Consider the following 72,089-nt stretch of genomic DNA (forward strand, 5'->3'; position numbering starts at 1 on the left):
CACAGATTACAGAATGCCTCCAGATGTTCATCGGAAACTACTACTGGTCTTCCAGGGAACGATCAAAGAGAAAACTGTTTGAGACATTACTCCCATGAAGGTAAGTGCGCATGGTGATTGTTGTATTCAATCCCGATGCAATTTCTGTGTTTCATCAACACTCTGATAGTCCACAGATTACAGATTGCCTCCAGATGTGCATTGGAAACTACTACTGGTCTTCCAGGAAACGATCAAAGCGTAGACTGTTTGAGACATTACTCCAATGGAAGAAAGTGCGCATGGTGACTGTTGTATTCAATCCCGATTCAAATTCTGTGTTTCATCAACACTCAGATAGTCCACAGATTACAGAAAGCCTCCAGATGTGCATCGGAACTACTACTGGTCTGCCAGGGAACGATCAATTCGTAGACTGATTGAGACATTACACCCATGGAGGAAAGTGCGCATGGTGACTGTTGTATTCAATCCCGAGGCAATTTCTGTGTTTCATCAACACTTTGAAGGTCCAAGGATTACAGATTGCGTTCAGATGTGCATCGGAAACTACTACAGTACTCCCAGCTAACAATCAAAGCGTAGACTGTTTGAGACATTACTCCCATGGAAGAAAGTGCGCAAGGTGACTGTTGTATTCAATCCTAATACAATTTCTGTGTTTCATCAACACTCTGATAGTCCACAGATTACAGAATGCCTCCAGATGTGCATCGGATACTACTACTGGTCTTCCAGGGAACGATCAAAGAGTAAACTGTTTGAGACATTACTCCCATGAAGGTAAGTGCGCATGGTGACTGTTGTATTCATTCCCGATGCAATTTCTGTGTTTCATCAATACTTTGAAGGTCCAAGGATTACAGATTGCGTTCAGATGTGCATCGGAAAGTACTACTGGACTCCCAAGGAACGATCAAAGCGTAGACTGTTTGAGACATTACTCCCATGGAGGAAAGTGCGCATGGTGACAGTTGTATTCAATCCCGAATCACTTTCTGTGTTTCATCAACACTTTGAAGGTCCAAGGATTACAGAATGCCTCCAGATGTGCATCGGAAACTGTTACTGGTCTTCCAGGGAACGATCAATGCGTATTTTGTTTGAGATATTACTCCCATGGAGGAAATAGCGCCTGGTGACTGTTGTATTAAATCCCGATGCAATTTCTGTGTTTCATCAACACTGTGATAGTTTACAGATTACAGAATGTCTTCAGATGTGCATCGGAAACTACTACTGGTCTTCCAGGGAACGATCAAAGCTTAGACTGTTTGAGATATTACTCCCATGGAGGAAATAGCGCCTGGTGACTGTTGTATTCAATCCCGCTGCAGTTTCTGTGTTTCATCAACACTCTGATAGTCAACAGATTACAGAATGCCTTCAGATGTGCTTCGGAAACTACTACTGGTCTTCCAGGGAACGATCAAAGCTTAGATTGTTTGAGATATTACTCCCATGGAGGAAAGTGCGCATGGTGACTGTTCTATTCAATCCCGATGCAATTTCTGTGTTTCATCAACACTCAGATAGTGCACAGATTACAGAATGCCTCCAGATGTGCATCGGAAACTACTACTGGTCTTCCAGGGAACGATCAAAACTTAGACTGTTTGAGATATTACTCCCATGGAGGAAAGTGCGCATGGCGACTGTTGTATTCAATCCCGATGCAATCTCTGTGTTTCATCAACACTCAGATAGTCCACAGATTACAGAATGCCTCCAGATGTGCATCGGAAACTACTACTGGTCTTCCAGGGAACGATCAAATAGTAAACTGTTTGAGACATTACTCCCATGAAGGTAAGTGCGCATGGTGACTGTTGTATTCAATCCCGATGCAATTTCTGTGTTTCATCAACACTCTGATAGTCCACAGATTACAGATTGCCTCCAGATGCGCATCGGAAACTACTACTGGTCTTCCAGGAAACGATCAAATCGTAGACTGTTTGAGACATTACTTCCATGGAAGAAAGTGCGTATGGTGACTGTTGTATTCAATCCCGATGCAATTTCTGTGTTTCATCAACACTCAGATAGTCCACAGATTACAGAATGCCTCCAGATGTGCATCGGAACTACTACTGGTTTTCCAGGGAACGATCAAAGCGTAGACTGATGGAGACATTACTCCCATGGAGGAAAGTGCGCATGGTGACTGTTGTATTCAATCCCGAGGCAATTTCTGTGTTTCATCAATACTTTGAAGGTCCAAGGATTACAGATTGCGTTCAGATGTGCATTGGAAACTACTACTGGACCCCTCGGGGAACGATCAAAGCGTAGATTGTTTGAGACATTACACCCATGGAGGAAAGTGCGTATGGTGACTGTTGTATTCAATCCCGATGCAATTTCTGTGTTTCATCAACACTCTGATAGTAAACAGATTACAGAATGCCTCCAGATGTGCATCGGAACTACTACTGGTCTTCCAGGGAACGATCAAAGCGTAGACTGATTGAGACATTACTCCCATGGAGGTAAGTGCGCATGGTGATTGTTGTATTCAATCCTGATGCAATTTCTGTATTTGATCAACACTCTGATAGTCCACTGATTACAGAATGCCTCCAGATGTGCATCGGAAACAACTACTGGTCTTCCAGCGAACGATCAAAGAGAAAACTGTTTGAGACATTACTCCCATGAAGGTAAGTGCGCATGGTGACTGTGGTATTCAATCCCTATGCAATTTCTGTGTTTCATCAACACTCTGATAGTCCACAGATTACAGATTGCCTCCAGATGTGCATTGGAAACAACTACTGGTCTCCCAGGAAACGATCAAAGCGTAGACTGTTTGAGACATTACTCCCATGGAGGAAAGTGCGCATGGTGACAGTTGTATTCAATCCCGAATCACTTTCTGTGTTTCATCAACACTTTGAAGGTCCAAGGATTACAGAATGCCTCCAGATGTGCATCGGAAACTGTTACTGGTCTTCCAGGGAACGATCAAAGCTTAGACTGTTTGAGATATTACTCCCATGGAGGAAAGTGCGCATGGCGGCTGTTGGATTCAATCCCGATGCAATTTCTGTGCTTCATCAACACTCAGATAGTCCACAGATTACAGAATGCCCCCAGATGTGCATCCGAAACTACTACTGGTTTTCCTGGGAACGATCAAAGCGTAGACTGTTTGAGACATTACTCCCATGGAGGAGAGTGCGCATGGTGACAGTTGTATTCAATCGCGATGCAATTTCTGTGTTTCATCAACACTCTGATAGTCCACAGATTACAGAATGCCTCCAGATGTTCATCGGAAACTACTACTGGTCTTCCAGGGAACGATCAAAGAGAAAACTGTTTGAGACATTACTCCCATGAAGGTAAGTGCGCATGGTGATTGTTGTATTCAATCCCGATGCAATTTCTGTGTTTCATCAACACTCTGATAGTCCACAGATTACAGATTGCCTCCAGATGTGCATTGGAAACTACTACTGGTCTTCCAGGAAACGATCAAAGCGTAGACTGTTTGAGACATTACTCCAATGGAAGAAAGTGCGCATGGTGACTGTTGTATTCAATCCCGATTCAAATTCTGTGTTTCATCAACACTCAGATAGTCCACAGATTACAGAAAGCCTCCAGATGTGCATCGGAACTACTACTGGTCTGCCAGGGAACGATCAATTCGTAGACTGATTGAGACATTACACCCATGGAGGAAAGTGCGCATGGTGACTGTTGTATTCAATCCCGAGGCAATTTCTGTGTTTCATCAACACTTTGAAGGTCCAAGGATTACAGATTGCGTTCAGATGTGCATCGGAAACTACTACAGTACTCCCAGCTAACAATCAAAGCGTAGACTGTTTGAGACATTACTCCCATGGAAGAAAGTGCGCAAGGTGACTGTTGTATTCAATCCTAATACAATTTCTGTGTTTCATCAACACTCTGATAGTCCACAGATTACAGAATGCCTCCAGATGTGCATCGGATACTACTACTGGTCTTCCAGGGAACGATCAAAGAGTAAACTGTTTGAGACATTACTCCCATGAAGGTAAGTGCGCATGGTGACTGTTGTATTCATTCCCGATGCAATTTCTGTGTTTCATCAATACTTTGAAGGTCCAAGGATTACAGATTGCGTTCAGATGTGCATCGGAAAGTACTACTGGACTCCCAAGGAACGATCAAAGCGTAGACTGTTTGAGACATTACTCCCATGGAGGAAAGTGCGCATGGTGACAGTTGTATTCAATCCCGAATCACTTTCTGTGTTTCATCAACACTTTGAAGGTCCAAGGATTACAGAATGCCTCCAGATGTGCATCGGAAACTGTTACTGGTCTTCCAGGGAACGATCAATGCGTATTTTGTTTGAGATATTACTCCCATGGAGGAAATAGCGCCTGGTGACTGTTGTATTAAATCCCGATGCAATTTCTGTGTTTCATCAACACTGTGATAGTTTACAGATTACAGAATGTCTTCAGATGTGCATCGGAAACTACTACTGGTCTTCCAGGGAACGATCAAAGCTTAGACTGTTTGAGATATTACTCCCATGGAGGAAAGTGCGCATGGCGGCTGTTGGATTCAATCCCGATGCAATTTCTGTGTTTCATCAACACTCTGATAGTCCACAGATTACAGAATGCCTCCAGATGTTCATCGGAAACTACTACTGGTCTTCCAGGGAACGATCAAAGAGAAAACTGTTTGAGACATTACTCCCATGAAGGTAAGTGCGCATGGTGATTGTTGTATTCAATCCCGATGCAATTTCTGTGTTTCATCAACACTCTGATAGTCCACAGATTACAGATTGCCTCCAGATGTGCATTGGAAACTACTACTGGTCTTCCAGGAAACGATCAAAGCGTAGACTGTTTGAGACATTACTCCAATGGAAGAAAGTGCGCATGGTGACTGTTGTATTCAATCCCGATTCAAATTCTGTGTTTCATCAACACTCAGAGAGTCCACAGATTACAGAAAGCCTCCAGATGTGCATCGGAACTACTACTGGTCTGCCAGGGAACGATCAATTCGTAGACTGATTGAGACATTACACCCATGGAGGAAAGTGCGCATGGTGACTGTTGTATTCAATCCCGAGGCAATTTCTGTGTTTCATCAACACTTTGAAGGTCCAAGGATTACAGATTGCGTTCAGATGTGCATCGGAAACTACTACTGGACTCCCAGGGAACGATCAAAGCGTAGACTGTTTGAGACATTACTCCCATGGAAGAAAGTGCGCAAGGTGACTGTTGTATTCAATCCTAATACAATTTCTGTCTTTCATCAACACTCTGATAGTCCACAGATTACAGAATGCCTCCAGATGTGCATCGGAAACTACTACTGGTCTTCCAGGGAACGATCAAAGAGTAAACTGTTTGAGACATTACTCCCATGAAGGTAAGTGCGCATGGTGACTGTTGTATTCAATCCCGATGCAATTTCTGTGTTTCATCAACACTCTGATAGTCCACAGATTACAGATTGCCTCCAGATGGGCATCGGAAACTACTACTGGTTTTCCAGGAACCGATCAGATCGTAGACTGTTTGAGACATTACTCCCATGGAAGAAAGTGCGCATGGTGACTGTTGTATTCAATCCGATGCAATTTCTGTGTTTCATCAACACTCAGATAGTCCACAGAATACAGAATGCCTCCAGATGTGCATCGGAACTACTACTGGTCTTCCAGGGAACGATAAAGCGTAGACTGATTGAGACATTACTCCCATGGAGGAAAGTGCGCATGGTGACTGTTGTATTCAATCCCGATGCAATTTCTGTGTTTCATCAATACTTTGAAGGTCCAAGGATTACAGATTGCGTTCAGATGTGCATCGGAAAGTACTACTGGACTCCCAGGGAACGATCAAAGCGTAGACTGTTTGAGACATTACTCCCATGGAGGAAAGTGCGCATGGTGACTGTTGTATTCAATCCCGATGCAATTTCTGTGATTCATCAACACTCTGATAGTCCACAGATTACAGAATGTCTCCAGATGTGCATCGGAACTACTACTGGTCTTCCAGGGAACGATCAAAGCGTAGACTGATTGAGACATTACTCCCATGGAGGAATGTGCGCATGGTGACTGTTGTATTCAATCCTGAGGCAATTTCTGTGTTTCATCAACACTTTGAAGGTCCAAGGATTACAGATTGCGTTCAGATGTGCATCGGAAACTACTACTGGACTCCCAGGGAACGATCAAATCGTAGACTGTATGAGACATTACTCCCATGGAGGAAAGTACGCAAGGTGACTGTTGTATTCAATCCGAATACAATTTCTGTGTTTCATCAACACTCTGATAGTCCACAGATTACAGAATGCCTCCAGATGTGCATCGGAAACTACTACTGGTCTTCCAGGGAAGGAACAAAGCGTAGACTGTCTGATACATTACTCCCATGGAGGAAAGTGCGCATGGGGACTGTTGTATTCAATACAGATGCAATAATTGTGTTTCATCAACACTCTGATAGTCCACAGATTACAGAATGCCTCCAGATGTGCATCGGGAACTACTACTGGTCTTCCAGGAAACGATCAAAGCGTAGACTGTTTGAGAAATGAATCACATGGAGGAAAGTGGCGATGGTGACTGTTGTATTCAATCCCGATGCAATTTCTGTGTTTCATCAATACTTTGAAGGTCCAAGGATTACAGATTGCGTTCAGATGTGCATCGGAACTTCTACTGGTCTTCCAGGGAACGATCAAAGCGTAGACTGATTGAGACATTACTCCCATGGAGGAAATAGCGCCTGGTGACTGTTGTATTAAATCCCGATGCAATTTCTGTGTTTCATCAACACTGTGATAGTTTACAGATTACAGAATGTCTTCAGATGTGCATCGGAAACTACTACTGGTCTTCCAGGGAACGATCAAAGCTTAGACTGTTTGAGATATTACTCCCATGGAGGAAAGTGCGCATGGCGGCTGTTGTATTCAATCCCGATGCAATTTCTGTGTTTCATCAACACTCAGATAGTCCACAGATTACAGAATGCCCCCAGATGTGCATCCGAAACTACTACTGGTTTTCCTGGGAACGATCAAAGCGTAGACTGTTTGAGACATTACTCCCATGGAGGAGAGTGCGCATGGTGACAGTTGTATTCAATCCCGATGAAATTTCTGTGTTTCATCAACACTCTGATAGTCCACAGATTACAGAATGACTCCAGATGTGCATCGGAACTACTACTGGTCTTCCAGCGAACGATCAAAGCGTAGACTGATTGAGACATTACTCCCATGGAGGTAAGTGCGCATGGTGACTGTTGTATTCAATCCTGATGCAATTTCTGTGTTTCATCAACACTCTGATAGTCCACAGATTACAGAATGCCTCCAGATGTGCATCGGAAACTACTACTGGTCTTCCAGGGAACGATCAAAGATAAAACTGTTTGAGACATTACTCCCATGAAGGAAAGTGTGCATGGTGACTGTTGTATTAAATCCCGATGCAATTTCTGTGTTTCATCAACACTCTGATAGTCCACAGATTACAGATTGCCTCCAGATGTGCATTGGAAACTACTACTGGTCTTCCAGGAAACGATCAAAGCGTAGACTGTTTGAGACATTACTCCAATGGAAGAAAGTGCGCATGGTGACTGTTGTATTCAATCCCGATGCAAATTCTGTGTTTCATCAACACTTTGAAGGTCCAAGGATTACAGAATGCCTCCAGATGTGCATCGGAAACTATTACTGGTCTTCCGGGGAACGATCAATGCGTATTTTGTTTGAGACATTACTCCCATGGAGGAAATAGCGCTTGGTGACTGTTGTATTAAATCCCGATGCAAATTCTGTGTTTCATCAACACTGTGATAGTTTACAGATTACAGAATGTCTTCAGATGTGCATCGGAAACTACTACTGGTCTTCCAGGGAACGATCAAAGCTTAGACTGTTTGAGATATTACTCCCATGGAGGAAAGTGCGCATGGCGGCTGTTGTATTCAATCCCGATGCAGTTTCTGTGTTTCATCAACACTCAGATAGTCCACAGATTACAGAATGCCCCCAGATGTGCATCCGAAACTACTACTGGTTTTCCTGGGAACGATCAAAGCGTCGACTGTTTGAGAAATTACTCCCATGGAGGAGAGTGCGCATGGTGACAGTTGTATTCAATCCCGATGAAATTTCTGTGTTTCATCAACACTCTGATAGTCCACAGATTACAGAATGCCTCCAGATGTGCATCGGAACTACTACTGGTCTTCCAGCGAACGATCAAAGCGTAGACTGATTGAGACATTACTCCCATGGAGGTAAGTGCGCATGGTGACTGTTGTATTCAATCCTGATGCAATTTGTGTGTTTCATCAACACTCTGATAGTCCACAGATTACAGAATGCCTCCAGATGTGCATCGGAAGCTACTACTGGTCTTCCAGGGAACGATCAAAGATAAAACTGTTTGAGACATTACTCCCATGATGGAAAGTGCGCATGGTGACTGTTGTATTAAATCCCGATGCAATTTCTGTGTTTCATCAACACTCTGATAGTCCACAGATTACAGATTGCCTCCAGATGTCCATTGGAAACTACTACTGGTCTTCCAGGAAACGATCAAAGCGTAGACTGTTTGAGACATTACTCCAATGGAAGAAAGTGCGCATGGTGACTGTTGTATTTAATCCCGATGCAAATTCTGTGTTTCATCAACACTCAGATAGTCCACAGATTACAGAAAGCCTCCAGATGTGCATCGGAACTACTACTGGTCTGCCAGGGAACGATCAAAGCATAGACTGATTGAGACATTACACCCATGGAGGAAAGTGCGCATGGTGACTGTTGTATTCAATCATGAGGCAATTCCTGTGTTTCATCTACACTTTGACGGTCCAAGGATTACAGATTGCGTTCAGATGTGCATCGGAAACTGCTACTGGACTCCCAGGGAACGATCAAAGCGTAGACTGTTTGAGACATTACTCCCATGGAAGAAAGTGCGCAAGGTGACTGTTGTATTCAATCCTAATACAATTTCTGTGTTTCATCAACACTCTGATAGTCCACAGATTACAGAATGCCTCCAGATGTGCATCGGAAACTACTACTGGTCTTCCAGGAAACGATCAATGCGTATTTTGTTTGAGACATTACTCCCATGGAGGAAATAGCGCCTGGTGACTGTTGTATTAAATCCCGATGCAATTTCTGTGTTTCATCAACACTGTGATAGTTTACAGATTACAGAATGTCTTCAGATGTGCATCGGAAACTACTACTGGTCTTCCAGGGAACGATCAAAGCTTAGACTGTTTGAGATAATACTCCCATGGAGGAAAGTGCGCATGGCGGCTGTTGTATTCAATCCCGATGCAATTTCTGTGTTTCATCAACACTCAGATAGTCCACAGATTACAGAATGCCCCCAGATGTGCATCCGAAACTACTACTGGTTTTCCTGGGAACGATCAAAGCGTAGACTGTTTGAGACATTACTCCCATGGAGGAGAGTGCGCATGGTGACAGTTGTATTCAATCCCGATGCAATTTCTGTGTTTCATCAACACTCTGATAGTCCACAGATTACAGAATGCCTCCAGATGTTCATCGGAAACTACTACTGGTCTTCCAGGGAATGATCAAAGAGAAAACTGTTTGAGACATTACTCCCATGAAGGTAAGTGCGCATGGTGATTGTTGTATTCAATCCCGATGCAATTTCTGTGTTTCATCAACACTCTGATAGTCCACAGATTATAGATTGCCTCCAGATGTGCATTGGAAACTACTACTGGTCTTCCAGGAAACGATCAAAGCGTAGACTGTTTGAGACATTACTCCAATGGAAGAAAGTGCGCATGGTGACTGTTGTATTCAATCCCGATTCAAATTCTGTGTTTCATCAACACTCAGATAGTCCACAGATTACAGAAAGCCTCCAGATGTGCATCGGAACTACTACTGGTCTGCCAGGGAACGATCAATTCGTAGACTGATTGAGACATTACACCCATGGAGGAAAGTGCGCATGGTGACTGTTGTATTCAATCCCGAGGCAATTTCTGTGTTTCATCAACACTTTGAAGGTCCAAGGATTACAGATTGCGTTCAGATGTGCATCGGAAACTACTACTGGACTCCCAGGGAACGATCAAAGCGTAGACTGTTTGAGACATTACTCCCATGGAAGAAAGTGCGCAAGGTGACTGTTGTATTCAATCCTAATACAATTTCTGTGTTTCATCAACACTCTGATAGTCCACAGATTACAGAATGCCTCCAGATGTGCATCGGAAACTACTACTGGTCTTCCAGGGAACGATCAAAGAGTAAACTGTTTGAGACATTACTCCCATGAAGGTTAGTGCGCATGGTGACTGTTGTATTCAATCCCGATGCAATTTCTGTGTTTCATCAACACTCTGATAGTCCACAGATTACAGATTGCCTCCAGATGGGCATCGGAAACTACTACTGGTCTTCCAGGAACCGATCAGATCGTAGACTGTTTGAGACATTACTCCCATGGAAGAAAGTGCGCATGGTGACTGTTGTATTCAATCCCGATGCAATTTCTGTGTTTCATCAACACTCAGATAGTCCACAGAATACAGAATGCCTCCAGATGTGCATCGGAACTACTACTGGTCTTCCAGGGAACGATCAAAGCGTAGACTGATTGAGACATTACTCCCATGGAGGAAAGTGCGCATGGTGACTGTTGTATTCAATCCCGACGCAATTTCTGTGTTTCATCAATACTTTGAAGGTCCAAGGATTACAGATTGCGTTCAGATGTGCATCGGAAAGTACTACTGGACTCCCAGGGAACGATCAAAGCGTAGACTGTTTGAGACATTACTCCCATGGAGGAAAGTGCGCATGGTGACTGTTGTATTCAATCCCGATGCAATTTCTGTGTTTCATCAACACTCTGATAGTCCACAGATTACAGAATGTCTCCAGATGTGCATCGGAACTACTACTGGTCTTCCAGGGAACGATCAAAGTTTAGACTGTTTGAGACATTACTCCCATGGAGGAAAGTGCGCATGGTGACTGTTGTATTCAATCCCGATGCAAATTCTGTGTTTCATCAACACTCTGATAGTCCACAGATTACAGAATGCCTCCAGATGTGCATCGGAAACTACTACTGGTCTTCCAGGGAAGGAACAAAGCGTAGACTGTCTGATACATTACTCCCATGGAGGAAAGTGCGCATGGGGACTGTTGTATTCAATACAGATGCAATAACTGTGTTTCATCAACACTCTGATAGTCCACAGATTACAGAATGCCTCCAGATGTGCATCGGGAACTACTACTGGTCTTCCAGGAAACGATCAAAGCGTAGACTGTTTGAGAAATGAATCTCATGGAGGAAAGTGGCGATGGTGACTGTTGTATTCAATCCCGATGCAATTTCTGTGTTTCATCAATACTTTGAAGGTCCAAGGATTACAGATTGCGTTCAGATGTGCATCGGAACTACTACTGGTCTTCCAGGGAACGATCAAAGCGTAGACTGATTGAGACATTACTCCCATGGAGGAAAGTGCGCAAGGTGACTGTTGTATTCAATCCCGATGCAATTTCTGTGTTTCATCAATACTTTGAATGTCCAAGGTTTACAGATTGCGTACAGATGTGCATCGGAAAGTACTACTGGACTCCCAGGGAACGATCAAAGCGTAGACTGTTTGAGACATTACTCCCATGGAGGAAAGTGCGCAAGGTGACTGTTGTATTCAATCCTAATACAATTTCTGAGTTTCATCAACACTCTGATAGTCCACAGATTACAGAATGCCTCCAGATGTGCATCGGAAACTACTACTGGTCTTCCAGGGAACGATCAAAGAGTAAAGTGTTTGCGACATTACTCCCATGGAGGAAAGTGCGCATGGTGACTGTTGTATTCAATCCCGATGCAATTTCTGTGTTTCATCAACACTCTGATAGTCCACAGATTACAGAATGCCTCCAGATGTGCATCGGAACTACTACTGGTCTTCCAGGGAACGATCAAAGAGAAAACTGTTTGAGACATTACTCCCATGGAAGAAAGTACGCATGGTGACTGTTGTATTCAATCCCGATGCAAATTCTGTGTTTCATCAACACTCATTTAGTCCACAGATTACAGAATGCCTCCAGATGTGCATCGGAACTGCTACTGGTCTTCCAGGGAACGATCAAGGCGTAGACTGATTGAGACATTACTCCAATGGAGGAAAGTGCGCATGGTGACTGTTGTATTCAATCCCGAGGCAATTTCTGTGTTTCATCAACACTTTGAAGGTCCAAGGATTACGGATTGCGTTCAGATGTGCATCGGAAACTACTACTGGTCTTCCAGGGAACGATCAAAGAGAAAACTGTTTGAGACATTACTGCCATGGAGGAAAGTGCGCATGGTGACTGTTGTATTCAATCCCGATGCAATATCTGTGTTTCATCAACACTCAGATAGTCCACAGATTACAGAATGCCTCCAGATGTGCATCGGGAACTACTACTGGTCTTCCAGGGATCGATAAAAGCTTAGACTGTTTGAGACATTACTCCCATGGAGGAAACCGCGCAAGGTGACTGTTGTACTCAATCCCGATGCAATTTCTGTGTTTCATCAACACTCTGATAGTCCACAGATTACAGAATGCCTCCAGATGTGCATCGGAAACTACTACTGGTCTTCCAGGGAACGAACAAAGCGTAGACTGTCTGATACATTACTCCCATGGAGGAAAGTGCGCATGGGGACTGTTGTATTCAATCCAGATGCAATAACTGTGTTTCATCAACACTCTGATAGTCCACAGATTACAGAATGCCTCCAGATGTGCATCGGGAACTACTACTGGTCTTTCAGGAAACGATCAAAGCGTAGACTGTTTGAGAAATTAATCACATGGAGGAAAGTGGCGATGGTGACTGTTGTATTCAATGCCGATGCAATTTCTGTGCTTCATCAATACTTTGAAGGTCCAAGGATTACATATTGCGTTCAGATGTGCATCGGAACTACTACTGGTCTTCCAGGGAACGATCAAAGCGTAGACTGATTGAGACATTACTCCCATGGAGGAAAGTGCGCATGGTGATTGTTGTATTTAATCCCGATGCAGTTTCTGTGTTTCATTAATACTTTGAAGTTCCAAGGATTACAGATTGCGTTCAGATGTGCATCGGAAAGTACTACTGGACTCCCAGGGAACGATCAAAGCGTAGACTGTTCGAGACATTACTCCCATGGAGGAAAGTGCGCAAGGTGACTGTTGTATTCAATCCTAATACAATTTCTGTGTTTCATCAACACTCTGATAGTCCACAGATTACAGAATGCCTCCAGATGTGCATCGGAAACTACTACTGGTCTTCCAGGGAACGATCAAAGAGTAAAGTGTTTGAGACATTACTCCCATAGAGGAAAGTGCGCTTGGTGACTGTTGTATTCAATCCCGATGCAATTTCTGTGTTTAATCTACACTCTGATAGTCTACAGATTACAGAATGCCTCCAGATGTGCATCGGAACTACTACTGGTCTTCCAGGGAGCGATCAAAGCGTAGACTGATTGAGACATTACTCCCATGGAGGTAAGTACGCATGGTGACTGTTGTATTCAATCCTGATGCAATTTCTGTGTTTCATCAACACTCTGATAGTCCACAGATTACAGAATGCCTCCAGATGTGCATCGGAAACTACTACTGGTCTTCCAGGGAACGATCAAAGAGAAAACTGTTTGAGACATTACTGAATGGAAGAAAGTTCGCATGGTGACTGTTGTATTCAATCCCGATGCAAAATCTGTGTTTCATCAACATTCAGATAGTCCACAGATTACAGAATGCCTCCAGATGTGCATCGGAACTACTACTGGTCTTCCTGGGAACGATCAAAGCGTAGACTGATTGAGACATTACTCCCATGGAGGAAAGTGCGCATGGTGACTGTTGTATTCAATCCCGAGGCAATTTCAGTGTTTCATCAACACTTTGAAGGTCCAAGGATTACAGATTGCGTTCAGATGTGCATCGGAAACTACTACTGGTCTTCCAGGGAACGATCAAAGAGAAAACTGTTTGAGACATTACTCCCATGGAAGAAAGTGCGCATGGTGACTGTTGTATTCAATCCCGATGCAAATTCTGTGTTTCATTAACACTCAGATAGTCCACAGATTACAGAATGCCTCCAGATGTGCATCGGAAACTACTACTGGTCTTCCAGGGATGGATCAAAGCTTAGACTGTTTGAGACATTACTCCCATGGAGGAAACCGCGCAAGGTGACTGTTGTATTCAATCCCGATGCAATTTCTGTGTTTCATCAACACTCTGATAGTCCACAGATTACAGAAAGCCTCCAGATGTGCATCGGAAACTACTACTGGTCTTCCAGGGAACGAACAAAGCGTAGACTGTTTGAGACATTACTCCCACGGAGGAAAGTGCGCATGGTGAATGTTGTATTCAATCCGTAGGCAATTTCTGAGTTTCATCAGCAATTTGAAGGTCCAAGGATTACAGAATGCCTCCAGATGTCTATCGGAATCTACTACTGGTCTTCCAGGGAACGATCAAAGCGTAGACTGTTTGAGACATTACTCCCATGGAGGAAATAGCGGTTGGTGACTGTTGTATTCAATCCCGATGCAATTTCTGTGTTTCATCAACACTCTGGTAGTCCACAGATTACAGAATGCCTTCGGATGTGCATCGGAAACTACTACTGGTCTTCCAGGGAACGATCAAATCTTAGACAGTTTGAGAAATTACTCCCATGGAGGAAGTGCGCATGGGGACTGTTGTATTCAATCCCGATGCAATTTCTGTGTTTCATCAACACTCAGATAGTCCACAGATTACAGAATGCCTCCAGATGTGCATCGGAAACTACTACTGGTCTTCCAGGGAACGATCAAAGCGTAGACTGTTTGAGACATTACTCCCATGGAGGAAATAGCGGCTGGTGACTGTTGTATTCAATCCCGATGCAATTTCTGTGTTTCATCAACACTCTGATAGTCCACAGATTACAGAATGCCTTCGGATGTGCATCGGAAACTACTACTGGTCTTCCAGGGAACGATCAAATCTTAGACTGTTTGAGAAATTACTCCCATGGAGGAAGTGCGCATGGGGACCGTTGTATTCAATCCCGATGCAATTTCTGTGTTTCATCAACACTCAGATAGTCCACAGATTACAGAATGCCTCCAGATGTGCATCGGAAACTACTACTGGTCTTCCAGGGAACGATCAAATCTTAGACTGTTTGAAACATTACTCCCATGGAGGAAAGTACGCATGGTGACTGTTGTATTCAATCCCGAATCACTTTCTGTGTTTCATCAACACTTTGAAGGTCCAAGGATTACAGAATGCCTCCAGATGTGCATCGGAAACTATTACTGGTCTTCCAGGGAACGATCAAAACGAAGACTGTTTGTGACATTACTCCCATGGAGGAAATAGCGCCTGGTGACTGTTGTATTCAATCCCGCTGCAGTTTCTGTATTTCATCAACACTCTGATAGTCCACAGATTACAGAATACCCCAGATGTGCATCGGAAACTACTACTGGTCTTCCAGGGACCGATCAAAGCGTAGACTGTTTGAGACATTACTTCAATGGAGGAAAGTGCGCATGGTGACTGTTATATTCAATCCCGATGCAATTTCTGTGTTTCATCAACACTTTGAAGGTCCAAGGATTACAGGATGCCTCCAGATGTGCATCGGAAACTACTACTGGTCTTGCAGGGAACGATCAAAGCGTAAACTGTTTGAGACATTACTCCCATGGAGGAAAGTGCCGATTGTGAATGTTGTATTCAATCCCGATGCAATTTCTGTGTTTCATCAACACTCTGATAGACCACAGAATACAGAAATCCACCAGATGTGAATCGGAAACTACTACTGGTCTTCCAGGGAACGATCAAAGCGTAGACTGTTTGAGACATTACTCCTATGGTGGAAAGTGCGCATGGTGACTGTTGTATTAAATCCTCATGCAATTACAGTGTTTCATCAACACTCTGATAGTCCGTAGATTACAGAATGCCTCCAGATGTGCATCGGAAACTACTACTGGTCTTCCAGCTAACGATCAAAGCGTACACTGTTTGAGACATTACTCCCATGGAGAAAAGTGCCGATGGTGACTGTTGTATTCAATCACGATGCAATTTCATGTGTTTCATCAACACTCTGATAGTCCACAGAATACAGATATCCACCATATGTGCATCGGAAACTACTGCTGGTCTTCCAGCTAACGATCGAACCGTAGACTGTTTGAGGCATTACTCCCATGGAGGAAAGTGCGGCTGGTGACTGTTGTATTGAATCTCGATGCAACTTCTGTGTTTCATCAACACTCTGATAGTCCACAGATTACAGAATGCCTCCAGATGTGAATCGGAAACTACTACTGGTCTTCCAGGGAACGATCAAAGAGAAAACTGTTTGAGACATTACTGAATGGAAGAAAGTTCGCATGGTGACTGTTGTATTCAATCCCGATGCAAATTCTGTGTTTCAACAACACTCAGATAGTCCACAGATTACAGAATGCCTGCAGATGTGCATCGGAAAATACTACTGGTCTTCCAGGGAACGATCAAAGCGTAGACTGTTTTAGACATTACTCCCATGGCGGAAAGTGCGCATGGTGACTGTTGTATTAAATCCCGATGCAATTACAGTGTTTCATCAACACTCTGATAGTCCGTAGATTACAGAATGCCTCCAGATGTGCATCGGAAACTACTACTGGTCTTCCAGCTAACGATCAAAGCTTAGACTGTTTGAGACATTACTCCCATGGAGGAAAGTGTTCAAGGTGACTGTTGTATTCAATCCCGATGCAATTTCTGTGTTTCATCAACACTCAGATAGTCCACAGATTACTGAATGCCTCCAGATGTGCATCGGAAACTACTACTGGTCTTCCAGGGAACGATCAAAGAGAAAACTGTTTGAGACATTACTCCCATGGAAGAAAGTGCGCATGGTGACTGTTGTATTCAATCCCGATGCAAATTCTGTGTTTCATCAACACTCAGATAGTCCACAGATTACAGAATGCCTCCAGATGTGCATCGGAAACTACTACTGGTCTTCCAGGGATCGATCAAAGCTTAGACTGTTTGAGACATTACTCCCATGGAGGAAACCGCGCAAGGTGACTGTTGTATTCAATCCCGATGCAATTTCTGTGTTTCATCAACACTCTGATAGTCCACAGATTACAGAAAGCCTCCAGATGTGCATCGGAAACTACTACTGGTCTTCCAGGGAACGAACAAAGCGTAGACTGTCTGATACATTACTCCGATGGAGGAAAGTGCGCATGGGGACTGTTGTATTCAATCCAGATGCAATAACTGTGTTTCATCAACACTCTGATAGTCCACAGATTACAGAAAGCCTCCAGATGTGCATCGGGAACTACTACTGGTCTTCCAGGAAACGATAAAAGCGTAGACTGTATGAGAAATTAATCACATGGAGGAAAGTGGCGATGGTGACTGTTGTATTCAATCCCGATGCAATTTCTGTGTTTCATCAACACTCTGATAGTCCACAGATTACAGAATGCCTTCGGATGTGCATCGGAAACTACTACTGGTCTTCCAGGGAACGATCAAATCTTAGACTGTTTGAGAAATTACTCCCATGGAGGAAGTGCGCATGGGGACCGTTGTATTCAATCCCGATGCAATTTCTGTGTTTCATCAACACTCAGATAGTCCACAGATTACAGAATGCCTCCAGATGTGCATCGGAAACTACTACTGGTCTTCCAGGGAACGATCAAATCTTAGACTGTTTGAAACATTACTCCCATGGAGGAAAGTACGCATGGTGACTGTTGTATTCAATCCCGAATCACTTTCTGTGTTTCATCAACACTTTGAAGGTCCAAGGATTACAGAATGCCTCCAGATGTGCATCGGAAACTATTACTGGTCTTCCAGGGAACGATCAAAACGAAGACTGTTTGTGACATTACTCCCATGGAGGAAATAGCGCCTGGTGACTGTTGTATTCAATCCCGCTGCAGTTTCTGTGTTTCATCAACACTCTGATAGTCCACAGATTACAGAATACCCCAGATGTGCATCGGAAACTACTACTGGTCTTCCAGGGACCGATTAAAGCGTAGACTGTTTGAGACATTACTTCAATGGAGGAAAGTGCGCATGGTGACTGTTATATTCAATCCCGATGCAATTTCTGTGTTTCATCAACACTTTGAAGGTCCAAGGATTACAGGATGCCTCCAGATGTGCATCGGAAACTACTACTGGTCTTGCAGGGAACGATCAAAGCGTAAACTGTTTGAGACATTACTCCCATGGAGGAAAGTGCCGATTGTGAATGTTGTATTCAATCCCGATGCAATTTCTGTGTTTCATCAACACTCTGATAGACCACAGAATACAGAAATCCACCAGATGTGAATCGGAAACTACTACTGGTCTTCCAGGGAACGATCAAAGCGTAGACTGTTTGAGACATTACTCCTATGGTGGAAAGTGCGCATGGTGACTGTTGTATTAAATCCTCATGCAATTACAGTGTTTCATCAACACTCTGATAGTCCGTAGATTACAGAATGCCTCCAGATGTGCATCGGAAACTACTACTGGTCTTCCAGCTAACGATCAAAGCGTACACTGTTTGAGACATTACTCCCATGGAGAAAAGTGCCGATGGTGACTGTTGTATTCAATCACGATGCAATTTCATGTGTTTCATCAACACTCTGATAGTCCACAGAATACAGATATCCACCATATGTGCATCGGAAACTACTGCTGGTCTTCCAGCTAACGATCGAACCGTAGACTGTTTGAGGCATTACTCCCATGGAGGAAAGTGCGGCTGGTGACTGTTGTATTGAATCTCGATGCAACTTCTGTGTTTCATCAACACTCTGATAGTCCACAGATTACAGAATGCCTCCAGATGTGAATCGGAAACTACTACTGGTCTTCCAGGGAACGATCAAAGAGAAAACTGTTTGAGACATTACTGAATGGAAGAAAGTTCGCATGGTGACTGTTGTATTCAATCCCGATGCAAATTCTGTGTTTCAACAACACTCAGATAGTCCACAGATTACAGAATGCCTGCAGATGTGCATCGGAAAATACTACTGGTCTTCCAGGGAACGATCAAAGCGTAGACTGTTTTAGACATTACTCCCATGGCGGAAAGTGCGCATGGTGACTGTTGTATTAAATCCCGATGCAATTACAGTGTTTCATCAACACTCTGATAGTCCGTAGATTACAGAATGCCTCCAGATGTGCATCGGAAACTACTACTGGTCTTCCAGCTAACGATCAAAGCTTAGACTGTTTGAGACATTACTCCCATGGAGGAAAGTGTTCAAGGTGACTGTTGTATTCAATCCCGATGCAATTTCTGTGTTTCATCAACACTCAGATAGTCCACAGATTACTGAATGCCTCCAGATGTGCATCGGAAACTACTACTGTTCTTCCAGGGAACGATCAAAGCGTACACTGTTTGAGACATTACTCCCATGGAGAAAAGTGCCGATGGTGACTGTTGTATTCAATCACGATGCAATTTCATGTGTTTCATCAACACTCTGATAGTCCACAGAATACAGATATCCACCATATGTGCATCGGAAACTACTGCTGGTCTTCCAGCTAACGATCGAACCGTAGACTGTTTGAGGCATTACTCCCATGGAGGAAAGTGCGGCTGGTGACTGTTGTATTGAATCTCGATGCAACTTCTGTGTTTCATCAACACTCTGATAGTCCACAGATTACAGAATGCCTCCAGATGTGAATCGGAAACTACTACTGGTCTTCCAGGGAACGATCAAAGAGAAAACTGTTTGAGACATTACTGAATGGAAGAAAGTTCGCATGGTGACTGTTGTATTCAATCCCGATGCAAATTCTGTGTTTCAACAACACTCAGATAGTCCACAGATTACAGAATGCCTCCAGATGTGCATCGGAACTACTACTGGTCTTCCTGGGAAGGATCAAAGCGTAGACTGATTGAGACATTACTCCCATGGAGGAAAGTGCGCATGGTGACTGTTGTATTCAATCCCGAGGCAATTTCTGTGTTTCATCAACACTTTGAAGGTCCAAGGATTACAGATTGCGTTCAGATGTGCATCGGAAACTACTACTGGTCTTCCAGGGAACGATCAAAGAGAAAACTGTTTGAGACATTACTCCCATGGAAGAAAGTGCGCATGGTGACTGTTGTATTCAATCCCGATGCAAATTCTGTGTTTCATCAACACTCAGATAGTCCACAGATTACAGAATGCCTCCAGATGTGCATCGGAAACTACTACTGGTCTTCCAGGGATCGATCAAAGCTTAGACTGTTTGAGACATTACTCCCATGGAGGAAACCGCGCAAGGTGACTGTTGTATTCAATCCCGATGCAATTTCTGTGTTTCATCAACACTCTGATAGTCCACAGATTACAGAAAGCCTCCAGATGTGCATCGGAAACTACTACTGGTCTTCCAGGGAACGAACAAAGCGTAGACTGTCTGATACATTACTCCGATGGAGGAAAGTGCGCATGGGGACTGTTGTATTCAATCCAGATGCAATAACTGTGTTTCATCAACACTCTGATAGTCCACAGATTACAGAAAGCCTCCAGATGTGCATCGGGAACTACTACTGGTCTTCCAGGAAACGATAAAAGCGTAGACTGTATGAGAAATTAATCACATGGAGGAAAGTGGCGATGGTGACTGTTGTATTCAATCCCGATGCAATTTCTATGTTTCATCAACACTCTGATAGTCCACAGATTACAGAATGCCTCCAGATGTGCATCGGAAACTACTACTGGTCTTCCAGGGAACGATCAAAGAGAAAATTGTTTGAGACATTACTCCCATGGAAGAAAGTGCGCATGGTGACTGTTGTATTCAATCCCGATGCAAATTCTGTGTTTCATCAACACTCAGATAGTCCACAGATTACAGAATGCCTCCAGATGTGCATCGGAAACTACTACTGGTCTTCCAGGGATCGATCAAAGCTTAGACTGTTTGAGACATTACTCCCATGGAGGAAACCGCGCAAGGTGACTGTTGTATTCAATCCCGATGCAATTTCTGTGTTTCATCAACACTCTGATAGTCCACAGATTACAGAAAGCCTCCAGATGTGCATCGGAAACTACTACTGGTCTTCCAGGGAACGAACAAAGCGTAGACTGTCTGATACATTACTCCGATGGAGGAAAGTGCGCATGGGGACTGTTGTATTCAATCCAGATGCAATAACTGTGTTTCATCAACACTCTGATAGTCCACAGATTACAGAAAGCCTCCAGATGTGCATCGGGAACTACTACTGGTCTTCCAGGAAACGATAAAAGCGTAGACCGTATGAGAAATTAATCACATGGAGGAAAGTGGCGATGGTGACTGTTGTATTCAATCCCGATGCAATTTCTATGTTTCATCAACACTCTGATAGTCCACAGATTACAGAATGCCTCCAGATGTGCATCGGAAGCTACTACTGGTCTTCCAGGGAACGTTCAAAGCGTTGACTGTTTGAGACATTACTCCCATGGAAGAAAGTGCGCATGGTGACTGTTGTATTCAATCCCGATGCAAATTCTGTGTTTCATCAACACTCAGATAGTCCACAGATTACAGAATGCCTCCAGATGTGCATCGGAAACTACTACTGGTCTTCCAGGGATCGATCAAAGCTTAGACTGTTTGAGACATTACTCCCATGGAGGAAACCGCGCAAGGTGACTGTTGTATTCAATCCCGATGCAATTTCTGTGTTTCATCAACACTCTGATAGTCCACAGATTACAGAAAGCCTCCAGATGTGCATCGGAAACTACTACTGGTCTTCCAGGGAACGAACAAAGCGTAGACTGTCTGATACATTACTCCGATGGAGGAAAGTGCGCATGGGGACTGTTGTATTCAATCCAGATGCAATAACTGTGTTTCATCAACACTCTGATAGTCCACAGATTACAGAAAGCCTCCAGATGTGCATCGGGAACTACTACTGGTCTTCCAGGAAACGATAAAAGCGTAGACTGTATGAGAAATTAATCACATGGAGGAAAGTGGCGATGGTGACTGTTGTATTCAATCCCGATGCAATTTCTGTGTTTCATCAACACTCTGATAGTCCACAGATTACAGAATGCCTTCGGATGTGCATCGGAAACTACTACTGGTCTTCCAGGGAACGATCAAACTTTAGACAGTTTGAGAAATTACTCCCATGGAGGAAGTGCGCATGGGGACTGTTGTATTCAATCCCGATGCAATTTCTGTGTTTCATCAACACTCAGATAGTCCACAGATTACAGAATGCCTCGAGATGTGCATCGGAAACTACTACTGGTCTTCCAGGGAACGATCAAAGCGTAGACTGTTTGAGACATTACTCCCATGGAGGAAAGTGCCCATGGTGACTGTTGTATTCAATCCCGAATCACTTTCTGTGTTTCATCAACACTTTGAAGGTCCAAGGATTACAGAATGCCTCCAGATGTGCATCGGAAACTATTACTGGTCTTCCAGGGAACGATCAAAACGAAGACTGTTTGTGACATTACTCCCATGGAGGAAATAGCGCCTGGTGACTGTTGTATTCAATCCCGCTGCAGTTTCTGTGTTTCATCAACACTCTGATAGTCCACAGATTACAGAATACCCCAGATGTGCATCGGAAACTACTACTGGTCTTCCAGGGACCGATCAAATCGTAGACTGTTTGAGACATTACTTCAATGGAGGAAAGTGCGCATGGTGACTGTTATATTCAATCCCGATGCAATTTCTGTGTTTCATCAACACTTTGAAGGTCCAAGGATTACAGGATGCCTCCAGATGTGCATCGGAAACTACTACTGGTCTTGCAGGGAACGATCAAAGCGTAAACTGTTTGAGACATTACTCCCATGGAGGAAAGTGCCGATTGTGAATGTTGTATTCAATCCCGATGCAATTTCTGTGTTTCATCAACACTCTGATAGACCACAGAATACAGAAATCCACCAGATGTGAATCGGAAACTACTACTGGTCTTCCAGGGAACGATCAAAGCGTAGACTGTTTGAGACATTACTCCTATGGTGGAAAGTGCGCATGGTGACTGTTGTATTAAATCCTCATGCAATTACAGTGTTTCATCAACACTCTGATAGTCCGGAGATTACAGAATGCCTCCAGATGTGCATCGGAAACTACTACTGGTCTTCCAGGTAACGATCAAAGCTTAGACTGTTTGAGACATTACTTCCATGGAGGAAGGTGCGCAAGGTGACTGTTGTATTCAATCCCGATGCAATTTCTGTGTTTCATCAACACTCAGATAGTCCACAGATTACAGAATGCCTCCAGATGTGATCGGAAACTACTACTGGTCTTCAGGGAACGATCAAAGCGTAGACTGTTAGAGCCATTACTCCCATGGAGGAAAGAGCGCATGGTGACTGTTGTATTCTATCCCGATGCAATTTCTGTGTTTCATCAACACTCTGATAGTCCACAGATTACAGAATGCCTGCAGATGTGCATCGGAAAATACTACTGGTCTTCCAGGGAACGATCAAAGCGTACACTGTTTTAGACATTACTCCCATGGCGGAAAGTGCGCATGGTGACTGTTGTATTCAATCCCGATGCAATTACAGTGTTTCATCAACACTCTGATAGTCCGTAGATTACAGAATGCCTCCAGATGTGCATCGGAAACTACTACTGGTCTTCCAGCTAACGATCAAATCTTAGACTGTTTGAGACATTACTCCCATGGAGGAAAGTGTTCAAGGTGACTGTTGTATTCAATCCCGATGCAATTTCTGTGTTTCATCAACACTCAGATAGTCCACAGATTACTGAATGCCTCCAGATGTGCATCGGAAACTACTACTGTTCTTCCAGGGAACGATCAAAGCGTACACTGTTTGAGACATTACTCCCATGGAGAAAAGTGCCGATGGTGACTGTTGTATTCAATCACGATGCAATTTCATGTGTTTCATCAACACTCTGATAGTCCACAGAATACAGAAATCCACCAGATGTGCATCGGAAACTACTGCTGGTCTTCCAGCTAACGATCGAACCGTAGACTGTTTGAGGCATTACTCCCATGGAGGAAAGTGCGGCTGGTGACTGTTGTATTGAATCTCGATGCAACTTCTGTGTTTCATCAACACTCTGATAGTCCACAGATTACAGAATGCCTCCAGATGTGAATCGGAAACTACTACTGGTCTTCCAGGGAACGATCAAAGAGAAAACTGTTTGAGACATTACTGAATGGAAGAAAGTTCGCATGGTGACTGTTGTATTCAATCCCGATGCAAATTCTGTGTTTCAACAACACTCAGATAGTCCACAGATTACAGAATGCCTCCAGATGTGCATCGGAACTACTACTGGTCTTCCTGGGAACGATCAAAGCGTAGACTGATTGAGACATTACTACCATGGAGGAAAGTGCGCATGGTGACTGTTGTATTCAATCCCGAGGCAATTTCTGTGTTTCATCAACACTTTGAAGGTCCAAGGATTACAGATTGCGTTCAGATGTGCATCGGAAACTACTACTGGTCTTCCAGGGAACGATCAAAGAGAAAACTGTTTGAGACATTACTCCCATGGAAGAAAGTGCGCATGGTGACTGTTGTATTCAATCCCGATGCAAATTCTGTGTTTCATCAACACTCAGATAGTCCACAGATTACAGAATGCCTCCAGATGTGCATCGGAAACTACTACTGGTCTTCCAGGGATCGATCAAAGCTTAGACTGTTTGAGACATTACTCCCATGGAGGAAACCGCGCAAGGTGACTGTTGTATTCAATCCCGATGCAATTTCTGTGTTTCATCAACACTCTGATAGTCCACAGATTACAGAAAGCCTCCAGATGTGCATCGGAAACTACTACTGGTCTTCCAGGGAACGAACAAAGCGTAGACTGTCTGATACATTACTCCGATGGAGGAAAGTGCGCATGGGGACTGTTGTATTCAATCCAGATGCAATAACTGTGTTTCATCAACACTCTGATAGTCCACAGATTACAGAAAGCCTCCAGATGTGCATCGGGAACTACTACTGGTCTTCCAGGAAACGATAAAAGCGTAGACTGTTTGAGAAATTAATCACATGGAGGAAAGTGGCGATGGTGACTGTTGTATTCAATCCCGATGCAATTTCTATGTTTCATCAACACTCTGATAGTCCACAGATTACAGAATGCCTCCAGATGTGCATCGGAAACTACTACTGGCCTTCCAGGGTACGATAAAAAGCGTAGACTGTTTGAGACATTACTCCCACGGAGGAAAGTGCGCATGGTGAATGTTGTATTCAATCCGCAGGCAATTTCTGAGTTTCATCAGCAATTTGAAGGTCCAAGGATTACAGAATGCCTCCAGATGTCCATCGGAAACTACTACTGGTCTTCCAGGGAACGATCAAAGCGTAGACTGTTTGAGACATTACTCCCATGGAGGAAATAGCGGTTGGTGACTGTTGTATTCAATCCCGATGCAATTTCTGTGTTTCATCAACACTCTGATAGTCCACAGATTACAGAATGCCTTCGGATGTGCATCGGAAACTACTACTGGTCTTCCAGGGAACGATCAAACTTTAGACAGTTTGAGAAATTACTCCCATGGAGGAAGTGCGCATGGGGACTGTTGTATTCAATCCCGATGCAATTTCTGTGTTTCATCAACACTCAGATAGTCCACAGATTACAGAATGCCTCGAGATGTGCATCGGAAACTACTACTGGTCTTCCAGGGAACGATCAAAGCGTAGACTGTTTGAGACATTACTCCCATGGAGGAAATAGCGGCTGGTGACTGTTGTATTCAATCCCGATGCAATTTCTGTGTTTCATCAAGACTCTGATAGTCCACAGATTACAGAATGCCTTCGGATGTGCATCGGAAACTACTACTGGTCTTCCAGGGAACGATCAAATCTTAGACTGTTTGAGAAATTACTCCCATGGAGGAAGTGCGCATGGGGACCGTTGTATTCAATCCCGATGCAATTTCTGTGTTTCATCAACACTCAGATAGTCCACAGATTACAGAGTGCCTCCAGATGTGCATCGGAAACTACTACTGGTCTTCCAGGGAACGATCAAATCTTAGACTGTTTGAACCATTACTCCCATGGAGGAAAGTGCGCATGGTGACTGTTGTATTCAATCCCGAATCACTTTCTGTGTTTCATCAACACTTTGAAGGTCCAAGGATTACAGAATGCCTCCAGATGTGCATCGGAAACTATTACTGGTCTTCCAGGGAACGATCAATGCGTATTTTGTTTGAGACATTACTCCCATGGAGGAAATAGCGCTTGGTGACTGTTGTATTAAATCCCGATGCAATTTCTGTGTTTCATCAACACTGTGATAGTTTACAGATTACAGAATGTCTTCAGATGTGCATCGGAAACTACTACTGGTCTTCCAGGGAACGATCAAAGCGTAGACTGTTTGAGACATTACTTCAATGGAGGAAAGTGCGCATGGTGACTGTTATATTCAATCCCGATGCAATTTCTGTGTTTCATCAACACTTTGAAGGTCCAAGGATTACAGGATGCCTCCAGATGTGCATCGGAAACTACTACTGGTCTTGCAGGGAACGATCAAAGCGTAAACTGTTTGAGACATTACTCCCATGGAGGAAAGTGCCGATTGTGAATGTTGTATTCAATCCCGATGCAATTTCTGTGTTTCATCAACACTCTGATAGACCACAGAATACAGAAATCCACCAGATGTGAATCGGAAACTACTACTGGTCTTCCAGGGAACGATCAAAGCGTAGACTGTTTGAGACATTACTCCTATGGTGGAAAGTGCGCATGGTGACTGTTGTATTAAATCCTCATGCAATTACAGTGTTTCATCAACACTCTGATAGTCCGGAGATTACAGAATGCCTCCAGATGTGCATCGGAAACTACTACTGGTCTTCCAGGTAACGATCAAAGCTTAGACTGTTTGAGACATTACTTCCATGGAGGAAGGTGCGCAAGGTGACTGTTGTATTCAATCCCGATGCAATTTCTGTGTTTCATCAACACTCAGATAGTCCACAGATTACAGAATGCCTCCAGATGTGATCGGAAACTACTACTGGTCTTCAGGGAACGATCAAAGCGTAGACTGTTAGAGCCATTACTCCCATGGAGGAAAGAGCGCATGGTGACTGTTGTATTCTATCCCGATGCAATTTCTGTGTTTCATCAACACTCTGATAGTCCACAGATTACAGAATGCCTGCAGATGTGCATCGGAAAATACTACTGGTCTTCCAGGGAACGATCAAAGCGTAGACTGTTTTAGACATTACTCCCATGGCGGAAAGTGCGCATGGTGACTGTTGTATTCAATCCCGATGCAATTACAGTGTTTCATCAACACTCTGATAGTCCGTAGATTACAGAATGCCTCCAGATGTGCATCGGAAACTACTACTGTTCTTCCAGGGAACGATGAAAGCGTACACTGTTTGAGACATTACTCCCATGGAGAAAAGTGCCGATGGTGACTGTTGTATTCAATCACGATGCAATTTCATGTGTTTCATCAACACTCTGATAGTCCACAGAATACAGAAATCCACCAGATGTGCATCGGAAACTACTGCTGGTCTTCCAGCTAACGATCGAACCGTAGACTGTTTGAGGCATTACTCCCATGGAGGAAAGTGCGGCTGGTGACTGTTGTATTGAATCTCGATGCAACTTCTGTGTTTCATCAACACTCTGATAGTCCACAGATTACAGAATGCCTCCAGATGTGAATCGGAAACTACTACTGGTCTTCCAGGGAACGATCAAAGCGTAGACTGTTTGAGACATTACTCCCATGGTGGAAAGTGCGCATGGTGACTGTTGTATTCAATCCCGATGCAATTACAGTGTTTCATCAACACTCTGATAGTCTGGAGATTACAGAATGCCTCCAGATGTGCATCGGAAACTACTACTGGTCTTCCAGGTAACGATCAAAGCTTAGACTGTTTGAGACATTACTTCCATGGAGGAAGGTGCGCAATGTGACTGTTGTATTCATCCCGATGCAATTTCTGTGTTTCATCAACACTCAGATAGTCCACAGATTACAGAATGCCTCCAGATGTGATCGGAAACGACTACTGGTCTTCAGGGAACGATCAAAGCGTAGACTGTTTGAGCCATTACTCCCATGGAGGAAAGAGCGCATGGTGACTGTTGTATTCAATCCCGATGCAATTTCTGTGTTTCATCAACACTCTGATAGTCCACAGATTACAGAATGCCTCCAGATGTGCATCGGAAACTACTACTGGTCTTCCAGGGAACGATCAAAGCGTAGACCGTTTGAGACGTTACTCCCATGGCGGAAAGTGCGCATGGTGACTGTTGTATTCATCCCGAGGCAATTACAGTGTATCATCAACACTCTGATAGTCCGCAGATTACAGAATGCATCCAGATGTGCTTCGGAAACTACTACTGGTCTTCCAGGGAACGATCAAAGCGTAGACTGTTTGAGACATTACTCCCATGGAGGAAAGAGCGCATGGTGACTGTTGTATTCAATCCCGATGCAATTTCTGTGTTTCATCAACACTCTGATAGTCCACAGATTACAGAATGCCTCCAGATGTGCATCGGAAACTACTACTGGTCTTCCAGGGAACGATCAAAGCGTAGACCGTTTGAGACGTTACTCCCATGGCGGAAAGTGCGCATGGTGACTGTTGTATTCATCCCGAGGCAATTACAGTGTTTCATCAACACTCTGATAGTCCGCAGATTACAGAATGCCTCCAGATGTGCATCGGAAACTACTACCGGAGTTCCAGGAAACGGTCAAACCGTAGACTGTTAGAGGCATTACTCCCATGGAGGAAAGTGCGCATGGTGACTGTTGTATTTATTCCCGATGCAACTTCTGTGTTTCATCAACACTCTGATAGTCCGCAGATTACAGAATGCCTCCAGATGTGCATCGGAAAATACTACTGGTCTTCCAGGGAACGATCAAAGCGTAGACTGTTTTAGACATTACTCCCATGGCGGAAAGTGCGCATGGTGACTGTTGTATTCAATCCCGATGCAATTACAGTGTTTCATCAACACTCTGATAGTCCGTAGATTACAGAATGCCTCCAGATGTGCATCGGAAACTACTACTGGTCTTCCAGCTAACGATCAAAGCTTAGACTGTTTGAGACATTACTCCCATGGAGTAAAGTGTTCAAGGTGAATGTTGTATTCAATCCCGATGCAATTTCTGTGTTTCATCAACACTCAGATATTCCACAGATTACAGAATGCCTCCAGATGTGCATCGGAAACTACTACTGGTCTTCCAGGGAACCATCAAAGCGTACACTGTTTGAGACATTACTCCCATGGAGGAAAGTGCCGATGGTGACTGTTGTATTCAATCCCGATGCAATTTCTGTGTTTCATCAACACTCTGATAGTCCACAGAATACAGAAATCCACCAGATGTGCATCGGAAACTACTGCTGGTCTTCCAGCTAACGATCGAACCGTAGACTGTTTGAGGCATTACTCCCATGGAGGAAAGTGCGCATGGTGACTGTTATATTGAATCCCGATGCAACTTCTGTGTTTCATCAACACTCTGATAGTCCACAGATTACAGAATGCCTCCAGATGTGCATCGGAAACTACTACTGGTCTTCCAGGTAACGATCAAAGCTTCGACTGTTTGAGACATTACTTCCATGGAGGAAGGTGCGCAAGGTGACTGTTGTATTCAATCCCGATGCAATTTCTGTGTTTCATCAACACTCAGATAGTCCACAGATTACAGAATGCCTCCAGATGTGATCGGGAACTACTACTGGTCTTCAGGGAACGATCAAAGCGTAGACTGTTTGAGCCATTACTCCCATGGAGGAAAGAGCGCATGGTGACTGTTGCATTCAATCCCGATGCAATTTCTGTGTTTCATCAACACTCTGATAGTCCACAGATTACAGAATGCCTCCAGATGTGCATCGGAAACTACTACTGGTCTTCCAGGGAACGATCAAAGCGTAGACCGTTTGAGACGTTACTCCCATGGCGGAAAGTGCGCATGGTGACTGTTGTATTCATCCCGAGGCAATTACAGTGTTTCATCAACACTCTGATAGTCCGCAGATTACAGAATGCCTCCAGATGTGCATCGGAAACTACTGCTGGTCTTCCAGGGAACGATCAAAGCGTAGACTGTTTGAGACATTACTCCCATGGAGGAAAGTGCTCATGGTGACTGTTGTATTTATTCCCGATGCAACTTCTGTGTTTCATCAACACTCTGATAGTCCACAGATTACAGAATGCCTGCAGATGTGCATCGGAAAATACTACTGGTTTTCCAGGGAACGATCAAAGCGTAGACTGTTTTAGACATTACTCCCATGGCGTAAAGTGCGCATGGTGACTGTTGTATTCAATCCCGATGCAATTATAGTGTTCCATCAACACTCTGATAGTCCGTAGATTACAGAATGCCTCCAGATGTGCATCGGAAACTACTACTGGTCTTCCAGCTAACGATCAAAGCTTACACTGTTTGAGACATTAATCCCATGGAGGAAAGTGTTCAAGGTGACTGTTGTATTCAATCCCGATGCAATTTCTGTGTTTCATCAACACTCAGATAGTCCACAGATTACAGAATGCCTCCAGATGTGCATCGGAAACTACTACTGGTCTTACAGGGAACGATCAAAGCGTACACTGTTTGAGACATAACTCCCATGGAGGAAAGTGCGCATGGTGAATGTTGTATTCAATCCCGATGCAATTTCTGTGTTTCATCAACACTCTGATAGTCCACAGATTACAGAATGCCTCCAGATGTGCATCGTAAACTACTACTGGTCTTCCAGGGAACCATCAAAGCGTACACTGTTTGAGACATTACTCCCATGGAGGAAAGTGCCGATGGTGACTGTTGTATTCAATCCCGATGCAATTTCTGTGTTTCATCAACACTCTGATAGTCCACAGAATACAGAAATCCACCAGATGTGCATCGGAAACTACTGCTGGTCTTCCAGCTAACGATCGAACCGTAGACTGTTTGAGGCATTACTCCCATGGAGGAAGGTGCGCATGGTGACTGTTATATTAAATCCCGATGCAACTTCTGTGTTTCATCAACACTCTGATAGTCCACAGATTACAGAATGCCTCCAGATGTGAATCGGAAACTACTACTGGTCTTCCAGGGAACGATCAAAGCGTAGACTGTTTGAGATATTACTCCCGTGGTGGAAAGTGCACATGGTGACTGTTGTATTCAATCCCGATGCAATTAAAGTGTTTCATCAACACTCTGATAGTCCGGAGATTACAGAATGCCTCCAGATGTGCATCGGAAACTACTACTGGTCTTCCAGGTAACGATCAAAGCTTAGATTGTTTGAGACATTACTTCCATGGAGGAAGGTGCGCAAGGTGACTGTTGTATTCAATCCCGATGCAATTTCTGTGTTTCATCAACACTCAGATAGTCCACAGATTACAGAATGCCTCCAGATGTGATCGGAAACTACTACTGGTCTCCAGGGAACGATCAAAGCGTAGACTGTTTGAGCCATTACTCCCATGGAGGAAAGAGCGCATGGTGACTGTTGTATTCAATCCCGATGCAATTTCTGTGTTTCATCAACACTCTGATAGTCCACAGATTACAGAATGCCTCCAGATGTGCATCGGAAACTACTACTGGTCTTCCAGGGAACGATCAAAGCGTAGACCGTTTGAGACGTTTCTGCCATGGCGGAAAGTGCGCATGGTGACTGTTGTATTCATCCCGAGGCAATTACAGTGTTTCATCAACACTCTGATAGTCCGCAGATTACAGAATGCCTCCAGATGTGCATCGGAAACTACTACTGGTCTTCCAGGGAACGATCGAAGCGTAGACTGTTTGAGACATTACTCCCATGGAGGAAAGTGCGCATGATGACTGTTGTATTCAATCCCGATGCAATTTCTGTGTTTCATTAACACTCTGATAGTCCACAGATTACAGAATGCCTCCAGATGTGCATCGGAAACTACTACTGGTCTTCCAGGGAACGATCAAATCGTAGACTGTCTGAGACATTACTCCCATGGAGGAAAGTGCGCATGGTGACTGTTGTATTCAATCCCGATGCAATTACTGTGTTTCATCAACACTCTGATAGTCCACAGATTACAGAATGCCTCCAGATGTGCATCGGAAACTACTACTGGAGTTCCAGGAAACGGTCAAACCGTAGACTGTTTGAGGCATTACTCCCATGGAGGAAAGTGCGCATGGTGACTGTTGTATTTATTCCCGATGCAACTTCTGTGTTTCATCAACACTCTGATAGTCCACAGATTACAGAATGCCTGCAGATGTGCATCGGAAAATACTACTGGTCTTCCAGGGAACGATCAAAGGGTAGACTGTTTTAGACATTACTCCCATGGCGGAAAGTGCGCATGGTGACTGTTGTATTCAATCCCGATGCAATTACAGTGTTTCATCAACACTCTGATAGTCCACAGATTACAGAATGCCTCCAGATGTGCATCGGAAACTACTACTGGTCTTCCAGCTAACGATCAAAGCTTAGACTTTTTGAGACATTAATCCCATGGAGGAAAGTGTTCAAGGTGACTGTTGTATTCAATCCCGATGCAATTTCTGTGTTTCATCAACACTCAGATAGTCCACAGATTACAGAATGCCTCCAGATGTGCATCGGAAACTACTACTGGTCTTCCAGGGAACGATCAAAGCGTACACTGTTTGAGACATAACTCCCATGGGGGAAAGTGCGCATGGTGAATGTTGTATTCAATCCCGATGCAATTTCTGTGTTTCATCAACACTCTGATAGTCCACAGATTACAGAATGCCTCCAGATGTGCATCGGAAACTACTACTGGTCTTCCAGGGAACGATCAAAGCGTTGACTGTGTGAGACATTACTCCCATTGCGGAAAGTGCGCATGGTGACTGTTGTATTCTATCCCGAGGCAATTTCTGTGTCTCAACAACACTTTGAAGGTCCAAGGATTACAGAATGCCTCCAGATGTGCATCGGAAGCCACTACTGGTCTTCCAGGGAACTATCAAAACGTAGACTGTTTGAGACATAACTCCCATGGAGGAAAGTGCGCATGGTGAATGTTGTATTCAATCCCGATGCAATTTCTGTGTTTCATCAACACTCAGATAGTCCACAGATTACAGAATGCCTCCAGATGTGCATCGGAAACTACTACTGGTCTTCCTGGGAACGATCAAAGCGTAGACTGTTTGATTCATTACTCCCATTGGGGAGAGTGCGCATGGTGACTGTTGTATTCAATCCCGAAGCAAATTCTGTGTTTCATCAACACTCTGATAGTCCACAGATTACAGAATGCCTCCAGATGTGCATCGGAAACTACTACTGGTGTTCCAGGGAACGATCAAAGTGTAGACTGTTTGAGACATTACTCCCATGGAGGAAAGTGCGCATGGTGACTTTTGTATTAAATCCCGAATCAATTTCTGTGTTTCATTAACACTTTGAAGGTCCAAGGATAACAGAATGCCTCCAGATGTGCATCGGAAACTACTACTGGTCTTCCAGGGAACGATCAATGCGTAGACTGTTTGAGACATTACTCCCATGGAGGAAAGTGCGCATGGGGACTGTTGTATTCAATACCGATGCAATTACTGTGTTTCATCAACACTCTGATAGTCCACAGATTACAGAATGCCTCCAGATGTGCATCGGAAACTACTACTGGTCTTCCAGGGAACGATCAAAGCGTAGACTGTTTGAGACATTACTCCCATGGCGGAAAGTGCGCATGGTGACTGTTGTATTCAATCCCGATGAAATTACAGTGTTTCATCAACACTCTGATAGTCCGGAGATTACAGAATGCCTCCAGATGTGCATCGGAAACTACTACTGGTCTTCCAGGTAACGATCAAAGCTTAGACTGTTTGAGACATTACTACCATGGAGGAAAGTGCGCAAGGTGACTGTTGTATTCAATCCGGATTCAATTTCTGTGTTTCATCAACACTCTGATAGTCCACAGATTACAGAATGCCTCCAGATGTGCATCGGAAACTACTACTGGTCTTCCAGGGAACGGTCAAAGCGTAGACAGTTTGAGACATTACTCCCATGGCGGAAAGTGCGCATTTTGACTGTTGTGTTCAATCCCGATGCAATTACAGTGTTTCATCAACACTCTGATAGTCCACAGATTACAGATTGCCTCCAGATGTGCATTGGAAACTACTACTGGTCTTCCAGGAAACGATCAAAGCGTAGACTGTTTGAGACATTACTCCAATGGAAGAAAGTGCGCATGGTGACTGTTGTATTCAATCCCGATGCAATTTCTGTGTTTCATCAACACTCAGATAGTCCACAGATTACAGAATGCCTCCAGATGTGCATTGGAAACTACTACTGGTCTTCCAGCGAACGATCAAATAGTAAACTGTTTGAGGCATTACTCCCATGAAGGTAAGTGCACATGGTGACTGTTGTATTCAATCCCGATGCAATTTCTGTGTTTCTTCAACACTCTGGTAGTCCACAGATTACAGAATGCCTCCAGATGTGCATCGGAACTACTACTGGTCTTCCAGGGAACGATCAAAGCGTAGACTGATTGAGACATTACTCCCATGGAGGAAAGTGCGCATGGTGAGTGTTGTATTCAATCCCGAGGCAATTTCTGTGTTTCATCAATACTTTGAATGTCCAAGGATTACAGATTGCGTTCAAATGTGCATCGGAAACTACTACCGGACTCCCAGGGTACGATCAAAGCGTTGTCTGTTTGAGACATTACTCCCATGGAGGAAAGTGCGCGTGGTGACTGTTGTATTCAATCCCGAAGCAATTTCTGTGTTTCATCAACACTCTGATAGTCCACAGATTACAGAATGCCTCCAGATGTGCATCGGAACTACTACTGGTCTTCCAGGGAACGATCAAAGGGTAGACTGATTGAGACATTACTCCCATGGAGGTAAGTGCGCATGGTGACTGTTGTATTCAATCCTGATGCAATTTCTGTGTTTCATCAACACTCTGATAGTCCACAGATTACAGAATGCCTCCAGATGTGCATCGGAAACTACTACTGGTCTTCCAGCGAACGATCAAAGAGAAAACTGTTTGAGACATTACTCCCATGGAGGAAAGTGCGCATGGTGACTGTTGTATTCAATCCCGAATCACTTTCTGTGTTTCATCAACACTTTGAAGGTCCAAGGATTACAGAATGCCTACAGATGTGCATCGGAAACTATTACTGGTCTTCCAGGGAACGATCAATGCGTAGACTGTTTGAGACATTACTCCCATGGAGGAAATAGCGCCTGGTGACTGTTGTATTAAATCCCGATGCAATTTCTGTGTTTCATCAACACTGTGATAGCTTACAGACTACAGAATGTCTTCAGATGTGCATCGGAAACTAATACTGGTCTTCCAGGGAACGATCAATCCTTAGACTGTTTGAGATATTACTCCTATGGAGGAAAGTGCGCATGGCGGCTGTTGTATTCAATCCCGATGCAATTTCTGTGTTTCATCAACACTCTGATAGTCCACAGATTACAGAATGCCTCCAGATGTGCATCGGAACTACTACAGGTCTTCCAGGGAACGATCAAAGCGTAGACTGATTGAGACATTACTCCCATGGAGGAAAGTGCGCATGGTGAGTGTTGTATTCAATCCCGAGGCAATTTCTGTGTTTCATCAATACTTTGAAGGTCCAAGGATTACAGATTGCGTTCAAATGTGCATCGGAAACTACTACCGGACTCCCAGGGTACGATCAAAGCGTTGACTGTTTGAGACATTACTCCCATGAAGGTAAGTGCGCATGGTGACTGTTGTATTCAATCCCGATGCAATTTCTGTGTTTCATCTACACTCTGATAGTCCACAGATTACAGAATGTCTCCAGATGTGCATCGGAAACTACTACTGGTCTTCCAGGGAACGATCAAAGCTTAGACTGTTTGAGACATTACTCCCATGGAGGAAAGTGCGCATGGTGACTGTTGTATTCAATCCCGGATCACTTTCTGTGTTTCATCAACACTTTGAAGGTCCAAGGATTACAGAATGCCTCCAGATGTGCATCGGAAACTATTACTGGTCTTCCAGGGAACGATCAAAGCGTAGACTGTTTGAGACATTACTCCCATGGATAAGAGTGCGCATGGTGACAGTTGTATTCAATCCCGATGCAATTTCTTTGTTTCATCAACACTCTGATTGTCCACAGATTACAGAATGCCTCCAGATGTGCATCGGAACTACTACTGGTCTTCCAGGGAACGATCAAATCGTAGACTGATTGAGACATTACTCCCATGGAGGTAAGTGCGCATGGTGACGGTTGTATTCAATCCTGATGCAATTTCTGTGTTTCATCAACACTCTGATAGTCCACAGATTACAGAATGCCTCCAGATGTGCATCGGAAACTACTACTGGTCTTCCAGGGAACGATCAAAGAGAAAACTGTTTGAGACATTACTCCCATGAAGGTAAGTGCGCATGGTGACTGTTGTATTCAATCCCGATGCAATTTCTGTGTTTCATCAACACTCTGATAGTACACAGATTACAGATTGCCTCCAGATGTGCATTGGAAACTACTACTGGTCTTCCAGGAATCGATCAAAGCGTTGACTGTTTGAGACATTACTCCCATGGTGGAAAGTGCGCATGGTGACTGTTGTATTCAATCCCGATGCAATGTCTGTGTTTCATCAACACTCAGATAGTCCACAGATTACAGAATGCCTCCTGATGTAATCGGAAACTACTACTGGTCTTCAGGGAACGATCAAAGCGTAGACTGTTTGAGCCATTACTCCCATGGAGGAAAGTGCACATGGTGACTGTTGTATTCATTCCCGATGCAACTTCTGTGTTTCACCAACACTCTGATAGTCCACAGATTACAGAATGCCTGCAGATGTGCATTGGAATATACTACTGGTCTTCCAGGGAACGATCAAATCGTAGACTGTTTGAGACATTACTCCCATGGAGGAAAGTGTTAAAGGTGACTGTTGTATTCAATCCCGATGCAGTTTCTGTGTTTCATCAACACTCTGATAGTCCACAGATTACAGAATGCCTTCAGATGTGCATCGGAAACTACTACTGGTCTTCCTGGGAACGATCAAAGCGTAGACTGTTTGATTCATTACTCCCATGGAGGAGAGTGCGCATGGTGACTGTTGTATTCAATCCCGAAGCAATTTCTGTGTTTCATCAACACTCTGATAGTCCACAGATTACAGAATGAATCCAGATGTGCATCGGAAACTACTACTGGTGTTCCAGGGAACGATCAAAGTGTAGACTGTTTGAGACATTACTCCCATGGAGGAAAGTGCGCATGGTGACTTTTGTATTAAATCCCGAATCAATTTCTGTGTTTCATTAACACTTTGAAGGTCCAAGGATAACAGAATGCCTCCAGATGTGCATCGGAAACTACTACTGGTCTTCCAGGGAACGATCAATGCGTAGACTGTTTGAGACATTACTCCCATGGAGGAAAGAGCTTATGGTGACTGTTGTATTCAATACCGATGCAATTACTGTGTTTCATCAACACTCTGATAGTCCACAGATTACAGAATGCCTCCAGATGTGCATCGGAAACTACTACTGGTCTTCCAGGGAACGATCAAAGCGTAGACTGTTTGAGACATTACTCCCATGGCGGAAAGTGCGCATGGTGACTGTTGTATTCAATCCCGATGAAATTACAGTGTTTCATCAACACTCTGATAGTCCGGAGATTACAGAATGCCTCCAGATGTGCATCGGAAACTACTACTGGTCTTCCAGGTAACGATCAAAGCTTAGACTGTTTGAGACATTACTCCCATGGAGGAAAGTGCGCAAGATGACTGTTGTATTCAATCCGGATTCAATTTCTGTGTTTCATCAACACTCCGATAGTCCACAGATTACAGACTGCCTCCAGATGTGCATCGGAAACTACTACTGGTCTTCCAGGGAACGATCAAAGCGTAGACTGTTTGAGACATTACTCCCATGGCGGAAAGTGCGCATTTTGACTGTTGTATTCAATCCTGATGCAATTTCTGTGTTTCATCAACACTCTGATAGTCCGCAGATTACAGAATGCCTCCAGATGTGCATCGGAAACTACTACTGGTCTTCCAGGGAACGATCAAAACGTAGACTGTTTGAGACATAAGTCCCATGGAGGAAAGTGCGCATGGTGAATGTTGTATTTAATCCCGATGCAATTTCTGTGTTTCATCATCACTCTGATAGTCCACAGATTACAGAATGCCTCCAGATGTGCATCGGAAGCTACTACTGGTCTTCCAGGGAACGTTCAAAGCGTTGACTGTTTGAGACATTACTCCCATGGCGGAAAGTGCGCATGGTGACTGTTGTATTCAATCCCGATGCAATTTCTGTGTTTCATCAACACTCAGATAGTCCACAGATTACAGAATGCCCCCAGATGTGAATCGGAAACTACTACTGGTCTTCCTGGGAACGATCAAAGCGTAGACTGTTTGAGACATTACTCCCACGGAGGAGAGTGCGCATGGTGACTGTTGTATTCAATCCCGATGCAATTTCTGTGTTTCATCAACACTCTGATAGTCCACAGATTACAGAATGCCTCCAGATGTGCATCGGAAACTACTACTGGTCTTCCAGGGAACGATCAAAGCTTAGACTGTTTGAGATATTACTCCCATGGAGGAAAGTGCGCATGGCGACTGTTGTATTCAATCCCGATGCAATTTCTGTGTTTCATCAACACTCAGATAGTCCACAGATTACAGAATGCCTCCAGATGTGCATCGGAAACTACTACTGGTCTTCCAGCGAACGATCAAATAGTAAACTGTTTGAGACATTACTCCCATGAAGGTAAGTGCGCATGGTGACTGTTATATTCAATCCCGATGCAATTTCTGTGTTTCATCAACACTCTGATAGTCCACAGATTACAGAATGCCTCCAGATGTGCATCGGAACTACTAGTGGTCTTCCAGGGAACGATCAAAGCGTAGACTGATTGAGACATTACTCCCATGGAGGAAAGTGCGCATGGTGACTTTTGTATTAAATCCCGAATCAATTTCTGTGTTTCATTAACACTTTGAAGGTCCAACGATAACAGAATGCCTCCAGATGTGCATCGGAAACTACTACTGGTCTTCCAGGGAACGATCAATGCGTAGACTGTTTGAGACATTACTCCCATGGAGGAAAGTGCGCATGGGGACTGTTGTATTCAATACCGATGCAATTACTGTGTTTCATCAACACTCTGATAGTCCACAGATTACAGAATGCCTCCAGATGTGCATCGGAAACTACTACTGGTCTTCCAGGGAACGATCAAAGCGTAGACTGTTTGAGACATTACTCCCATGGCGGAAAGTGCGCATGGTGACTGTTGTATTCAATCCCGATGAAATTACAGTGTTTCATCAACACTCTGATAGTCCGGAGATTACAGAATGCCTCCAGATGTGCATCGGAAACTACTACTGGTCTTCCAGGTAACGATCAAAGCTTAGACTGTTTGAGACATTACTCCCATGGAGGAAAGTGCGCAAGGTGACTGTTGTATTCAATCCGGATTCAATTTCTGTGTTTCATCAACACTCTGATAGTCCACAGATTACAGAATCCCTCCAGATGTGCATCGGAAACTACTACTGGTCTTCCAGGGAACGATCAAAGCGTAGACAGTTTGAGACATTACTCCCATGGCGGAAAGTGCGCATTTTGACTGTTGTATTCAATCCCGATGCAATTACAGTGTTTCATCAACACTCTGATAGTCCGCAGATTACAGAATGCCTCCAGATGTGCATCGGAAACTACTACTGGTCTTCCAGGGAACGATCAAAACGTAGACTGTTTGAGACATAAGTCCCATGGAGGAAAGTGCGCATGGTGAATGTTGTATTTAATCCCGATGCAATTTCTGTGTTTCATCATCACTCTGATAGTCCACAGATTACAGAATGCCTCCAGATGTGCATCGGTAGCTACTACTGGTCTTCCAGGGAACGTTCAAAGCGTTGACTGTTTGAGACATTACTCCCATGGCGGAAAGTGCGCATGGTGACTGTTGTATTCTGTCCCGAGGCAATATCTGTGTTTCATCAACACTTTGAAGGTCTAAGGATTACAGAATGCCTCCAGATGTGCATCGGAAGCTACTACTGGTCTTCCAGGGAACGATCAAAACGTAGACTGTTTGTGACATTACTCCCACGGAGGAAATAGCGCCTGGTGACTGTTGTATTCAATCCCGCTGCAGTTTCTGTGTTTCATCAACACTCTGATAGTCCACAGATTACAGAATGCCTTCAGATGGGCATCGGAAACTACTATTGGTCTTCCAGGGAACGATCAAAATTAGACTGTTTGAGATATTACTCCCATGGAGGAAAGTGCGCATGGTGACTGTTGTTTTCAATCCCGATGCAATTTCTGTGTTTCATCAACACTCAGATAGTCCACAGATTACAGAATGCCCCCAGATGTGCATCGGAAACTACTACTGGTCTTAATGGGAACGATCAAGGCGTAGACTGTTTGAGACATTACTCCCATGGAGGAGAGTGCGCATGGTGACTGTTGTATTCAATCCCGATGCAATTTCTGTGTTTCATCAACACTCTGATAGTCCACAGATTACAGAATGCCTCCAGATGTGCATCGAAATCTACTACTGGTCTTCCAGGGAACGATCAAAGCTTAGACTGTTTGAGATATTACTCCCATGGAGGAAAGTGCGCATGGCGACTGTTGTATTCAATCCCGATGCAATTTCTGTGTTTCATCAACACTCAGATAGTCCACAGATTACAGAATGCCTCCAGATGTGCATTGGAAACTACTACTGGTCTTCCAGCGAACGATCAAATAGTAAACTGTTTGAGGCATTACTCCCATGAAGGTAAGTGCGCATGGTGACTGTTGTATTCAATCCCGATGCAATTTCTGTGTTTCTTCAACACTCTGGTAGTCCACAGATTACAGAATGCCTCCAGATGTGCATCGGAACTACTACTGGTCTTCCAGGGAACGATCAAAGCGTAGACTGATTGAGACATTACTCCCATGGAGGAAAGTGCGCATGGTGAGTGTTGTATTCAATCCCGAGGCAATTTCTGTGTTTCATCAATACTTTGAATGTCCAAGAATTACAGATTGCGTTCAAATGTGCATCGGAAACTACTACCGGACTCCCAGGGTACGATCAAAGCGTTGTCAGTTTGAGACATTACTCCCATGGAGGAAAGTGCGCGTGGTGACAGTTGTATTCAATCCCGATGCAATTTCTGTGTTTCATCAACACTCTGATTGTCCACAGATTACAGAATGCCTCCAGATGTGCATCGGAACTACTACTGGTCTTCCAGGGAACGATCAAAGGGTAGACTGATTGAGACATTACTCCCATGGAGGTAAGTGCGCATGGTGACTGTTGTATTCAATCCTGATGCAATTTCTGTGTTTCATCAACACTCTGATAGTCCACAGATTACAGAATGCCTCCAGATGTGCATCGGAAACTACTACTGGTCTTCCAGCGAACGATCAAAGAGAAAACTGTTTGAGACATTACTCCCATGAAGGTAAGTGCGCATGGTGACTGTTGTATTCAATCCCGATGCAATTTCTGTGTTTCATCTACACTCTGATAGTCCACAGATTACAGAATGCCTCCAGATGTGCATCGGAAACTACTACTGGTCTTCCAGGGAACGATCAAAGCTTAGACTGTTTGAGACATTACTCCCATGGAGGAAAGTGCGCATGGTGACTGTTGTATTCAATCCCGAATCACTTTCTGTGTTTCATCAACACTTTGAAGGTCCAAGGATTACAGAATGCCTACAGATGTGCATCGGAAACTATTACTGGTCTTCCAGGGAACGATCAATGCGTAGACTGTTTGAGACATTACTCCCATGGAGGAAATAGCGCCTGGTGACTGTTGTATTAAATCCCGATGCAATTTCTGTGTTTCATCAACACTGTGATAGCTTACAGACTACAGAATGTCTTCAGATGTGCATCGGAAACTAATACTGGTCTTCCAGGGAACGATCAATCCTTAGACTGTTTGAGATATTACTCCTATGGAGGAAAGTGCGCATGGCGGCTGTTGTATTCAATCCCGATGCAATTTCTGTGTTTCATCAACACTCTGATAGTCCACAGATTACAGAATGCCTCCAGATGTGCATCGGAACTACTACAGGTCTTCCAGGGAACGATCAAAGCGTAGACTGATTGAGACATTACTCCCATGGAGGAAAGTGCGCATGGTGAGTGTTGTATTCAATCCCGAGGCAATTTCTGTGTTTCATCAATACTTTGAAGGTCCAAGGATTACAGATTGCGTTCAAATGTGCATCGGAAACTACTACCGGACTCCCAGGGTACGATCAAAGCGTTGACTGTTTGAGACATTACTCCCATGAAGGTAAGTGCGCATGGTGACTGTTGTATTCAATCCCGATGCAATTTCTGTGTTTCATCTACACTCTGATAGTCCACAGATTACAGAATGTCTCCAGATGTGCATCGGAAACTACTACTGGTCTTCCAGGGAACGATCAAAGCGTAGACTGTTTGAGACATTACTCCCATGGCGGAAAGTGCGCATGGTGACTGTTGTATTCAATCCCGATGAAATTACAGTGTTTCATCAACACTCTGATAGTCCGGAGATTACAGAATGCCTCCAGATGTGCATCGGAAACTACTACTGGTCTTCCAGGTAACGATCAAAGCTTAGACTGTTTGAGACATTACTCCCATGGAGGAAAGTGCGCAAGGTGACTGTTGTATTCAATCCGGATTCAATTTCTGTGTTTCATCAACACTCTGATAGTCCACAGATTACAGAATCCCTCCAGATGTGCATCGGAAACTACTACTGGTCTTCCAGGGAACGATCAAAGCGTAGACAGTTTGAGACATTACTCCCATGGCGGAAAGTGCGCATTTTGACTGTTGTATTCAATCCCGATGCAATTACAGTGTTTCATCAACACTCTGATAGTCCGCAGATTACAGAATGCCTCCAGATGTGCATCGGAAACTACTACTGGTCTTCCAGATAACGATCAAAACGTAGACTGTTTGAGACATAAGTCCCATGGAGGAAAGTGCGCATGGTGAATGTTGTATTTAATCCCGATGCAATTTCTGTGTTTCATCATCACTCTGATAGTCCACAGATTACAGAATGCCTCCAGATGTGCATCGGAAGCTACTACTGTTCTTCCAGGGAACGATCAAAGCGTTGACTGTTTGAGACATTACTCCCATGGCGGAAAGTGCGCATGGTGACTGTTGTATTCTGTCCCGAGGCAATATCTGTGTTTCATCAACACTTTGAAGGTCTAAGGATTACAGAATGCCTCCAGATGTGCATCGGAAGCTACTACTGGTCTTCCAGGGAACGATCAAAACGTAGACTGTTTGTGACATTACTCCCACGGAGGAAATAGCGCCTGGTGACTGTTGTATTCAATCCCGCTGCAGTTTCTGTGTTTCATCAACACTCTGATAGTCCACAGATTACAGAATGCCTTCAGATGTGCATCGGAAACTACTATTGGTCTTCCAGGGAACGATCAAAATTAGACTGTTTGAGATATTACTCCCATGGAGGAAAGTGCGCATGGTGACTGTTGTCTTCAATCCCGATGCAATTTCTGTGTTTCATCAACACTCAGATAGTCCACAGATTACAGAATGCCCCCAGATGTGCATCGGAAACTACTACTGGTCTTAAGGGGAACGATCAAGGCGTAGACTGTTTGAGACATTACTCCCATGGAGGAGAGTGCGCATGGTGACTGTTGTATTCAATCCCGATGCAATTTCTGTGTTTCATCAACACTCTGATAGTCCACAGATTACAGAATGCCTCCAGATGTGCATCGAAATCTACTACTGGTCTTCCAGGGAACGATCAAAGCTTAGACTGTTTGAGACATTACTCCCATGGAGGAAAGTGCGCATGGTGACTGTTGTATTCAATCCCGAATCACTTTCTGTGTTTCATCAACACTTTGAAGGTCCAAGGATTACAGAATGCCTACAGATGTGCATCGGAAACTATTACTGGTCTTCCAGGGAACGATCAATGCGTAGACTGTTTGAGACATTACTCCCATGGAGGAAATAGCGCCTGGTGACTGTTGTATTAAATCCCGATGCAATTTCTGTGTTTCATCAACACTGTGATAGCTTACAGACTACAGAATGTCTTCAGATGTGCATCGGAAACTAATACTGGTCTTCCAGGGAACGATCAATCCTTAGACTGTTTGAGATATTACTCCTATGGAGGAAAGTGCGCATGGCGGCTGTTGTATTCAATCCCGATGCAATTTCTGTGTTTCATCAACACTCTGATAGTCCACAGATTACAGAATGCCTCCAGATGTGCATCGGAACTACTACAGGTCTTCCAGGGAACGATCAAAGCGTAGACTGATTGAGACATTACTCCCATGGAGGAAAGTGCGCATGGTGAGTGTTGTATTCAATCCCGAGGCAATTTCTGTGTTTCATCAATACTTTGAAGGTCCAAGGATTACAGATTGCGTTCAAATGTGCATCGGAAACTACTACCGGACTCCCAGGGTACGATCAAAGCGTTGACTGTTTGAGACATTACTCCCATGAAGGTAAGTGCGCATGGTGACTGTTGTATTCAATCCCGATGCAATTTCTGTGTTTCATCTACACTCTGATAGTCCACAGATTACAGAATGTCTCCAGATGTGCATCGGAAACTACTACTGGTCTTCCAGGGAACGATCAAAGCGTAGACTGTTTGAGACATTACTCCCATGGCGGAAAGTGCGCATGGTGACTGTTGTATTCAATCCCGATGAAATTACAGTGTTTCATCAACACTCTGATAGTCCGGAGATTACAGAATGCCTCCAGATGTGCATCGGAAACTACTACTGGCCTTCCAGGTAACGATCAAAGCTTAGACTGTTTGAGACATTACTCCCATGGAGGAAAGTGCGCAAGGTGACTGTTGTATTCAATCCGGATTCAATTTCTGTGTTTCATCAACACTCTGATAGTCCACAGATTACAGAATCCCTCCAGATGTGCATCGGAAACTACTACTGGTCTTCCAGGGAACGATCAAAGCGTAGACAGTTTGAGACATTACTCCCATGGCGGAAAGTGCGCATTTTGACTGTTGTATTCAATCCCGATGCAATTACAGTGTTTCATCAACACTCTGATAGTCCGCAGATTACAGAATGCCTCCAGATGTGCATCGGAAACTACTACTGGTCTTCCAGATAACGATCAAAACGTAGACTGTTTGAGACATAAGTCCCATGGAGGAAAGTGCGCATGGTGAATGTTGTATTTAATCCCGATGCAATTTCTGTGTTTCATCATCACTCTGATAGTCCACAGATTACAGAATGCCTCCAGATGTGCATCGGAAGCTACTACTGGTCTTCCAGGGAACGATCAAAGCGTTGACTGTTTGAGACATTACTCCCATGGCGGAAAGTGCGCATGGTGACTGTTGTATTCTGTCCCGAGGCAATATCTGTGTTTCATCAACACTTTGAAGGTCTAAGGATTACAGAATGCCTCCAGATGTGCATCGGAAGCTACTACTGGTCTTCCAGGGAACGATCAAAACGTAGACTGTTTGTGACATTACTCCCACGGAGGAAATAGCGCCTGGTGACTGTTGTATTCAATCCCGCTGCAGTTTCTGTGTTTCATCAACACTCTGATAGTCCACAGATTACAGAATGCCTTCAGATGTGCATCGGAAACTACTATTGGTCTTCCAGGGAACGATCAAAATTAGACTGTTTGAGATATTACTCCCATGGAGGAAAGTGCGCATGGTGACTGTTGTCTTCAATCCCGATGCAATTTCTGTGTTTCATCAACACTCAGATAGTCCACAGATTACAGAATGCCCCCAGATGTGCATCGGAAACTACTACTGGTCTTAAGGGGAACGATCAAGGCGTAGACTGTTTGAGACATTACTCCCATGGAGGAGAGTGCGCATGGTGACTGTTGTATTCAATCCCGATGCAATTTCTGTGTTTCATCAACACTCTGATAGTCCACAGATTACAGAATGCCTCCAGATGTGCATCGAAATCTACTACTGGTCTTCCAGGGAACGATCAAAGCTTAGACTGTTTGAGATATTACTCCCATGGAGGAAAGTGCGCATGGCGACTGTTGTATTCAATCCCGATGCAATTTCTGTGTTTCATCAACACTCAGATAGTCCACAGATTACAGAATGCCTCCAGATGTGCATTGGAAACTACTACTGGTCTTCCAGCGAACGATCAAATAGTAAACTGTTTGAGGCATTACTCCCATGAAGGTAAGTGCGCATGGTGACTGTTGTATTCAATCCCGATGCAATTTCTGTGTTTCTTCAACACTCTGGTAGTCCACAGATTACAGAATGCCTCCAGATGTGCATCGGAACTACTACTGGTCTTCCAGGGAACGATCAAAGCGTAGACTGATTGAGACATTACTCCCATGGAGGAAAGTGCGCATGGTGAGTGTTGTATTCAATCCCGAGGCAATTTCTGTGTTTCATCAATACTTTGAATGTCCAAGAATTACAGATTGCGTTCAAATGTGCATCGGAAACTACTACCGGACTCCCAGGGTACGATCAAAGCGTTGTCAGTTTGAGACATTACTCCCATGGAGGAAAGTGCGCGTGGTGACAGTTGTATTCAATCTTGATGCAATTTCTGTGTTTCATCAACACTCTGATAGTCCACAGATTACAGAATGCCTCCAGATGTGCATCGGAACTACTACTGGTCTTCCAGGGAACGATCAAAGGGTAGACTGATTGAGACATTACTCCCATGGAGGTAAGTGCGCATGGTGACTGTTGTATTCAATCCTGATGCAATTTCTGTGTTTCATCAACACTTTGATAGTCCACAGATTACAGAATGCCTCCAGATGTGCATCGGAAACTACTACTGGTCTTCCAGCGAACGATCAAAGAGAAAACTGTTTGAGACATTACTCCCATGAAGGTAAGTGCGCATGGTGACTGTTGTATTCAATCCCGATGCAATTTCTGTGTTTCATCAACACTTTGAAGGTCCAAGGATTACAGAATGCCTACAGATGTGCATCGGAAACTATTACTGGTCTTCCAGGGAACGATCAATGCGTAGACTGTTTGAGACATTACTCCCATGGAGGAAATAGCGCCTGGTGACTGTTGTATTAAATCCCGATGCAATTTCTGTGTTTCATCAACACTGTGATAGCTTACAGACTACAGAATGTCTTCAGATGTGCATCGGAAACTAATACTGGTCTTCCAGGGAACGATCAATCCTTAGACTGTTTGAGATATTACTCCTATGGAGGAAAGTGCGCATGGCGGCTGTTGTATTCAATCCCGATGCAATTTCTGTGTTTCATCAACACTCTGATAGTCCACAGATTACAGAATGCCTCCAGATGTGCATCGGAACTACTACAGGTCTTCCAGGGAACGATCAAAGCGTAGACTGATTGAGACATTACTCCCATGGAGGAAAGTGCGCATGGTGAGTGTTGTATTCAATCCCGAGGCAATTTCTGTGTTTCATCAATACTTTGAAGGTCCAAGGATTACAGATTGCGTTCAAATGTGCATCGGAAACTACTACCGGACTCCCAGGGTACGATCAAAGCGTTGACTGTTTGAGACATTACTCCCATGAAGGTAAGTGCGCATGGTGACTGTTGTATTCAATCCCGATGCAATTTCTGTGTTTCATCTACACTCTGATAGTCCACAGATTACAGAATGTCTCCAGATGTGCATCGGAAACTACTACTGGTCTTCCAGGGAACGATCAAAGCTTAGACTGTTTGAGACATTACTCCCATGGAGGAAAGTGCGCATGGTGACTGTTGTATTCAATCCCGGATCACTTTCTGTGTTTCATCAACACTTTGAAGGTCCAAGGATTACAGAATGCCTCCAGATGTGCATCGGAAACTATTACTGGTCTTCCAGGGAACGATCAAAGCGTAGACTGTTTGAGACATTACTCCCATGGAGGAGAGTGCGCATGGTGACAGTTGTATTCAATCCCGATGCAATTTCTTTGTTTCATCAACACTCTGATTGTCCACAGATTACAGAATGCCTCCAGATGTGCATCGGAACTACTACTGGTCTTCCAGGGAACGATCAAATCGTAGACTGATTGAGACATTACTCCCATGGAGGTAAGTGCGCATGGTGACGGTTGTATTCAATCCTGATGCAATTTCTGTGTTTCATCAACACTCTGATAGTCCACAGATTACAGAATGCCTCCAGATGTGCATCGGAAACTACTACTGGTCTTCCAGGGAACGATCAAAGAGAAAACTGTTTGAGACATTACTCCCATGAAGGTAAGTGCGCATGGTGACTGTTGTATTCAATCCCGATGCAATTTCTGTGTTTCATCAACACTCTGATAGTACACAGATTACAGATTGCCTCCAGATGTGCATTGGAAACTACTACTGGTCTTCCAGGAATCGATCTAAGCGTTGACTGTTTGAGACATTACTCCCATGGTGGAAAGTGCGCATGGTGACTGTTGTATTCAATCCCGATGCAATGTCTGTGTTTCATCAACACTCAGATAGTCCACAGATTACAGAATGCCTCCAGATGTGATCGGAAACTACTACTGGTCTTCAGGGAACGATCAAAGCGTAGACTGTTTGAGCCATTACTCCCATGGAGGAAAGTGCGCATGGTGACTGTTGTATTCATTCCCGATGCAACTTCTGTGTTTCACCAACACTCTGATAGTCCACAGATTACAGAATGCCTGCAGATGTGCATTGGAAAATACTACTGGTCTTCCAGGGAACGATCAAATCGTAGACTGTTTGAGACATTACTCCCATGGAGGAAAGTGTTAAAGGTGACTGTTGTATTCAATCCCGATGCAGTTTCTGTGTTTCATCAACACTCTGATAGTCCACAGATTACAGAATGCCTTCAGATGTGCATCGGAAACTACTACTGGTCTTCCTGGGAACGATCAAAGCGTAGACTGTTTGATTCATTACTCCCATGGAGGAGAGTGCGCATGGTGACTGTTGTATTCAATCCCGAAGCAATTTCTGTGTTTCATCAACACTCTGATAGTCCACAGATTACAGAATGCCTCCAGATGTGCATCGGAAACTACTACTGGTGTTCCAGGGAACGATCAAAGTGTAGACTGTATGAGACATTACTCCCATGGAGGTAAGTGCGCATGGTGACGGTTGTATTCAATCCGGATTCAATTTCTGTGTTTCATCAACACTCCGATAGTCCACAGATTACAGAATGCCTCCAGATGTGCATCGGAAACTGCTACTGGTCTTCCAGGGAACGATCAAAGCGTAGACTGTTTGAGACATTTCTCCCATGGCGGAAAGTGCGCATTTTGACTGTTGTATTCAATCCCGATGCAATTACAGTGTTTCATCAACACTCTGATAGTCCGCAGATTACAGAATGCCTCCAGATGTGCATCGGAAACTACTACTGGTCTTCCAGGGAACGATCAAAACGTAGACTGTTTGAGACATAAGTCCCATGGAGGAAAGTGCGCATGGTGAATGTTGTATTTAATCCCGATGCAATTTCTGTGTTTCATCATCACTCTGATAGTCCACAGATTACAGATTGACTCCAGATGTGCATCGGAAGCTACTACTGGTCTTCCAGGGAACGTTCAAAGCGTTGACTGTTTGAGACATTACTCCCATGGCGGAAAGTGCGCATGGTGACTGTTGTATTCTATCCCGAGGCAATATCTGTGTTTCATCAACACTTTGAAGGTCTAAGGAATACAGAATGCCTCCAGATGTGCATCGGAAGCTACTACTGGTCTTCCAAGGAACGATCAAAACGTAGACTGTTTGTGACATTACTCCCATGGAGGAAATAGCGCCTCGTGACTGTTGTATTCAATCCCGCTGCAGGTTCTGTGTTTCATCAACACTCTGATAGTCCACAGATTACAGAATGCCTTCAGATGTGCATCGGAAACTACTATTGGTCTTCCAGGGAACGATCAAAGCTTAGACTGTTTGAGATATTACTCCCATGGAGGAAAGTGCGCATGGTGACTGTTGTTTTCAATCCCGATGCAATTTCTGTGTTTCATCAACACTCAGATAGTCCACAGATTACAGAATGCCCCCAGATGTGCATCGGAAACTACTACTGGTCTTCCTGGGAACGATCAAAGCGTAGACTGTTTGAGACATTACTCCCACGGAGGAGAGTGCGCATGGTGACTGTTGTATTCAATCCCGATGCAATTTCTGTGTTTCATCAACACTCTGATAGTCCACAGATTACAGAATGCCTCCAGATGTGCATCGGAAACTACTACTGGTCTTGCAGGGAACGATCAAAGCTTAGACTGTTTGAGATATTACTCCCATGGAGGAAAGTGCGCATGGCGACTGTTGTATTCAATCCCGATGCAATTTCTGTGTTTCATCAACACTCAGATAGTCCACAGATTACAGAATGCCTCCAGATGTGCATCGGAAACTACTACTGGTCTTCCAGCGAACGATCAAATAGTAAACTGTTTGAGACATTACTCCCATGAAGGTAAGTGCGCATGGTGTCTGTTATATTCAATCCCGATGCAATTTCTGTGTTTCATCAACACTCTGATAGTCCACAGATTACAGAATGCCTCCAGATGTGCATCGGAACTACTACTGGTCTTCCAGGGAACGATCAAAGCGTAGACTGATTGAGACATTACTCCCATGGAGGAAAGTGCGCATGGTGAGTGTTGTATTCAATCCCGAGGCAATTTCTGTGTTTCATCAATACTTTGAAGGTCCAAGGATTACAGATTGCGTTCAAATGTGCATCGGAAACTACTACCGGACTCCCAGGGTACGATCAAAGCGTTGACTGTTTCAGACATTACTCCAATGGCGGAAAGTGCGCGTGGTGACTGTTGTATTCATTCCCGATGCAATTTCTGTGTTTCATCAACACTCTGATAGTCCACAGATTACAGAATGCCTCCAGATGTGCATCGGAACTACTACTGGTCTTCCAGGGAACGATCAAAGTGTAGACTGATTGAGACATTACTCCCATGGAGGTAAGTGCGCATGGTGACTGTTGTATTCAATCCTGATGCAATTTCTGTGTATCATCAACACTCTGATAGTCCACAGATTACAGAATGCCTCCAGATGTGCATCGGAAACTACTACTGGTCTTCCAGGGAACGATCAAAGCTTAGACTGTTTGAGACATTACTCCCATAGAGGAAAGTGCGCATGGTGACTGTTGTATTCAATCCCGATGCAATTTCTGTGTTTCATCTACACTCTGATAGTCCACAGATTACAGAATGCCTCCAGATGTGCATCGGAAACTACTACTGGTCTTCCAGGGAACGATCAAAGCTTAGACTGTTTGAGACATTACTCCCATGGAGGAAAGTGCGCATGGTGACTGTTGTATTCAATCCCGAATCACTTTCTGTGTTTCATCAACACTTTGAAGGTCCAAGGATTACAGAATGCCTCCAGATGTGCATCGGAAACTATTACTGGTCTTCCAGGGAACGATCAATGCGTAGACTGTTTGAGACATTACTCCCATGGAGGAAATAGCGCCTGGTGACTGTTGTATTAAATCCCGATGCAATTTCTGTGTTTCATCAACACTGTGATAGCTTGCAGATTACAGAATGTCTTCAGATGTGCATCGGAAACTACTACTGGTCTTCCAGGGAACGATCAATTCTTAGACTGTTTGAGATATTACTCCTATGGAGGAAAGTGCGCATGGCGGCTGTTGTATTGAATCCCGATGCAATTTCTGTGTTTCATCAACACTCAGATAGTCCACAGATTACAGAATGCCCCCAGATGTGCATCGGAAACTACTACTGGTTTTCCTGGGAGCGATCAAAGCGTAGACTGTTTGAGACATTACTCCCATGGAGGAGAGTGCGCATGGTGACAGTTGTATTCAATCCCGATGCAATTTCTTTGTTTCATCAACACTCTGATAGTCCACAGATTACAGAATGCCACCAGATGTGCATCGGAACTACTACTGGTCTTCCAGGGAACGATCAAATCGTAGACTGATTGAGACATTACTCCCATGGAGGTAAGTGCGCATGGTGACAGTTGTATTCAATCCTGATGCAATTTCTGTGTTTCATCAACACTCTGATAGTCCACAGATTACAGAATGCCTCCAGATGTGCATCGGAAACTACTACTGGTCTTCCAGGGAACGATCAAAGAGAAAACTGTTTGAGACATTCCCCCCATGAAGGTAAGTGCGCATGGTGACTGTTGTATTCAATCCCGATGCAATTTCTGTGTTTCATCAACACTCTGATAGTCCACAGATTACAGATTGCCTCCAGATGTGCATTGGAAACTACTACTGGTCTTCCAGGAAACGATCAAAGCGTTGACTGTTTGAGACATTACTCCCATGGTGGAAAGTGCGCATGGTGACTGTTGTATTCAATCCCGATGCAATTTCTGTGTTTCATCAACACTCAGATTGTCCACAGATTACAGAATGCCTCCAGATGTGATCGGAAACTACTACTGGTCTTCAGGGAACGATCAAAGCGTAGACTGTTTGAGCCATTACTCCCATGGAGGAAAGTGCGCATGATGACTGTTGTATTCATTCCCGATGCAACTTCTGTGTTTCATCAACACTCTGATAGTCCACAGATTACAGAATGCCTGCAGATGTGCATTGGAAAATACTACTGGTCTTCCAGGGAACGATCAAATCGTAGACTGTTTTAGACATTACTCACATGACGGAAAGTGCGCATGGTGACTGTTGTATTCAATCCCGATGCAATTACAGTGTTTCATCAACACTCTGATAGTCCGTAGATTACAGAATGCCTCCAGATGTGCATCGGAAACTACTACTGGTCTTCCTGCTAACGATCAAAGCTTAGACTGTTTGAGACATTACTCCCATTGAGGAAAGTGTTCAAGGTGACTGTTGTATTCAATCCCGATGCAGTTTCTGTGTTTCATCAACACTCTGATAGTCCACAGATTACAGAATGCCTTCAGATGTGCATCGGAAACTACTATTGGTCTTCCAGGGAACGATCAAAGCTTAGACTGTTTGAGATATTACTCCCATGGAGGAAAGTGCGCATGGTGACTGTTGTTTTCAATCCCGATGCAATTTCTGTGTTTCATCAACACTCAGATAGTCCACAGATTACAGAATGCCCCCAGATGTGCATCGGAAACTACTACTGGTCTTCCTGGGAACGATCAAAGCGTAGACTGTTTGAGACATTACTCCCATGGAGGAGAGTGCGCATGGTGACTGTTGTATTCAATCCCGATGCATTTCTGTGTTTCATCAACACTCTGATAGTCCACAGATTACAGAATGCCTCCAGATGTGCGTCGGAAACTACTACTGGTCTTCCAGGGAACGATCAAAGCTTAGACTGTTTGAGATATTACTCCCATGGAGGAAAGTGCGCATGGCGACTGTTGTATTCAATCCCGATGCAATTTCTGTGTTTCATCAACACTCAGATAGTCCACAGATTACTGAATGTTCCAGATATGCATCGGAAACTACTACTGGTCTTCCAGCGAACGATCAAATAGTAAACTGTTTGAGACATTACTCCCATGAGGGTAAGTGCGCATGGTGACTGTTGTATTCAATCCCGATGCAATTTCTGTGTTTCATCAACACTCAGATAGTCCACAGATTACAGAATGCCTCCAGATGTGCATCGGAACTACTACTGGTCTTCCAGGGAACGATCAAAGCGTAGACTGATTGAGACATTACTCCCATGGAGGAAAGTGCGCATGGTGATTGTTGTATTCAATCCCGATTCAATTTCTGTGTTTCATCAATACTTTGAAGGTCCAAGGATTACAGATTGCGTTCAGATGTACATCGGAAACTACTACCGGACTCCCAGGGTACGATCAAAGCGTTGACTGTTTGAGACATTACTCCCATGGAGGAAAGTGCGCGTGGTGACTGTTGTATTCAATCCCGATGCAATTTCTGTGTTTCATCAACACTCTGATAGTCCACAGATTACAGAATGCCTCCAGATGTGCATCGGAAACTACTACTGGTCTTCCAGCGAACGATCAAAGAGAAAACTACTTGAGACATTACTCCCATGAAGGTAAGTGCGCATGGTGACTGTTGTATTCAATCCCGATGCAATTTCTGTGTTTCATCTACACTCTGATAGTCCACAGATTACAGATTGCCTCCAGATGTAAATTGGAAACTACTACTGGTCTTCCAGGAAACGATCAAAGCGTAGACTGTTTGAGACATTACTCCCATGGAAGAAAGTGGGCATGGTGACTGTTGTATTCAATCCCGAGGCAATTTCTGTGTTTCATCAACACTTTGAAGGTCCAAGGATTAAAGATTGCGTTCAGATGTGCATCGGAAACTACTACTGGACTCCCAGGGAACGATCAAAGCGTAGACTGTTTGAGACATTACTCCCATGGAGGAAAGTGCGCAAGGTGACTGTTGTATTCAATCCTAATACAATTTCTGTGTTTCATCAACACTCTGATAGTCCACAGATTACAGAATGCCTCCAGATGTGCATCGGAAACTACTACTGGTCTTCCAGGGAACGATCAAAGCTTAGACTGTTTGAGACATTATTACCATGGAGGAAAGTGCGCATGGTGACTGTTGTATTCAATCCCGAATCACTTTCTGTGTTTCATCAACACTTTGAAGGTCCATGGATTACAGAATGCCTCCAGATATGCATCGGAAACTATTACTGGTCTTCCAGGGAACGATCAATGCGTAGACTGTTTGAGACATTACTCCCATGGAGGAAATAGCGCCTGGTGACTGTTGTATTAAATCCCGATGCAATTTCTGTGTTTCATCAACACTGTGATAGTTTGCAGATTACAGAATGTCTTCAGATGTGCATCGGAAACTACTACTGGTCTTCCAGGGAACGATCAAAGCGTAGACTGTTTGAGATATTACTCCTATGGAGGAAAGTGCGCATGGCGGCTGTTGTATTCAATCCCGATGCAATTTCTGTGTTTCATCAACACTCAGATAGTCCACAGAATACAGAATGCCCCCAGATGTGCATCGGAGACTACTACTGGTTTTCCTGGGAACGATCAAAGCGTAGACTGTTTGAGACATTACTCCCATGGAGGAGAGTGCGCATGGTGACAGTTGTATTTAATCCCGATGCAATTTCTTTGTTTCATCAACACTCTGATAGTCCACAGATTACAGAATGCCTCCAGATGTGCATCGGAACTACTACTGGTCTTCCAGGGAACGATCAAAGCGTAGACTGATTGAGACATTACTCCCATGGAGGTAAGTGCGCATGGTGACGATTGTATTCAATCCTGATGCAATTTCAGTGTTTCATCAACACTCTGATAGTCCACAGATTACAGAATGCCTCCAGATGTGCATCGGAAACTACTACTGGCCTTCCAGGGAACGATCAAAGAGAAAACAGTTTGAGACATTACTCCCATGAAGGTAAGTGCGCATGGTGACTGTTGTATTCAATCCCGATGCAATTTCTGTGTTTCATCAACACTCTGATAGTCCACAGATTACAGATTGCCTCCAGATATGTATTGGAAACTACTACGGGTCTTCCAGAAAACGATCAAAGCGTTGACTGTTTGAGACATTACTCCCATGGAGGAAAGTGCGCGTGGTGACTGTTGTATTCTATCACGAGGCAATATCTGTGTTTCATCATCACTTTGAAAGTCCAAGGATTACAGAATGCCTAGAGATGTGCATCGGAAACTACTACTGGTCTTCCAGGGAACGATCAAAACGTAGACTGTTCGAGACATTACTCCCATGGAAGAAAGTGCGCATGGTGACTGTTGCATTCAATCCCGCTGCAATTTCTGTGTTTCGTCAACACTCTGATAGTCCACAGATTACAGAATGCCTCCAGATGTGCATCGGAAACTACTACTGGTCTTCCAGGAAACGATTAAAGCGTAGACTGTTTGAGTCATTACTCCCATGGAGGAAAGTGCGCATGGTGACTGTTGTATTCAATCCCGATGCAATTTCTGTGTTTCATCAACACTCAGATAGTCCACAGATTACAGAATGCCTCCAGATGTGATCGGAACTACTACTGGTCTTCCAGGGAACGATCAAAGCGTAGACTGATTGAGACATTACTCCCATGGAGGTAAGTGCGCATGGTGACGATTGTATTCAATCCTGATGCAATTTCTGTGTTTCATCAACACTCTGATAGTCCACAGATTACAGATTGCCTCCAGATGTGCATTGGAAACTACTACTGGTCTTCCAGGAAACGATCAAAGCGTAGACTGTTTGAGACATTACTCCCATGGAAGAAAGTGGGCATGGTGACTGTTGTATTCAATCCCGAGGCAATTTCTGTGTTTCATCAACACTTTGAAGGTCCAAGGATTAAAGATTGCGTTCAGATGTGCATCGGAAACTACTACTGGACAACCAGGGAACGATCAAAGCGTAGACTGTTTGAGACATTACTCCCATGGAGGAAAGTGCGCAAGGTGACTGTTGTATTCAATCCTAATACAATTTCTGTGTTTCATCAACACTCTGATAGTCCACAGATTACAGAATGCCTCCAGATGTGCATCGGAAACTACTACTGGTCTTCCAGGGAACGATCAAAGCTTAGACTGTTTGAGACATTACTCCCATGGAGGAAAGTGCGCATGGTGACTGTTGTATTCAATCCCGAATCACTTTCTGTGTTTCATCAACACTTTGAAGGTCCATGGATTACAGAATGCCTCCAGATGTGCATCGGAAACTATTACTGGTCTTCCAGGGAACGATCAATGCGTAGACTGTTTGAGACATTACTCCCATGGAGGAAATAGCGCCTGGTGACTGTTGTATTAAATCCCGATGCAATTTCTGTGTTTCATCAACACTGTGATAGTTTGCAGATTACAGAATGTCTTCAGATGTGCATCGGAAACTACTACTGGTCTTCCAGGGAACGATCAAAGCGTAGACTGTTTGAGATATTAATCCTATGGAGGAAAGTGCGCATGGCGGCTGTTGTATTCAATCCCGATGCAATTTCTGTGTTTCATCAACACTTAGATAGTCCACAGAATACAGAATGCCCCCAGATGTGCATCGGAGACTACTACTGGTTTTCCTGGGAACGATCAAAGCGTAGACTGTTTGAGACATTACTCCCATGGAGGAGAGTGCGCATGGTGACAGTTGTTTTTAATCCCGATGCAATTTCTTTGTTTCATCAACACTCTGATAGTCCACAGATTACAGAATGCCTCCAGATGTGCATCGGAACTACTACTGGTCTTCCAGGGAACGATCAAAGCGTAGACTGATTGAGACATTACTCCCATGGAGGTAAGTGCGCATGGTGACGATTGTATTCAATCCTGATGCAATTTCTGTGTTTCATCAACACTCTGATAGTCCACAGATTACAGAATGCCTCCAGATGTGCATCGGAAACTACTACTGGCCTTCCAGGGAACGATCAAAGAGAAAACTGTTTGAGACATTACTCCCATGAAGGTAAGTGCGCATGGTGACTGTTGTATTCAATCCCGATGCAATTTCTGTGTTTCATCAACACTCTGATAGTCCACAGATTACAGATTGCCTCCAGATGTGTATTGGAAACTACTACTGGTCTTCCAGAAAACGATCAAAGCGTTGACTGTTTGAGACATTACTCCCATGGAGGAAAGTGCGCGTGGTGACTGTTGTATTCTATCACGAGGCAATTTCTGTGTTTCATCATCACTTTGAAAGTCCAAGGATTACAGAATGCCTCCAGATGTGCATCGGAAACTACAACTGGTCTTCCAGGGAACGATCAAAGGGTAGACTGATTGAGACATTACTCCCATGGAGGTAAGTGCGCATGGTGACTGTTGTATTCAGTCCTGATGCAATTTCTGTGTTTCATCAACACTCTGATAGTCCACAGATTACAGAATGCCTCCAGATGTGCATCGGAAACTACTACTGGTCTTCCAGCGAACGATCAAAGAGAAAACTGTTTGAGACATTACTCCCATGGAGGAAATAGCGCCTGGTGACTGTTGTATTCAATCCCGCAGCAGTTTCTGTGTTTCATCAACACTCTGATAGTCCACAGATTACAGAATGCCTTCAGATGTGCATCGGAAACTACTGCTGGTCTTCCAGGGAACGATGAAAGCTTAGACTGTTTGAGATATTACTCCCATGGAGGAAAGTGCGCATGGTGACTGTTGTATTCAATCCCGATGCAATTTCTGTGTTTCATCAACACTCAGATTGTCCACAGATTACAGAATACCCCAGATGTGCATCGGAAACTACTACTGGTCTTCCTGGGAACGATCAAAGCGTAGACTGTTTGATTCATTACTCCCATGGAGGAGAGTAGGCATGGTGACAGTTGTATTCAATCCAGAAGCAATTTCTGTGTTTCATCAACACTCTGATAGTCCACAGATTACAGAATGCCTGCAGATGTGCATTGGAAAATACTACTGGTTTTCCAGGGAACGATCAAAGTGTAGACTGTTTTAGACATTACTCCCATGGCGGAAAGTGCGCATGGTGACTGTTGTATTCAATCCCGATGCAATTACAGTGTTTCATCAACACTCTGATAGTCCGTAGATTACAGAATGCCTCCAGATGTGCATCGGAAACTACTACTGGCCTTCCAGCAAACGATCAAAGCTTAGACTGTTTGAGACATTACTCCCATGGAGGAATGTGTTCAAGGTGACTGTTGTATTCAATCCCGATGCAATTTCTGTGTTTCATCAACACTCAGATTGTCCACAGATTACAGAATACCCCATATGTGCATCGGAAACTACTACTGGTCTTCCTGGGAACGATAAAAGCGTAGACTGTTTGATTCATTACTCCCATGGAGGAGAGTGCGCATGGTGACTGTTGTATTCAATCCCGAAGCAATTTCTGTGTTTCATCAACACTCTGATAGTCCACAGATTACAGAATGCCTGCAGATGTGCATTGGAAAATACTACTGGTCTTCCAGGGAACGATCAAAGCGTAGACTGTTTTAGACATTACTCCCATGGCGGAAAGTGCGCATGGTGACTGTTGTATTCAATCCCGATGCAATTACAGTGTTTCATCAACACTCTGATAGTCCGTAGATTACAGAATGCCTCCAGATGTGCATCGGAAACTACTACTGGTCTTCCAGCTAACGATCAAACTTAGACTGTTTGAGACATTACTCCCATGGAGGAAAGTGTTCAAGGTGACTGTTGTATTCAATCCCGATGCAATTTCTCTGTTTCATCAACACTCAGATAGTCCACAGATTACAGAATGCCTCCAGATGTGCATCGGAAACTACTACTGGTGTTCCAGGGAGCGATCAAAGCGTACACTGTTTGAGACATAACTCCCATAGAGGAAAGTGCGCATGGTTAATGTTGTATTCAATCCCGATGCAATTTCTGTGTTTCATCAACACTCTGATAGTCCACAGATTACAGAATGCCTCCAGATGTGCATCGGAAACTACTACTGGTCTTCCAGGGAACGATCAAAGCGTTGACTGTTTGAGACATTACTCCCATTGCAGAAAGTGCGCATGGTGACTGTTGTATTCTATCCCAAGGCAATTTCTGTGTTTCAACAACACTTTGAAGGTCCAAGGATTACAGAATGCCTCCAGATGTGCATCGGAAGCCACTACTGGTCTTCCAGGGAACGATCAAAAGCGTAGACTGTTTGATACATTACTCCCATGGAGGAAATAGGGCCTGGTGACTGTTGTATTCAATCCCGCTGCAGTTTCTGTGTTTCATCAGCACTCTGATAGTCCACAGACTACAGAATGCCTTCAGATGTGCATCGGAAACTACTGCTGGTCTTCCAGGGAACGATCAAAGCTTAGACTGTTTGAGATATTACTCCCAATGAGGAAAGTGCGCATGGTGACTGTTGTATTCAATTCCGATGCAATTTCTGTGTTTCATCAACACTCAGATTGTCCACAAAGTACAGAATACCCCAGATGTGCATCGGAAACTACTACTGGTCTTCCTGGGCACGATCAAAGCGTAGACTGTTTGATTCATTACTCCCATGGAGGAGAGTGCGCATGGTGACTGTTGTATTCAATCCCGAAGCAATTTCTGTGTTTCATCAACACTCTGATAGTCCACAGATTACAGAATGCGTCCAGATGTGCATCGGAAACTACTACTGGTGTTCCAGGGAACGATCAAAGTGTAGACTGTTTGAGACATTACTCCCATGGAGGAAAGTGCGCATGGTGACTTTTGTATTCAATCCCGAATCAATTTCTGTGTTTCATCAACACTTTGAAGGTCCAAGGATAACAGAATGCCTCCAGATGTGCATCGGAAACTACTACTGGTCTTCCAGGGAACGATCAATGCGTAGACTGTTTGAGACATTACTCCCATGGAGGAAAGTGCGCATTGTGACTGTTGTATTCAATACCGATGCAATTACTGTGTTTCATCAACACTCTGATAGTCCACAGATTACAGAATGCCTCCAGATGTGCATCGGAAACTACTACTGGTCTTCCAGCTAACGATCAAAGCTTAGACTGTTTGAGACATTACTCCCATGGAGGAAAGTGTTCATGGTGACTGTTGTATTCAATCCCGATGCAATTCTGTGTTTCATCAACACTCAGATAGTCCACAGATTACAGAATGCCTCCAGATGTGCATCGGAAACTACTACTGGTCTTCCAGGGAACGATCAAAGCGTACACTGTTTGAGACATAACTCCCATGGAGGAAAGTGCGCATGGTGAATGTTGTATTCAATCCCGATGCAATTTCTGTGTTTCATCAACACTCTGATAGTCCACAGATTACAGAATGCCTAGAGATGTGCATCGGAAACTACTACTGGTCTTCCAGGGAACGGTCAAAGCGTTGACTGTTTGAGACATTACTCCCATTGCGGAAAGTGCGCATGGTGACTGTTGTATTCTATCAGAAGGCAATTTCTGTGTTTCAACAACACTTTGAAGGTCCACAGATTACAGAATACCCCAGATGTGCATCGGAAACTACTACTGGTCTTCCTGGGAACGATCAAAGCGTAGACTGTTTGATTCATTACTCCCATGGAGGTGAGTGCGCATGGTGACTGTTGTATTCAATCCCGAAGCAATTTCTGTGTTTCATCAACACTCTGATAGTCCACAGATTACAGAATGCCTGCAGATGTGCATTGGAAAATACTACTGGTCTTCCAGGGAACGATCAAAGCGTAGACTGTTTTAGACATTACTCCCATGGCGGAAAGTGCGCATGGTGACTGTTGTATACAATCCCGATGCAATTACAGTGTTTCATCAACACTCTGATAGTCCGTAGATTACAGAATGCCTCCAGATGTGCATCGGAAACTACTACTGGTCTTCCAGCTAACGATCAGAGCTTAGACTGTTTGAGACATTACTCCCATGGAGGAAAGTGTTCAAGGTGACTGTTGTATTCAATCCCGATGCAATTTCTGTGTTTCATAACACTCAGATAGTCCACAGATTACAGAATGCCTCCAGATGTGCATCGGAAACTACTACTGCTCTTCCAAGGAACGATCAAAGCGTACACTGTTTGAGACATAACTCCCATAGAGGAAAGTGCGCATGGTGAATGTTGTATTCAATCCCGATGCAATTTCTGTGTTTCATCAACACTCTGATAGTCCACAGATTACAGAATGCCTCCAGATGTGTATCGGAAGCTACTACTGGTCTTCCAGGGATCGATCAAAGCGTTGACTGTTTTAGACATTACTCCCATGGCGGTAAGTGCGCATGGTGACTGTTGTATACAATCCCGATGCAATTACAGTGTTTCATCAACACTCTGATAGTCCGTAGATTACAGAATGCCTCCAGATGTGCATCGGAAACTACTACTGGTCTTCCAGCTAACGATCAGAGCTTAGACTGTTTGAGACATTACTCCCATGGAGGAAAGTGTTCAAGGTGACTGTTGTATTCAATCCCGATGCAATTTCTGTGTTTCATAACACTCAGATAGTCCACAGATTACAGAATGCCTCCAGATGTGCATCGGAAACTACTACTGGTCTTCCAAGGAACGATCAAAGCGTACACTGTTTGAGACATAACTCCCATAGAGGAAAGTGCGCATGGTGAATGTTGTATTCAATCCCGATGCAATTTCTGTGTTTCATCAACACTCTGATAGTCCACAGATTACAGAATGCCTCCAGATGTGTATCGGAAGCTACTACTGGTCTTCCAGGGATCGATCAAAGCGTTGACTGTTTGAGACATTACTCCCATTGCGGAAAGTGCGCATGGTGACTGTTGTATTCTATCCCAAGGCAGTTTCTGTGTTTCAACAACACTTTGAAGGTCCAAGGATTACAGAATGCCTCCAGATGTGAATCGGAAGCCACTACTGGTCTTCCAGGGAACGATCAAAACGTAGACTGTTTGAGACATTACTCCCATGGAGGAAATAGCGCCTGGTGACTGTTGTATTCAATCCCGCTGCAGTTTCTGTGTTTCATCAACACTCTGATAGTCCACAGATTACAGAATGCCTTCAGATGTGCATCGGAAACTACTGCTGGTCTTCCAGGGAACGATCAAAGCTTAGACTGTTTGAGCCATTACTCAGATGGAGGATAGTGCGCATGGTGACTGTTGTATTCAATCCCGATGCAATTTCTGTGTTTCATCAACACTCTGATAGTCCACAGATTACAGAATGCCTCCAGATGTGCATCGGAAACTACTACTGGTGTTCCAGGGAACGATCAAAGTGTAGACTGTTTGAGACATTACTCCCATGGAGGAAAGTGCGCATGGTGACTGTTGTATTCAATCCCGATGCAATTTCTGTGTTTCATCAACACTCAGATAGTCCACAGATTACAGAATGCCTCCAGATGTGCATCGGAAACTACTACTGGTCTTCCAGTTAACGATCAGAGCGTAGACTGTTTGAGCCATTACTCAGATGGAGGATAGTGCGCATGGTGACTGTTGTATTCAATCCCGATGCAATTTCTGTGTTTCATCAACACTCTGATAGTCCACAGATTACAGAATGCCTCCAGATGTTCATCGGAAACTCCTACTGGAGTTCCAGGAAACGATCAAACCGTAGACTGTTTGAGGCATTACTCCCATGGAGGAAAGTGCGCATGGTGACTGTTGTATTCAATCCCGAAGCAATTTCTGTGTTTCATCAACACTCTGATAGTCCACAGATTACAGAATGCGTCCAGATGTGCATCGGAAACTACTACTGGTGTTCCAGGGAACGATCAAAGTGTAGACTGTTTGAGACATTACTCCCATGGAGGAAAGTGCGCATGGTGACTTTTGTATTCAATCCCGAATCAATTTCTGTGTTTCATCAACACTTTGAAGGTCCAAGGATAACAGAATGCCTCTAGATGTGCATCGGAAACTACTACTGGTCTTCCAGGGAACGATCAATGCGTAGACTGTTTGAGACATTACTCCCATGGAGGAAAGTGCGCATGGTGACTGTTGTATTCAATACCGATGCAATTACTGTGTTTCATCAACACTCTGATAGTCCACAGATTACAGAATGCCTCCAGATGTGCATCGGAAACTACTACTGGTCTTCCAAGTAACGATCAAATCTTAGACTGTTTGAGAAATTACTCCCATGGAGGAAAGTGCGCAAGGTGACTGTTGTATTCAATCCCGATTCAATTTCTGTGTTTCATCAACACTCAGATAGTCCACAGGTTACAGAATGCCTCCAAATGTGCATCGGAAACTACTACTGGTCTTAAAGGGAACGATCAAAGCGTAGACTGATTGAGCCATTACTCCCATGGAGGAAAGTGCGCATGGTGACTGTTGTATTCAATCCCGATGCAATTTCTGTGTTTCATCAACACTCTGATAGTCCACAGATTACAGAATGCCTCCAGATGTGCATCGGAAACTACTACTGGTCTTCCTGGGAACGATCAAAGCGTAGACTGTTTGATTCATTACTCCCATGGAGGAGAGTGCGCATGGTGACTGTTGTATTCAATCCCGAAGCAATTTCTGTGTTTCATCAACACTCTGATAGTCCACAGATTACAGAATGCGTCCAGATGTGCATCGGAAACTACTACTGATGTTCCAGGGAACGATCAAAGCGTAGACTGTTTGAGACATTACTCCCATGGAGGAAAGTGCGCATGGTGACTTTTGTATTCAATCCCGAATCAATTTCTGTGTTTCATCAACACTTTGAAGGTCCAAGGATAACAGAATCCCTCCAGATGTGCATCGGAAACTACTACTGGTCTTCCAGGGAACGATCAAACCGTAGACTGTTTGAGACATTACTCCCATGGTGGAAATAGCGCCTGGTGACTGTTGTATTCAATCCCGCAGCAGTTTCTGTGTTTCATCAACACTCTGATAGTCCACAGATTACAGAATGCCTTCAGATGTGCATCGGAAACTACTGCTGGTCTTCCAGGGAACGATCAAAGCTTAGACTGTTTGAGATATTACTCCCATGGAGGAAAGTGCGCATGGTGACTGTTGTATTCAATCCCGATGCAATTTCTGTGTTTCATCAACACTCAGATTGTCCACAGATTACAGAATACCCCAGATGTGCATCGGAAACTACTACTGGTCTTCCTGGGAACGATCAAAGCGTAGACTGTTTGATTCATTACTCCCATGGAGGAGAGTAGGCATGGTGACTGTTGTATTCAATCCAGAAGCAATTTCTGTGTTTCATCAACACTCTGATAGTCCACAGATTACAGAATGCCTGCAGATGTGCATTGGAAAATACTACTGGTCTTCCAGGGAACGATCAAAGTGTAGACTGTTTTAGACATTACTCCCATGGCGGAAAGTGCGCATGGTGACTGTTGTATTCAATCCCGATGCAATTACAGTGTTTCATCAACACTCTGATAGTCCGTAGATTACAGAATGCCTCCAGATGTGCATCGGAAACTACTACTGGCCTTCCAGCAAACGATCAAAGCTTAGACTGTTTGAGACATTACTCCCATGGAGGAATGTGTTCAAGGTGACTGTTGTATTCAATCCCGATGCAATTTCTGTGTTTCACAACACTCAGATTGTCCACAGATTACAGAATACCCCATATGTGCATCGGAAACTACTACTGGTCTTCCTGGGAACGATCAAAGCGTAGACTGTTTGATTCATTACTCCCATGGAGGAGAGTGCGCATGGTGACTGTTGTATTCAATCCCGAAGCAATTTCTGTGTTTCATCAACACTCTGATAGTCCACAGATTACAGAATGCCTGCAGATGTGCATTGGAAAATACTACTGGTCTTCCAGGGAACGATCAAAGCGTAGACTGTTTTAGACATTACTCCCATGGCGGAAAGTGCGCATGGTGACTGTTGTATTCAATCCCGATGCAATTACAGTGTTTCATCAACACTCTGATAGTCCGTAGATTACAGAATGCCTCCAGATGTGCATCGGAAACTACTACTGGTCTTCCAGCTAACGATCAAACTTAGACTGTTTGAGACATTACTCCAATGGAGGAAAGTGTTCAAGGTGACAGTTGTATTCAATCCCGATGCAATTTCTCTGTTTCATCAACACTCAGATAGTCCACAGATTACAGAATGCCTCCAGATGTGCATCGGAAACTACTACTGGTCTTCCAGGGAGCGATCAAAGCGTACACTGTTTGAGACATAACTCCCATAGAGGAAAGTGCGCATGGTTAATGTTGTATTCAATCCCGAAGCAATTTCTGTGTTTCATCAACACTCTGATAGTCCACAGATTACAGAATGCGTCCAGGTGTGCATCGGAAACTACTACTGGTGTTCCAGGGAACGATCAAAGTGTAGACTGTTTGAGACATTACTCCCATGGAGGAAAGTGCGCATGGTGACTTTTGTATTCAATCCCGAATCAATTTCTGTGTTTCATCAACACTTTGAAGGTCCAAGGATAACAGAATGCCTCCAGATGTGCATCGGAAACTACTACAGGTCTTCCAGGGAACGATCAATGCGTAGACTGTTTGAGACATTACTCCCATGGAGGAAAGTGCGCATTGTGACTGTTGTATTCAATACCGATGCAATTACTGTGTTTCATCAACACTCTGATAGTCCACAGATTACAGAATGCCTCCAGATGTGCATCGGAAACTACTACTGGTCTTCCAGCTAACGATCAAAGCTTAGACTGTTTGAGACATTACTCCCATGGAGGAAAGTGTTCATGGTGACTGTTGTATTCAATCCCGATGCAATTTCTGTGTTTCATCAACACTCTGATAGTCCACAGATTACAGAATGCCTCCAGATGTGCATCGGAAACTACTACTGGTCTTCCAGGGAACGATCAAAGCGTACACTGTTTGAGACATAACTCCCATGGAGGAAAGTGCGCATGGTGAATGTTGTATTCAATCCCGATGCAATTTCTGTGTTTCATCAACACTCTGATAGTCCACAGATTACAGAATGCCTAGAGATGTGCATCGGAAACTACTACTGGTCTTCCAGGGAACGATCAAAGCGTTGACTGTTTGAGACATTACTCCCATTGCGGAAAGTGCGCATGGTGACTGTTGTATTCTATCCCAAGGCAATTTCTGTGTTTCAACAACACTTTGAAGGTCCACAGATTACAGAATACCCCAGATGTGCATCGGAAACTACTACTGGTCTTCCTGGGAACGATCAAAGCGTAGACTGTTTGATTCATTACTCCCATGGAGGTGAGTGCGCATGGTGACTGTTGTATTCAATCCCGAAGCAATTTCTGTGTTTCATCAACACTCTGATAGTCCACAGATTACAGAATGCCTGCAGATGTGCATTGGAAAATACTACTGGTCTTCCAGGGAACGATCAAAGCGTAGACTGTTTTAGACATTACTCCCATGGCGGAAAGTGCGCATGGTGACTGTTGTATTCAATCCCGATGCAATTACAGTGTTTCATCAACACTCTGATAGTCCGTAGATTACAGAATGCCTCCAGATGTGCATCGGAAACTACTACTGGTCTTCCAGCTAACGATCAAAGCTTAGACTGTTTGAGACATTACTCCCATAGAGGAAAGTGTTCAAGGTGACTGTTGTATTCAATCCCGATGCAATTTCTGTGTTTCATAACACTCAGATAGTCCACAGATTACAGAATGCCTCCAGATGTGCATCGGAAACTACTACTGGTCTTCCAAGGAACGATCAAAGCGTACACTGTTTGAGACATAACTCCCATAGAGGAAAGTGCGCATGGTGAATGTTGTATTCAATCCCGATGCAATTTCTGTGTTTCATCAACACTCTGATAGTCCACAGATTACAGAATGCCTCCAGATGTGTATCGGAAGCTACTACTGGTCTTCCAGGGATCGATCAAAGCGTTGACTGTTTGAGACATTACTCCCATTGCGGAAAGTGCGCATGGTGACTGTTGTATTCTATCCCAAGGCAGTTTCTGTGTTTCAACAACACTTTGAAGGTCCAAGGATTACAGAATGCCTCCAGATGTGCATCGGAAGCCACTACTGGTCTTCCAGGGAACGATCAAAACGTAGACTGTTTGAGACATTACTCCCATGGAGGAAATAGCGCCTGGTGACTGTTGTATTCAATCCCGCTGCAGTTTCTGTGTTTCATCAACACTCTGATAGTCCACAGATTACAGAATGCCTTCAGATGTGCATCGGAAACTACTGCTGGTCTTCCAGGGAACGATCAAAGCTTAGACTGTTTGAGCCATTACTCAGATGGAGGATAGTGCGCATGGTGACTGTTGTATTCAATCCCGATGCAATTTCTGTGTTTCATCAACACTCTGATAGTCCACAGATTACAGAATGCCTCCAGATGTGCATCGGACACTACCACTGGTGTTCCAGGGAACGATCAAAGTGTAGACTGTTTGAGACATTACTCCCATGGAGGAAAGTGCGCATGGTGACTGTTGTATTCAATCCCGATGCAATTTCTGTGTTTCATCAACACTCAGATAGTCCACAGATTACAGAATGCCTCCAGATGTGCATCGGAAACTACTACTGGTCTTCCAGTTAACGATCAGAGCGTAGACTGTTTGAGCCATTACTCAGATGGAGGATAGTGCGCATGGTGACTGTTGTATTCAATCCCGATGCAATTTCTGTGTTTCATCAACACTCTGATAGTCCACAGATTACAGAATGCCTCCAGATGTTCATCGGAAACTCCTACTGGAGTTCCAGGAAACGATCAAACCGTAGACTGTTTGAGGCATTACTCCCATGGAGGAAAGTGCGCATGGTGACTGTTGTATTCAATCCCGAAGCAATTTCTGTGTTTCATCAACACTCTGATAGTTCACAGATTACAGAATGCGTCCAGATGTGCATCGGAAACTACTACTGGTGTTCCAGGGAACGATCAAAGTGTAGACTGTTTGAGACATTACTCCCATGGAGGAAAGTGCGCATGGTGACTTTTGTATTCAATCCCGAATCAATTTCTGTGTTTCATCAACACTTTGAAGGTCCAAGGATAACAGAATGCCTCTAGATGTGCATCGGAAACTACTACTGGTCTTCCAGGGAACGATCAATGCGTAGACTGTTTGAGACATTACTCCCATGGAGGAAAGTGCGCATGGTGACTGTTGTATTCAATACCGATGCAATTACTGTGTTTCATCAACACTCTGATAGTCCACAGATTACAGAATGCCTCCAGATGTGCATCGGAAACTACTACTGGTCTTCCAAGTAACGATCAAATCTTAGACTGTTTGAGAAATTACTCCCATGGAGGAAAGTGCGCAAGGTGACTGTTGTATTCAATCCCGATGCAATTTCTGTGTTTCATCAACACTCTGATAGTCCACAGATTACAGAATGCCTCCAGATGTGCATCGGAAACTACTACTGGTCTTCCTGGGAACGATCAAAGCGTAGACTGTTTGATTCATTACTCCCATGGAGGAGAGTGCGCATGGTGACTGTTGTATTCAATCCCAAAGCAATTTCTGTGTTTCATCAACACTCTGATAGTCCACAGATTACAGAATGCGTCCAGATGTGCATCGGAAACTACTACAGGTGTTCCAGGGAACGATCAAAGCGTAGACTGTTTGAGACATTACTCCCATGGAGGAAAGTGCGCATGGTGACTTTTGTATTCAATCCCGAATCAATTTCTGTGTTTCATCAACACTTTGAAGGTCCAAGGATAACAGAATCCCTCCAGATGTGCATCGGAAACTACTACTGGTCTTCCAGGGAACGATCAATGCGTAGACTGTTTGAGACATTACTCCCATGGAGGAAAGTGCGAATGGTGACTGTTGTATTCAATACCGATGCAATTACTGTGTTTCATCCACACTCTGATAGTCCACAGATTACAGAATGCCTCCAGATGTGCATCGGAAACTACTACTGGTCTTCCAGGGAACGATCAAAGCGTAGACTGTTTGAGACATTACTCCCATGGCGGAAAGTGCGCATGGTGACTGTCGTATTCAATCCCGATGAAATTACAGTGTTTCATCAACACTCTGATAGTCCGGAGATTACAGAATGCCTCCAGATGTGCATCGGAAACTACTACTGGTCTTCCAGGTAACGATCAAATCTTAGACTGTTTGAAAAATTACTCCCATGGAGGAAAGTGCGCAAGGTGACTGTTGTATTCAATCCAGATTCAATTTCTGTGTTTCATCAACATTCAGATAGTCCACAGATTACAGAATGCCTCCAGATGTGCATCGGAAACTACTACTGGTCTTAAAGGGAACGATCAAAGCGTAGACTGTTTGAGCCATTACTCCCATGGAGGAAAGTGCGCATGGTGACTGTTGTATTCAATCCCGATGCAATTTCTGTGTTTCATCAACACTCTGATAGTCCACAGATTACAGAATGCCTCCAGATGTGCATCGGAAACTACTACTGGTCTTCCAGGGAACGATCAAAGCGTAGACTGTTTGAGACATTACTCCCATGGCGGAAAGTGCGCATGGTGACTGTTGTATTCAATCCCGATGCAATTACAGTGTTTCATCAACACTCTGATAGTCCGCAGATTACAGAATGCCTCCAGATGTGCATCGGAAACTACTACTGGTCTTCCAGGGTACGATCAAAACGTAGACTGTTTGAGACATAACTCCCATGGAGGAAAGTGCGCATAGTCAATGTTGTATTCAATCCCGATGCAATTTCTGTGTTTCATCAACACTCTGATAATCCACAGATTACAGAATGTATCCAGATGTGCATCGGAAACTACTACTGGTCTTCCAGGGAACGATCAAAGCGTTGACTGTTTGAGACATTACTCCCATGGCGGAAAGTGCGCATGGTGACTGTTGTATTCTATCCCGAGGCAAAATCTGTGTTTCATCAACACTTTGAAGGTCCAAGGATTACAGAATGCCTCCAGATGTGCATCGGAAGCTACTACTGGTCTTCCAGGGAACGATCAAAACGTAGAATGTTTGTGACATTACTCCCATTGAGGAAATAGCGCCTGGTGACTGTTGTATTCAATCCCGCTGCCGTTTCTGTGTTTCATCAACACTCTGATAGTCCACAGATTACAGAATGCCTTCAGATGTGCATCAGAAACTACTACGGGTCTTCCAGGGAACGATCAAAGCTTAGACTGTTTGCGATATTACTCCCATGGAGGAAAGTGCGCATGGTGACTGTAGTTTTCAATCCCGATGCAATTTCTGTGTTTCATGAACACTCAGATTGTCCACAGATTACAGAATGCCGACAGATGTGCATCGGAAACTACTACTGGTCTTCCTGGGAACGATCAAAGCGTAGACTGTTTGAGACATTACTCCCATGGAGGAGAGTGCGCATGGTGACTGTTGTATTGAATCCCGATGCAATTTCTGTGTTTCATCAACACTCTTATAGTCCACAGATTACAGAATGCCTCCAGATGTGCATCGGAAACTACCACTGGTCTTCCAGGGAACGTTCAAAGCTTAGACTGTTTGAGATATTACTCCCATGGAGGAAAGTGAGCATGGCGACTGTTGTATTCAATCCCGATGCAATTTCTGTGTTTCATCAACACTCAGATAGTCCACAGATTACAGAATGCCTCCAGATGTGCATCGGAACTACTACTGCTCCTCTAGGGAACGATCAAAGCGTAGACTGATTGAGACATTACTCCCATGGAGGAAAGTGCGCATGGTGAGTGTTGTATTCAATCCCGAGGCAATTTCTGTGTTTCATCAATACTTTGAAGGTCCAAGGATTACAGATTGCGTTCAGATGTGCATCGGAAACTACTACTGGACTCCCAGGGTACGATCAAAGCGTTGACAGTTTGAGACATTACTCCCATGGAGGAAAGTGCGCGTGGTGACTGTTGTATTCAATCCCGATGCAATTTCTGTGTTTCATCAACACTCTGATAGTCCACAGATTACAGAATGCCTCCAGATGTGCATCGGAACTACTACTGGTCTTCCAGGGAACGATCAAAGCGTAGACTGATTGAGACATTACTCCCATGGAGGTAAGTGCGCATGGTGACTATTGTATTCAATCCTGATGCAATTTCTGTGTTTCATCAACACTCTGATAGTCCACAGATTACAGAATGCCTCCAGATGTGCACCGGAAACTACTACTGGTCTTCCAGCGAACGATCAAAGAGAAAATTTTTTGAGACATTACTCCCATGAAGGTAAGTGCGCATGGTGACTGTTGTATTCAATCCCGATGCAATTTCTGTGTTTCATCTACAATCTGATAGTCCACAGATTACAGATTGCCTC

The sequence above is a fragment of the Schistocerca gregaria genome, chromosome 10 (genome assembly GCF_023897955.1).
Source record: "Schistocerca gregaria isolate iqSchGreg1 chromosome 10, iqSchGreg1.2, whole genome shotgun sequence".
NCBI classification, from domain to species: domain Eukaryota; kingdom Metazoa; phylum Arthropoda; class Insecta; order Orthoptera; family Acrididae; genus Schistocerca; species Schistocerca gregaria.